Source organism: Mus musculus, chromosome 3 (assembly GCF_000001635.26).
Source record: "Mus musculus strain C57BL/6J chromosome 3, GRCm38.p6 C57BL/6J".
In the NCBI taxonomy this organism is placed as follows: Eukaryota; Metazoa; Chordata; class Mammalia; order Rodentia; family Muridae; genus Mus; species Mus musculus.
Genome location: NC_000069.6, coordinates 78,185,408 through 78,257,496, shown reverse-complemented (window position 1 = coordinate 78,257,496; position 72,089 = coordinate 78,185,408).

Below are 72,089 nucleotides of genomic sequence, written 5' to 3'. Positions count from 1 at the left end.
TTTTCTGGGTCAATGAAGAAATAAGAAAGAAATTCTTGAATTCAATGAAAATGAATGCACAGCATATAGAAATGTATGGGACAGAATGAAAGTAATGCTAAGAGGAAAGTTCATAGATACTAGTAACTAAAAAACAAACCTGAAAACTCTAAAAGAAAAAGTAGCAAGCATACTCAGGAGGACTAGAGAGCAGGAAATAGTCAAAGTCAGGGCTGAAACAAACAAACAAACAAACAAACAAACAATGAACAATACAAAGAATCAAAAAACCTAGACCTGGTTCTTTAAGAAAATCAAAAAGATAGACAAACCTTTAGCCAAGTAACTAAAAAGCAGAAATAGTATTCAGTTTAACAAAATTAAAACTGAAAAGGGGACACAAAAATAGACACTGCAAATTTCAAAGAATCATTGGGTCTTACTTCAAAAGTCTGTATTCAACAAAATTGGAAAATGAAAATGAAATGGTCAATTTTCATGATATTACCAAAATTAAATCAAAATCAGGAAAACAATTTTACTAGTAGTATAATCCCAAAGGAAGTAGGAACAGTCATTAAAAGTCACCCAACCAATAAAAGCCCAGGACCTGATGGTTTTGACACAGAATTCTGCCAGATTTTCAAAGAAGAGCTAATACTAATAGTTCTCTAACAATTTCACAAAACAAAAATAGAAGAAAGATTGCCAACCTCATTCTATTAGTTCACAGTCACCCTGATATCTAAACTACACAAAGAATCAACAAAGAAAGAGAATTTCAGACCAATCTTCCTTATGAACATTGATGTAAAAATACTTGATAAAATACTCGCAGAACAAATCTAAGCACACATCAAAAATATCATATACTATGGTCAAGTAACTTCATCCCAAGAATGCAGGAATGGTTTAACATACAAAAATCTGTCAATGTAACCTACCATATAAGAAACTAAAAGAAAAACTCCACATGATCATCTCATTAGATGCTAAAAATGTCTTTGGCAAAATTCAACATCCCTTCATTTTAAAAACCTTAGAGAAATCAGGTATACAAGGCATATATTTAAACATAATAAAAGTAATGTTAGTCACCAATAGCCAACTTCTCATTAAATGGAGAGAAACTTATAGCATTTCCACTAAAATCAGGAATAAGACAAAGCTACTCACTCTCTCTGTGTCTATTCAATGTAGTATTTGAAGATCTAGCATCATTATTACTTGATATTTGTTTGTTTGTTTTTGACTTTTCATTTGGAATGATCTGAAATCTAGAAGATGAGGGCACATCTATTATCTAGTTCTTGAGGCTAGATGACACAGGCTTTTAACTCAGAGTTTGAGGACTACTGGCCATAAAGAGCTTTAATCCTTTAATCCCAGGAGAGAGAGAGAGAGAGAGAGAGAGAGAGAGAGAGAGAGAGAGAGAGAGAGAGAGAGAGAGAAGCACATCTCTGAATTAAAAGCCAGCCTGGTACAGAGTAGGGTCAAATTGAGAATGGTTTAGATCAAGATGTGGTAAAATATGCAGAACTCAGGAGAAAGAGAAATGAATATATCTGATTTTAGAGTCAGTCTGTAGAGCAAATTCCAGGACAGACAATCAGATTAGGCTATGAATGGAATTACTGAAAACGGAAAGAGGGGCCATGTTCCAGCCCCAGCATATAACAAAACTTGGCAGATTTGGACACATGGCTCTGGATTTACATTCAAGAATAGAAGAGATTACTGGGACAATTGGTTCTGTCTATCTAGAGCAAAGAAATTATTGGTGACCTGTATCACTGAGGTTTAATTCCAGGAAGTGTTTTCTGAGGGCACAAAGAAACTGTATTCCCGAGATAGACATTGTGCTGGCAGCTGTATTTGGTAATATGTAAGAATCACCCAGACAGTACTGGTTTTGAAGGCATAATGGGGTCATGGAGAACAGATGAGTTTTGGTGCTTTGAGAATCCAAGAAAAGCTATTAGTGAAGGTGCAGGCTCAGTTGCAGTTGACAGCCCAGGACTGAAGGGGTTACATGGTTTGGTACCATGAAGAAAGCCTGTGAGAGGCTATTGGTGAAGTCTGTTGAGATGAAAGACCCCAGCATATTGGAAATTTCACTACCATGGGTTAACCACCAAGAACATCAGTAGCAATGAAGTAGAGTCAGCCAGATCCTAGAGTACTGCAGAGGGCAGAGCTGAAGAAGTGATCTAAGTCTTTTGGAGGTAACCAGGAGATCATGTATAAATCCCAAACACTAGAACAAAAAGCTGTGAAGCTGAAGTTGCCTTTGATACCCTAAGACATTAGCGATGCCAGAGCAATGTGATAACTGCTGAGGAAAGCTGCTAACAGAAAGAACCAGCCCAAGAGGAAGAAATATATTGGAGTCAACAAATATGAAAGGAGTCGGTCATCAGACATAAAGATTCAGCTTGTTGTTTCTCCAGGTGGCTTTTGGTCTTGCTTTGATCTAATATTTATTTACAATGATGTTTAGGAATGGTTTTATATATCCTATGATGTTGGAATTATGGTATCTCCTTTTGGATTTTGATTTTTAGGGGATTACAATTAAGCAATTGGATGAATCTCAGAAGAGCCTTTGAACTCTGGACATTTAAACATTGTTGAGTCTGTGATAGACCATGAGCATTAAATTTGTGTCAAATGTATTTTGTATTATGCTTTGGCTAGGTATGGCCCCCCATAGACTTGTATGTTTGAATAAGCCTATGTGGCCCAGACAGTCGAATATGGTGGTTTGAATATGCTTGGCCCATGGAAAGTGTCACTATTAGAATGTGTGACCTTGTTGGAATAAGTGTGGGATTGTTGGAGTAAGTCTATCATTCTGTAAGCAAGGTTTGAGATTTCAAAGTGTTCAAGCTCTACCCACTGTAGAATACAGCCTCTTCCTGGCTGCTTTTGGAAGACATTTCCTTCTGGCTGTTTCTGGATCAAGATGTAGAACTCTAGGCTCCTTCAACCTCATGTCTGCCTGCAAATTGCCATGCTTCCAATTGTGATAATAATGGGCTGAACCTCTAATCTTGTAAGCCAGGACCAGGTAAATGTTTGCATTTATTAACGTTGTTTTGTGAAATGAAATCCAAATTAAGACAACAACTAAAGGAGATCAAGGTGGATAACATTGGAAAGGAAGAAGTCCATGTTTTATTATTCTCAGATGAAAAACGTGATCAAAAACTCTACCAAAGAAGCCTTACAGCTGATAAACATCTTCACCAAGGTGGCTGGGTACAAAATTAACTAAAAAACATCAGTAGCCCTCCTATATACAAGTGATAAACAAACTGAGAAAGAAATTTGGGAAACAATACTCTTTACAAGAGCCACAAATAATATAAAATATCTTGGTATAACTCTGACCTAGCAAGTGATGACAAGAACATCAAGTCTTTGAAGAAAGAATTTGAAAAGCCTATCTGAAGTCTCCTATCCCATGGATTGGTAAGAACTGGCCATATTACCAAAATCAATCTACATATTCAATGTAATTCCTATCCAAATTTAAACACAGTTCTTTATAGACTTCAAAAGTTCAATTCTTAACTTCATATAGAAAAATTAAAACCAAGGATAGCTAAAATAATCCTGTCCAATAAAGTAACTTCTGGATGTATCACCATCCCTGATTTCAAGCTGTACTACAAAGCAATAGTAATAAAACCACATAGTGTTGGCTTAAAAGCAGACAAGTTGATCAATGAAATCAAATCAAAGACCCAGATATAAATACCCCACAACTAATGGCACTTGATTTTTTCATAAATAAGCCAAAATCATAAAATTTTGAAAAGGAAGTGAAAATTGAATATTGAAATTAAAAAGAAAAATGGTGCTGAACTAATTGGATGTTTGCATGTAGAGAATACAAATAGATCAATATTGTGTAAAACTAAAAGTCAAGTGGATCAAAGACTTTAACATAAAACCTGATACACTAAATCGAACAAAAGGGAAAGTGGGGGAATAGCCTTGAATACATTGTTACACGAAGCAAATTCCAAAACAGAAGATCAACAGCACAGGCACTAGGATCAACAATTAATAAATGGCAACTTATGATATTGAAAAGCTTCTGTAAGGCATGGACACCTTCAATAGGAACAAGTCTCAGTCTACAGAATAGGAAAAGATACTTCCTATTTTTTGTATTTGTGTAATGACTAAAGCATAAAATCATAAGTATCCTTCCCTTGCTATTTCCTAATTCTGTGTCAATTATTATCACAATTGATTTAAAAATTATCATCAAGAACTCATATAGGCTATAAGATTTTAAAACATAAATAATTATTAGAATAATTAATTAAACAGGTCATGAAGAATATACATGAATGTATACATGATGGCAACATAGAAATCTTTGTAAAAGGATGACAGAAACCGCAGGAATGTATTTCCTCAAGAGCTTTCTGAAATATTTATTCTCTATGCTTCAGATAAATTAAAGTAAATAAATTAGAATCAATTATTAAACAAATAAATGGTTTTAGCCTCTGAGTAGGCTGTTACATTCCAAAAGTTATCATGCAATGATATTTCAAACATTAAAAAAGGAAAAATATTAGGTTAGAACTGAAGCATATGCTAAGGTAAGGAGGAAAATGCTATAGTTCAGAAAGAAAAGTGTGGGCTCTGAATATGGCATAATGTCCTACTCAAATACACATAACTCATATATTTACATTTGTTTTTAAACAAAAAAAGAAAAACAAAGCATCTTGTGAGCATTTTGTGAGTAAATGGTTTAATGGCTAAATCATTCTAAATATTTTCTAGACTGTTATAAGGGAAGCTAATGAAACATCAACAATCTCTGCGAGTAAGTATATTAGAAAGTTAAACATCAAGTGATAAATAAAAATAATGAAAGACAGGGCCTTTACCTTAACATGTTAATCAGAGAAGTAAGGATATGAAGTACTGATTATTTTCATTAGATGTTTACTATCCACCTCTGTCAGTGTGGAGAGTTTTTACCCACACTTCCAGGAGGTAGTAGAGTATAAACCAGTCATTTATAATCCTGTAGATTCTTGCTTGCCTTGTGGAACCTATAGAAACCTCACCTACCTTATTATATAAATCCTGTTTTAGTGCCTCATTCGGTTTAAAAGAATGCCAGGTCTGTTGGTACTTTTCACTATTTTCAAAAGAAAGTATTCTAATAATATTTATTAAACATTTAAAAATACAAGAGTTAGACAAATACCATAGTGTTTAAGAATGCTTACTGCTCTTTCACAGAACCAGGATTCACTTCCCAGCATACATACATATTGTGAGGCACTGCCTGTTACTTTAGTCCCCTTCTAGTCCCTGCACATACTTGGTGAATTTATAAATAAGAATAACAACCCCCACCCCCACACAGAATTAAACAAGTTAGAGATTTTAAAAACCACAAGACTACAATTTTTTTGTTTTTTGTTTTTTTTTTTGATTTGTTTTTTGGTTTTTTCAAGGCAGGGTTTCTCTGTGTAGCCCTGCCTGGCTGTCCTGGAACTCATTTTGTAGACCAGGTTGGCCTTGAACTCAGAATTCTGCTCACCTATGCCTCCCAAGTGCTGGGAATAAAGGCGTGCACCACCACTGTCCAGCTAAGAATATAATTCTTATACTAATATACGTAAAATTATGGATAGCAGAGTGCTTTAACATTATATACTCTTTATGATTAAGATTTGGATAAAATATAAAGGTGGAAACTATGATAAATAAGAAGGACTTGGTTTAAATTCTATTAGTTATGACTTAAAGTAGTCACCTTTCTTGTATGAGACTGGCCACAGTAAGGCTAAGTGACCTTGCATTTTATTGTCATGTGATAGCACAAAGCAGCAGGAAGCTGTAGTAAGTTCCATTTTGGAACCTGAAGTTCCTGAAGTTCTAGTCAGGATACAATGAAAGCTTTTGTTAGCAATGAGTGAGCATAAATACTTAAAACTATATTAACAAGTTTTATAGTCAATACCAAAGATACCCTATTTTAAACTATGCCTTCTTGTAGAAAATAACTCTTGAGGCAAAAATTAAAAAGGATAAATAACAGAGCTTTATTTTTAATGCATGATCCTTCAGATAATTGCCTACTCAACTCCCCAGAAACCTTCCTTTGTGATTTATTGAAATTTATTGTATATGGAAGAAAACCTCAGTAGGTATATTTATGGGCCATATCCTTAGGTACAAATAGCAGCTTGTTAAAACTTTTCAGTATTAGTTGCAGATAAAACTCTGAACTTGTGAGTTTTTGTTCCCAAATCAGAATTCCCATAGAGTATCTTATAAAACAGATTGAATTTTAAATTCCATGTAAATGCAAGTATTTTAGTAATTTTATTTGATAGTAGCTTCAATTAAGAGATATTAAAAGAAAGGGTGATAATTTACAGTTAGAAATGGAACAGAAGATATTTCAAGACAATTTGTGTTAAAAGTATGTTCCTGCGAAGACCAATGGATAAAGCAGCAATTGCTCTTATGTCTCTTACAAGTCCTTGGCAACATTTATATGAATTGAAGAGTCTTTATAGAAGATTTTGGAAGAGGGATCAAATATCTTGATAGGGAACTATATCTGAATGACTGAGCAAGCCTTGGTCCCTACTCTAGTTCCCACACATGTAATTGTAAGATGGAACTGGGACTCCTAGAGCTCAGCTTCATCAACTGCATCATACTGAATTTGTTTTTTGTCACAGTTGTATCTCATCTTCATGAAGTTTTACAAGAGAATAAGCTTCCTTTTAAAAGGTCATCGCAGGAAAGTTAGTACTGTTCTCATGGTACAGTTAGACTTTATTAGGTGGTAACTGCCCTTAGGGTCTGCAACCCAATAGGAGGAACAATATGATCTAACCAGTACCCCCAGAGCTCGTGTCTCTAGCTGCGTATGTAGGAGAAGATGGCCTAGTGGGCCATCAATGGGAAGAGAGGCCCTTGGTCTTATGAAGATTATATGCCCCAGTAAAAGGGGATTCCAGGGCCAGGAAGCAGGAGTAGGTGGGTAGGGGAGCAGGGTGGGGGGAGGGTAAAGGGGACTTTCAGAAAGGAAACTAGGAAAGGGGATAGCATTTGGAATGTAAATGAAGAAAATATCTAATAAAAATTTAACATTTAAAAAATAAATAAAAATTAATTTAATAATAAAAAAGAATTAAGTCAAAATGGCTGTCACAGTATTGAGAACTTACTAGTATAAAGATAACACATGGCACAGCCCCTTCTGCTCCACTCGAGCCCCAAGGTACCTTGCCAGCGGAGTCTTGCCCAACACCTGCAAGGGCCCACACAGGATTCCCCACGGGATCCTAAGACCTCTGGTGAGTGGAACACAGCCCCTGCCCCAATCCAATTGTGCGGAACCTGCTGTAAATAGAGAAGCGGACTACCAGGGCCTGACCTGGGGCACAAGCCCCTTCCACTCCACTCTAGCCCCAATGTACCTTGCCAGCGGAGTCTCGCCCAACACCCGCAAGGGCCCACACAGGATTCCCCACGGGATCCTAAGACCTCTAGTGAGTGGAACACAACTCCTGCCAGGAGTCCGGTTTGAACACCAAATATCTGGGTACCTTCCCTGTAAGAAGAGTGCTTTCCTGCAGAGAATACTCTACCCACTGAAACCAAGGAGAGTGCTACCCTCCCAGGTCTGCTTATAGAGGCTAACAGAGTCACCTGAAGTACAAGCTCTTAACAGAGACAACTATAACAGCTAGCTTCAGAGATTACCAGATGGCGAAAGGCAAACGTAAGAATCCTACTAACAGAAATCAAGACCACTCACCATCATCAGAACGCAGCACTCCCACCCCACCTAGTCCTGGGCACCCCAACACAACTGAAAATCTAGACCCAGATTTAAAAGCATTTTTCATGATGATGATAGAGGACATCAAGAAGGACTTTCATAAGTCACTTAAAGAATTACAGGAGAGCACTGCTAAAGAGTTACAGGCCCTTAAAGAAAAGCAGGAAAACACAGCCAAACAGGTAGAAGTCCTTAAAGAAAAACAGGAAAACACATCCAAACAGGTAATGGAAATGAACAAAACCATACTAGAACTAAAAGGGGAAGTAGACACAGTAAAGAAAACCCAAAGCGAGGCAACACTGGAGATAGAAACCCTAGGAAAGAGATCTGGAACCATAGATGCCAGCATCAGCAACAGAATACAAGAAATGGAAGAGAGAATCTCAGGTGCAGAAGATTCCATAGAGAACATCGACACAACAGTCAAAGAAAATACAAAATGCAAAAGGATCCTAACTCAAAACATCCAGGTAATGCAGGACACAATGAGAAGACCAAACCTACGGATAATAGGAATTGATGAGAATGAAGATTTTCAACTTAAAGGGCCAGCTAATATCTTCAACAAAATAATTGAAGAAAACTTCCCAAACATAAAGAATGAGATGCCCATGATCATACAAGAAGCCTACAGAACTCCAAATAGACTGGACCAGGAAAGAAATTCCTCCCGACACATAATAATCAGAACAACAAATGCACTAAATAAAGATAGAATATTAAAAGCAGTAAGGGAGAAAAGTCAAGTAACATATAAAGGAAGGCCTATCAGAATTACACCAGACTTTTCACCAGAGACTATGAAAGCCAGAAGAGCCTGGACAGATGTTATACAGACACTAAGAGAACACAAATGCCAGCCCAGGCTAATATACCCGGCCAAACTCTCAATTACCATAGATGGAGAAACCAAAGTATTCCACAACAAAACCAAATTCACACAATATCTTTCCACAAATCCAGCCCTTCAAAGGATAATAACAGAAAAGAAGCAATACAATGACAGAAATCACGCCCTAGAACAAACAAGAAAGTAATCCCTCAACAAACCAAAAAGAAGACAGCCACAAGAACAGAATGCCAACTCTAACAACAAAAATATTAGGAAGCAACAATTATTTTCCTTAATATCTTTTAATATCAATGGACTCAATTCCCCAATAAAAAGACATAGACTAACAGACTGGCTACACAAACAGGACCCAACATTCTGCTGCTTACAGGAAACCCATCTCGGGGAAAAAGACAGACACTACCTCAGAGTGAAAGACTGGAAAACAATTTTCCAAGCAAATGGTCTGAAGAAACAGGCTGGAGTAGCCATTCTAATATCGGGTAAAATCGACTTCCAACCCAAAGTTATCAAAAAAGACAAGGAGGGACACTTCATACTCATCAAAGGTAAAATCCTCCAAGAGGAACTCTCAATTCTGAATATCTACGCTCCAAATGCAAGGGCAGCCACATTCATTAAAGACACTTTAGTAAAGCTCAAAGCACACATTGCACCTCACACAATAATAGTGGGAGACTTCAACACACCACTTTCATCAAGGGATAGATCTTGGAAACAGAAACTAAACAGGGACACAGTGAAACTAACAGAAGTTATGAAACAAATGGACCTGACAGATATCTACAGAACATTTTATCCTAAAACAAAAGGATATACCTTCTTCTCAGCACCTCATGGGACCTTCTCCAAAATTGACCATATAATTGGTCACAAAACAGGCCTCAACAGATACAAAAATATTGAAATTGTCCCATGTATCCTATCAGACCACCATGGCCTAAGACTGATCTTCAATAACAACATAAATAACGGAAAGCCAAAATTCACGTGGAAACTGAACAACACTCTTCTCAATGATACCTTGGTCAAGGAAGGAATAAAGAAAGAAATTCAAGGCCCATACCTAAACATGATAAAAGCAATCTACAGCAAACCAGTAGCCAACATCAAAGTAAATGGAGAGAAGCTGGAAGCAATCCCACTAAAATCAGGGACTAGACAAGGCTGCCCACTTTCTCCCTACCTTTTCAACATAGTACTTGAAGTATTAGCCAGAGCAATTCGACAACAAAAGGAGATCAAGGGGATACAAATTGGAAAAGAGGAAGTCAAAATATCACTTTTTGCAGATGATATGATAGTATATATAAGTGACCCTAAAAATTCTACCAGAGAACTCCTAAACCTGATAAACAGCTTCGGTGAAGTAGCTGGATATAAAATAAACTCAAACAAGTCAATGGCCTTTCTCTATACAAAGAATAAACAGGCTGAGAAAGAAATTAGGGAAACAACACCCTTCTCAATAGTCACAAATAATTTAAAATAGTTTGGCGTGACTCTAACTAAGGAAGTGAAAGATCTATATGATAAAAACTACAAATCTCTGAAGAAAGAAATTAAAGAAGATCTCAGAAGATGGAAAGATCTCCCATGCTCATGGATTGGCAGGATCAACATTGTAAAAATGGCTATCTTGCCAAAAGCAATCTACAGATTCAATGCAATCCCCATCAAAATTCTAACTCAATTCTTCAACGAATTAGAAAGGGCAATCAGCAGATTCATCTGGAATAACAAAAAACCTAGGATAGCAAAAACTCTTCTCAATGATAAAAGAACCTCTGGTGGACTCACCATGCCTGACCTAAAGCTTTACTACAGAGCAATTGTGATAAAAACTGCATGGTACTGGTATAGAGACAGACAAGTAGACCAATGGAATAAAATTGAAGACCCAGAAATGAACCCACACACCTATGGTCACTTGATCTTCGACAAGGGAGCTAAAACCATCCAGTGGAAGAAAGACAGCATTTTCAACAATTGGTGCTGTCACAACTGGTTGTTATCATGTAGAAGAATGCGAATCGATCCATACTTATCTCCTTGTACTAAGGTCAAATCTAAGTGGATCAAGGAACTTCACATAAAACCAGAGACACTGAAACTTATAGAGGAGAAAGTGGGGAAAAGCCTTGAAGATATGGGCACAGGGGAAAAATTCCTGAACAGAACAGCAATGGCATGTGCTGTAAGATCGAGAATTGACAAATGGGACCTAATGAAACTCCAACGTTTCTGCAAGCCAAAACACACCATCAATAAGACAAAAAGACCACCAACAGATTGGGAAAGGATCTTTACCTATCCTAAATCAGATAGGGGACTAATATCCAACATATATAAAGAACTCAAGAAGGTGGACTTTAGAAAATCAAATAACCCCATTAAAAAATGGTGCTCAGAGCTATGAGTTTCCCTCTTAGAAATGCTTTTATTGTGTCCCAAAGGTTTGGGTACGTTGTGGCTTCATTTTCATTAAACTCTAAAAAGTCTTTAATTTCTTTCTTTATTCTTTCCTTGACCAAGGTATCATTGAGAAGAGTGTTGTTCAGTTTCCACGTGAATTTTGGCTTTCTGTTATTTATTTTGTTATTGAAGATCAGCCTTAGTGCATGGTGATCTGATAGGATACATGGGACAATTTCAATATTTTTGAATCTGTTGAGGCCTGTTTTGTGACCTATTATGTGGTCAATTTTGGAGAAGGTACCATGAGGTGCTGAGAAGAAGGTATATCCTTTTGTTTTAGGATAAAATGTTCTGTAGATATCTGTCAGATCCATTTGTTTCATCACTTCTGTTAGTTTCAGTGTGTCCCTGTTTAGTTTCTGTACAGGGGAACGCCAGGGCCAAAAAGGGGGAGTGGGTGGGTAGGGGAGTGGGGGTGGGTGGGTATGGGGGAGTTTTGGTATAGCATTGGAAATGTAAATGAGCTAAATACCTAATAAAAAATGGAAAAGGAAAAAAAATCCATTACCTAAAAAAAAAATTCTGTTGTATAGTATGAATCTATAATAAAATTTCCAAGGACTGTAAAAAAAAAATGGGGCTCAGAACTGAACAAAGAATTCTCACCTGAGGAATACCGAATGGCAGAGAAGCACCTGAAAAATGTTCAACATCCTTAATCATCAGGGAAATGCAAATCAAAACAACCCTGAGATTCCACCTCACACCAGTCAGAATGGCTAAGATCAAAAATTCAGGTGACAGCAGATGCTCGCGTGGATGTGGAGAAAGAGGAACACTCCTCCATTGTTGGTGGGATTGCAAGTCAGTACAACCACTCTGGAAATCAGTCTGGCAGTTCCTCAGAAAATTGGACATAGTACTACCGGAGGATCCAGCAATACCTCTCCTGGGCATATATCCAGAAGATGCCTCACCTGGTAAGAAGGACACATGCTCCACTATGTTCATAGCAGCCTTATTTATAATAGCCAGAAGTTGGAAAGAACCCAGATGCCCCTCAACAGAGGAATGGATACAGAAAATGTGGTACATCTACACAATGGAGTACTACTCAGCTATTAAAAAGAATGAATTTATGAAATTCCTAGCCAAATGGATGGACCTGGAGGGCATCATCCTGAGTGAGGTAACACATTCACAAAGGAACTCACACAATATGTACTCACTGATAAGTGGATATTAGCCCAAAACCTAGGATACCCAAGATATAAGATACAATTTCCTAAACACATGAAACTCAAGAAAAATGAAGACCGAAGTGTGGACACTATGCCCCTCCTTAGAAGTGGGAACAAAACACCCTTGGAAGGAGTTACAGAGACAAAGTTTGGAGCTGAGATGAAAGGATGGACCATGTAGAGACTGCCATATCCAGGGATCCACCCCATAATCAGCATCCCAACGCTGACACCATTGCATACACTAGCAAGATTTTATCGAAAGGACCCAGATGTAGCTGTCTCCTGTGAGACTATGCTGTGGCCTAGCAAACACAGAAGTGGATGCTCACAGTCAGCTAATGGATGGATCACAGGGCTCCCAATGGAGGAACTAGAGAAAGTACCCAAGGAGCTAAAGGGATCTGCAACCCTATAGGTGGAACAACATTATGAACTAACCAGTACCCCGGAACTCTTGACTCTAGCTGCATATGTATCAAAAGATGGCCTAGTCGGCCATCACTGGAAAGAGAGGCCCATTGGACTTGCAAACTTTATATGCCCCAGTACAGGGGAATGCCAGGGCCCAAAAGGGGGAGTGGGTGGGTAGGGTAGTGGGGGTGGGTGGCTACTGGGGACTTTTGGTATAGCAGTGGAATTGTAAATGAGCTAAGTACCTAATAAAAAATGGAAAAAAAAAGATAACACATTTGTTTTAAGATAAAATATTCTGTAGATATCTGTTAAATCCATTTCTTTTATAACTTCTGTTAGTTTCCATGTGTCTCTGTTTAGTTTCTGTTACCATTATCTGTCCATTAATGAAAGTGGTGTGTTGAAGTCTCGCATTATTATTATGTGAGGTGCAATGTGTGCTTTGAGCTTTACTAAAGTTTCTTTAATGAATGTAGCTGCCCTTGCATTTAGAGCATAGATTTTCAAAATTCAGAGTTCATCTCAGAAGAGTTTACCTTTGATGAGTATGATGTGTCCCTCCTTGTCTTTTTTGATAACTTTGGGTTGGAAGTCGATTTTATTTGATATTGGAATGGCTACTCCAGCTCGGATCTTTGGGCCATTTGCTTGGAAAATTGTTTTCTAGCCTATTACCCTGAGGTAGTGTCTGTCTTTTTCCCTGAGGTGGGTGGTTTCCTGTAAGCAGGAAAAAGTTGGGTCCTGTTTATGTAGCCAGTCTGTTAGTCTTTGTCTTTTTATTTGGGAATTGAGTCCATTGATATTAAGAGATATTAAGGAAAAATAATTGTTGCAACCACTCTGGAAATCAGTCTGGCGGTTTCTCAGAAAATTGGACATAGAACTACCAGAAGATCCAGCAATTCCTCTCCTGGGCATATACCCAGAAGATGTTCCAACTGGTAATAAGGACACATGCTCCACTATGTTCATAGCAGCCTTATTTATAATAGCCAGAAGCTGGAAAGAACCCAGATGTCCCTCAACAGAGGAATGGATACAGAAAATGTGGTATATTTACACAATGGAGTACTACTCACCAATTAAAAACAATGAATTCATGAAATTCTTAAGCAAATGGATGCATCTGGAGGATATCATCCTGAGTGAGGTAACCCAATCACAGAAGAACACACATGATATGTACTTACTGATAAGCGGATATTAGCCCAGAAACTTAGAATATCCAAGAAACAATCTGCAAAACACATGAAACTGGAAAAGAAGGAAGACCAAAGTGTGAATAGTTTGCTCCTTCTTAGAATGGGGAAAAAAATACTGGTGGAAGGAGTTACAGAGACAAAGTCCAGAGATGAAACAGAAGGAAAGACCATCCAGAGACTGCCCCACCTGGGCCTTCATTCCATATACAATCCCCAAACCCAGACACCATTGCATATGCCAGAAAGATTTTGCTGACAGGACCCTGACATAGCTATCTTGTGAGGCTATGCCAATGCCTGGCAAATACAGAAGTGGATGTTTACAGTCATCTATAGGATGGAACACAAGGCCCCTAATGAAGGAGCTAGAGAAAGTACCCAAGGAACTAAAGGGGTCTGCAACCTTATAGGAGGAACAATGATATGAACTAACCAGTACCCACCAGAGCTGTGTCTCTAGTTGCATATGTAGCAGAGGAGGGCCTGGTCAACCATCAATGGGAGGAGAGGCCCTTGGAATTCTGAAGATCACATGCCCCAGTACAGGGGAATGCCAGGGCCAGGAAGCAGAAGTGGTTGGGTTGGGGAGCAGGGCAGGAGGAGGGGATAGGGGGCTTTGGGGATAGCTTTTGAAATGTAAATGAAGGAAATATCTAATAAAAATAGATAATCCATACACCTAGGTTTACATTATTTAGGTTGATTTACAGAGTGAGAAAGTCTGTTATTTTAAAATTAACATTTGTTTGATTATAATATCTATCTCCTGAGAGCCTATGACCGTGCCTGACAAATACAGAGGTGGCTGCTCACAGCCATCCATTAGACTGAGCACAGAGACCCAAATGGAGGAGTTACAGGAAGGACCCAAGGAGGTGAAGGAGCTTGTAACCCCAAAGAGGAACAACAATATGAACCAACCAGTACCTCCAGAACTCCCAGGGGCTAAACCACCAACCAAAGATTACACATGGAGGGACTCAAGCCTCTAGCCACATGTTTAGCAGAGGATGGCCTTGTCGAACATCAAGGAGAGGAGAGGTCCTTGGTTTTTTGAAGGCTTAATGCCCCAGTGTATGGGAATCCCAGGACAGGGTTAGTGAGTGGGGGTGGGGGTGGGGATAGGAGGGATTTCAGAGGGGAAGTGAGGAAAGGGGATAAAATTTGAACTTTAAATAAAGAAAATACCTAATAATAAAAATGAAAGAAAAAAGAAAACAGTTATATGGTATTGTGAAGCTAAGTATTTCATGTTTAATATAATTAATACATTCAAGTTATTTATTAAAAAATGTTAAACCTGTAGGATGTTGGGTAAAATAGTACTATATTTTATAATCTATATTTTAAAAACCCCCTGAGTGAGATAATGATAAAAGAAATAGAATACAGGTACACCTCTAATATCTATTTGAACCAAACACACACACACACACACACACACACACATACACACACACACACACACACATACACGCATGCACATGGGAATTTTGATAAAAGAACATAGTAGAAGGTAGGACTATAGAGCTATAGTAATCAAAACATCAATCTGTGGGACATGGAAATAGTTACTCAGGTGATCAAAACAAAAAAAGAGAGTATAGAACATAACCTATAGCCAACTGGAATTTAGCAAGGCACTAATACCATAAACTAGAGAACAGGCAGATTTTCTAATACATAATGCTATGCAAGATGCATACTAATACACAGAAGAATGAATCCAGACCCCCATATCATCATGCTGAATATAAACTGAAAATAGATTAAAGACATTGTGGTGGCTATTTCTGGTTATCAACTTGACTATGTCTGGAATGAACTATAATCTAGAATTGGAAGGCTCAACTATGATCCTGATCATGAGGCACAGTGGCTATGAAAAGCTTAGGCCCAGGCAAGGTAGTACACACCTTTAATCCCAAGAGACTAAGGCAAAAATCTCTGAGTTCAAGGTCACCTAGGACAAAGCACGTCCCAGATCCAGGCATGTTGGTACACGCCTTTAATCCGGGCCACACCTTCTGCTGAAGACACACATAAGGACATTGGAAGAAGGAAGTCTCTCTTCTTCACCTCCTTGCCTTGGGACTGAGCATCTGCTAGATCCTTGGACTTCTATTCATAGCTGCTGCTGACCATTGTTGGGTAGTTGAACTACATACTGTTAAGTTATCAACAAATTCCCTTACTATACAGAGACTACCCATAAGTTCTGTGACTCTAGAGAACCCTGACTAATACAGACATAAACATAAGACCAGAAATTATAAATCTATTAGAGAAAAAACTCAATATTGTTATGGAACACACTTCTAAAATAAAATCCCAAAGCAACAGGAGAAGACTAGACAAGTAAAATCCTATTAAACCAAAAAGCTCCAACACAGTGTCAGAAGAAGGATGACCAACAGAATGGGAGAAGGTATGTGCCAACCATACATCTGAAAGGGATTGATGCCAAGAATCTGTATGAGTTTAGTGATTTTACATAAAAAATAAATGATAAAATTGGTTTTTGAAAAATAATCAGAAATGCCTTTAGAGATGCATACAAATAACCAACAGGTGTATGAGCAAGAGTTCATGGTCACTAATGAGGAACCTCAGCTTGACTGCTCATCCATCGGAGCCAGAAGAAACATTATAATAAGAAAAACAGATGATAGTAATTTGGCAAAGAGATGGAGAAAAAGCAACCCTTACACACTGCAATAATGTAAGCTAGTGTAGAAATAATATAGAGAATTATCTATATTTTTAAACGTAGAGAATTAAATAGAGTTTATATTAAAGTAAAGAAATTAAAGTAAGGTTGTGAAATGGTCCAGACAATCCTGAATTAGGGAGAGAAATCTGTCAGTGAAGTACTTGCCTTTTATTTTTTTTTCCATTTTTTATTAGGTATTTAGCTCATTTACATTTCCAATGCTATACCAAAATCCCCCATACCCACCCACCCCCACTCCCCTACCCACCCACTCCCCCTTTTTGGCCCTGGTGTTCCCCTGTACTGGGGCATACAAAGTTTACGTGTCCAATGGGCCTCTCTTTCCAGTAATGGCCGATTAGGCCATCTTTTGTTACATATGCAGCTAGAGTCAAGAGCTCCGGGGTACTGGTTAGTTCATAATGTTGTTCCACCTATAGGGTTGCAGATCCCTTTAGCTCCTTGGGTTCTTTCTCTAGCTCCTCCATTGGGAGCCCTGTGATCCATCCATTAGCTGACTGTGAGCATCCACTTCTGTGTTTGCTAGGCCCCGGCATAGTCTCACAAGAGATAGCTACATCTGTGTCCTTTCAATAAAATCTTGCTAGGGTATGCAATGGTGTCAGCGTTTGGATGCTGATTATGGGGTGGATCCCTGGATATGGCAGTCTCTACATGGTCCATCCTTTCATCTCAGCTCCAAACTTTGTCTCTGTAACTCCTTCCATGGGTGTTTTGTTCCCAATTCTAAGGAGGGGCATAGTGTCCACACTTCAGTCTTCATTCTTCTTGAGTTTCATGTGTTTAGCAAATTGTACCTTATATCTTGGGAATCCTAGGTTTTGGGCTAATATCCACTTATCAGTGAGTACATATTGTGTGAGTTCCTTTGTGAATGTGTTACCTCACTCAGGATGCATGAGGACAAAGCTTAGTTAGGGTTTCCATTGCTGTGAAGAGACACCATCCCCAAGGCAACTCTTATAAGGACTACACTTAATTGGGGCTGGATTAAAGTTTCATAGGTTCATTCCATTATCATGATGGCAGGCAGCATGTGGTTTAGAAGTTCTCTGGTGGAATTTTTGGGGTCACTTAAGTATACTACAATATCATCTGCAAATAGTGATATTTTGACTTTTTCCTTTCCAATTTGTATCCCTTTGATCTCCTTGAGTATAGGCTTTGTAGTGTTATCTAGTAACTGATTTTTTAAAATTTCCTTGGTTTCTATTTTTACATCTCCCTTTTCATTTCTGATTTTGTTAATTTTGATACTGTCTTTGTGCTTTTTGGTTATTTTGGCTAAGAGTTTATCTATCTTGTTGAGTTTTTTCAACGAACCAGCTCTTGTATCTGTTAATTCTTTATCAGCACTGTATTGTGTATCTGTATTGTTTTCTTTGTTTCTAATAGGTTGATTTCAGCCCTGAGTCTGACTTTCTCCTGAGGTCTACTCCTGTTGGGTGTGTTTGCTTCATTGTGTTCTAGAACTTTCAGGTGTGCTGTTAAGTTGCTAGTATAGGATCTCTCCAATTTCTTTAAAAAGTCACTTAATGATATCAGAAAACTTCTAAAGCTGATACAAAACTTCAGCAAAGTGTCTGGATATAAAATTAAAACAAGCAAATCATTAGCCTTCCTCTATACAAATGATAAACAGTCTGAGAATGAAATTAGGGAAATAATCCCCTTCACATAGCCACAAATAATATAAAATATCTTGGTGTAACTCTAACCAACCAAATGAAAGACTTTTATGGCAAGAACTTCAAGTCTCTGAAGAAAGAAATTGAAGAAGGTCTCAGAAGATGGAAGGGTCTCCCATGTTCATGGATCAGAAGGACTAGCTTAGTGAACATGACCTTCTTACCCAATGTACAGGAAGACCAAGAATGTCAAATAATCTACATATCTGGAAGTTCCCAGAGACTGCTAACAACCAAAGAGTGTACATGAGCTAGTCTGAGGAACAGACACAAATGTAGCAGAGGACTGCCTTGTCTCACATCAGTGGGAGAGGATGCACCTAATCTTCTAGAGACTTGATGCCATAGGGAAGGAGGAAGCCATAAGGAAATGCACCCTCTCAGAGGTGAAGGGGTAATAGGGTAAAGAATTCTTGGAGGGAAACCAGGAATGGGGGGGGGACAACATTTGAGATATAAATGATAAATGGACACACACACACACACACACACACACACACACACACACCACATAATGCAGGGAAGGAGGTCAGTATCAAAAAAGAAAGTGCAAATATAAAAGAAAGGTGCCCCAGGGTAGTAGATCTTCCCTGAAAGGTGAGTGCAGGTAAAGAAAATAGAAGTTGTGATGGTAGCCAGAAAGTTATGGCTCCTGGAAAAAAAAATAGGAAGGCACCAATTTGTGTAATAGGAATTGTGATGGAGATATCAATTAACAATTAACAAAGCACATTTTTTATTGATTTCCAGAAATAAATTCATCCAGTGTGATGGTTTGTATATACTTGGCCCAGAAAGTAGCACTATTAGGAGGCGTGCCCTTGTTGGAGTAGATGTGTCACTGTGGGTGTGGGCTTTAAGTCCTTCATCCTAGCTGTCTGGAAGCTAGTCTTTTCTGAGCAGCCTTCAGATGAAGATGTAGAACTCTACATCCTACCATGACTGCCAGAATGCTGCCATGCTCCCACCTTGATGATAATGAACTGAACCTCTGAATCTGTAAGCCAGCCCCAATTAAATGTTGTCCTTCTAAGAAAAAAATAGTTTCCCAGTCTGGGTTGAAAGCTCAGTGTATGAAAGTGTTAAATGTGAAAGTATACGGATCTAGCGTGGATTCCTAGCATCCAATGTAAAAAGCTGGACATGGCTGTGTGCCCCTACAAACCAAGTGTTGTGAATGACAGAGAAAGGAGAATTTCTGGCCTTGCTCTGCTGAAGTAACCCATCTTAAAGGAATAAGACTGAGAATGATATAACAGGATACATGCCCCAGTCTTCTGGCACATACACCCAAACTTGGACAGATGTATGCATCTCCCATCCACTACACGTTTATACCTCCACCACACCCACATACCCCTCACATTAACAACCATACATGTCACATTAACACTAGTCACCCAAACATACCACACAACTCACATCCCAACCCCCACATACCCTCCTATGCACAAATTTGTAATGTTAGCAGTTTTATCCTTAAGCACTATGTATTCCAAAAGTAGCAGCAGCCACAGCTGAAAGACTAAGAACTCACGCATTTTCCAGCCAGAGGCGGCTCCAACGCAATGGTTACCAATGTTATAATTTGCCATATAAAACAAAGGTGAGTTTTAAATAAATTATTACATAGATATTTCATAAATAGATGAGCTTGCTTTTTAGAGAGTAGATACTTTTGTTGATTGTTATAACTTGTGTTCTATATTCATCTTTGCACCTGTGTTGAATCAGTGACCCTTAACTATTCCAGACAAAACTGGTCCCCACTTAATATTTGAGGTAGGATGTACATGTAAGGAAAGTTCGCGTTTAATTTTGAAGAGTTTGTTGCTATTTAAATTCATTGACTTTAGTACTTCTGTCAGCTTTTGTAGCTCAGCACATCTCCAGGAAGTCTCATCTATTTCTCAATGTTTCTAGGAGTTCTGTGTTTGGCAAGGCGCCAGCCAGGTGCCATGCAGTCTGATCAATTCATAGCCTCTGTTCTCGTCCATATGGCAAATCAGCTGGCCCTGGTTTCTGCATGTGCATTGTCAGGCCTGCAAAGAATGCACTAGGGAGATTTTCAGACTGTCAGCTTGGTGATGCGTTCTATATCAGTGTAGGGGAGTACACAGTAACTTCAGGTTTGGCTATAGATCACCGCATAGAAACCACAGACAACTTCCTGGACTCGATTCCCTCAAGATTCCAGCAGCATGCTGGGAACAAAGTGCTATGCCTATTGCTGTATTTTTCTGAGTTTTTGATTACTTTCCTTGCATGCCCAATTGTTTCTCAGAAACTTCTTACAGAGTTCTCATTCCCCCAAGTTAATCAACATGTATCATACTTAAAAATGCCCAAAGGCAGCTGGCCTCACATTTAGATTCAGTAAGTCTCTACAAACCAATTTCCTGATATGCATATAACACTCTTCTACTGAGCAAATAAAGTGAAGTTTTCTTTCAGGAAAATGGCTTCCAAAAGCCTTCTGATAATAACTATTTGTAAGGAAAGCCTGAGTTTCCCACAGGCCCGTTTGTCTTGCTGTGCCCCAGAGAGTTCTTTTGCGTGAACAGTTGATATATCCATTGAGTCCAGTTTTTCTACTATTCAGTTGAAAAAGGAAAAGAGAAGAAAACAAAAGAAAAGAAAAGAAAAGAAAAGAAAAGAAAAGCACAAGGTAACGTGATAGTTACTACTAATTTAACATTTTCTTATCTTCATGTTTCTTAATATTTTAGTTCCAGATCTACTTTTAATTTTACTAAATATACCCTTATTTTATACTCTTCAAGAACACTGAACTTTAGATCTGCTCTGCTGTCTGGACACATTAGAATTCTAGATTATTAATGTGTATTGGGAAATCTTTTAATATCTCTTTTTAGCTTTTCATAGAATGGTTTAGTTTATAGAATGCAGTAATCACTGGCCATCTGATTTTGGAAGGCAACATGCACAATTCAGACTTGACCTAGTGTGCAGCAGACGTGGACTAATTATTATTCCCCAGTTGCTTAGTATCTGAGAAAGTGTAAAGTATTGTTACTCTATTTAGCCTTGTGCACCTGACAAATTCTTCAAGTTCTAGAATTCAAGTTTCTTTTTTTTTTTTCTGTGTCATATCTTTAGGCTTTCTTTTCTTTTTTCTTTTTCTTTTTAAATAAAATAGGGCAGGCTTTCACAAGGACCTATAGAGCATGTTTATGATTATAAAGTCAGTTTAAGAGAGAAAATACATTGCTGTTGAAATAGTGTCGAAGTAGCCTGGAGAATCAGAGCAACTGGGTCTCTGAAGAGAACACTTCACTATCCTGCTAGAGTCCAGCCTCTCTCATTCAGACGTGTCTGGATGACTTTCATATTGTGTTTTCAATGTGTAACTTTTAAAAAATGAAAAATTTAAAAAATCTTGTAAGGTTAAGTGCTTTCCTAAGGGTACAGAGCCAGTTGAGTGTTAAAATAAACACCGTGTTCTCTGCTCACTCCATGCAATGTAGTTGAGAAATGTATTAGAATTTGTGAGTTGAATGTTTAGTATGATAATTAGTTACTATTAATTCTAGCAGACATTCCTATCTCTATTTAAAAATCTATGTTTCAGAAGTCACTGATCTTTAATTTACCTTATTTCTCCCACATTGTTAAAAAAAGTAATTTATATAAATTTTGCTTTATTTGTTTGAATTGGAATCTAACATCAGCTAAAACAGAGCTGGCCTCAGATTCACCAAGATCCCTTCTATTTCCCAGGGAAAGAATAAATATTTCTCCCCACAATTGACACATTTAGGTGAATTTGATATAAAATCATACCTTATAATCATTTCCTTGAAATCATTTTACTCGGAACATCTATAACAGTGTATAAAGTTTTGGCAAGTGATTAGCTAATGTATTTCATGATGATTTGCAAGTTTTCCTTTTGTAAAGTAGAAATGATTATTTATGCATTTAGTTTCTTTTCTATACATCAGCTCATTCTGTTACTTGCTGGTTAAAATTTACTCTTAATTGTGTTAGTGGCCTAACAAAGAACAAATGTGGTTAATGAAATCATTTATAACAGGTTTACTAATGGAATATTGACCACTGTTTTTTTCAGCCGTTTTCTGACAGCAAGCTGTTGATTATTTTTCAGTGAGTAATTCTCAGATTGTTCCATAGTAACCTGAAGTTACTATTACAGCACTGTCATACAGCATTTGTTATTAATTAACTGACAGAATTCAAGAGATGTTAAACTATGATTTTTTTTTAAAGAACACATAAAATGGCAAGATAAAAAGAAATGTTTAACTTGCATAAGGTATACTATAGTTCCAAGGCTGCTGGAATGTGTTTCTTAGAAATGATAGGATATAGGATAATGGATAGAAAATACGAACATCAAATATATTACTTCTCAGAATATCATCTAACCCAAGTGTTATTCAAAAAGGCCAACTTTTCTTCTAAAATTTACATATTTGACATTTATGCGCTGAGGTTATTTCTCTATATTCATGGATACAAAGATTCCCACTGACTCCCATGATAGCTCTAAATATACTCTGTGTATCACAGTCTTCTGCAGCAAACATATCTGCCCTTCCACTAAGGCAGAGTTACTGAAATGAGCAAATTTTTAACTTTATTAAATTGTATTGTCCCTTTTCAGGAAAAGACAAAGCTAGTATTCATTAATAGAGTTATACTTCTTTATTGGAGATTGTCTTGTGGTACTTGATATATGTGTAAACAAGGCACACTCAATATTCTAAAGAATATATTTTTGTCATATATCATATATATATTCACTTTAGTAAAATGTTGAATCTAAATAGCAATTAAATTAGTAATTTTCTTCAACCTAAGCAGTCTACTTTGAAAAATGTTATGACTTTTGAATATTATTTTCAGTGTAGATTACTTGTGATAGATTAATATTTTCCTGTGTTTTAAGATTGTATTGTGTATCCAAGATACCTGCTAAAATTATAAGGCTGTAATTGGATTATTTGAATTTTAGAGGAGGAATTTTGAAAGGTAAATTATAATAATAGTTTTATTTTTTTAATTTCAGTAAAGCCTACAGGTCAAATTTCTGTTCACATAATTTATAACTGAGTTGCTAGAATGTAGATCTTCAAGAACTCTGGAAAGGCAAAGTAGCAAAAGCAAGGTATTTTACCTCACCAATCCCAGGCTCAGCCAAGATGGCCACTGAACTGATTGAGCACAGAGAATAGTATTTGTAATGCTACTATAACATGCCTCTCCCGCCCTTACTCCTCCAGCGAGTAACCAGGAAGATACAAACTTACATGTCACCTACATTTCTTATTTTTTCCTCTGCCTTTTATATTTGTCTTCTCTTCAACAAAATACCCCTCATGGGCTCATCTATGCATGTTTATGTCCCATTTATTTTTAAAGCTTACTAGAAACATGTTTTTATCATTAAGTAACCATGGCTGTTAATATTTTTCTACTCTAAACATCTACAGTTTTTGTGGGGGCAGTAGGTTAGCAGATACTGGATAATGAAGGGCTAGCAAGACTCTACCACTGGTATCTTCTGTTTTTCCTGTATTTGGACCTAAGCTGACTGAAGTATCATCCATTTTTTTTTTCACAGAGGGAAAAGTGACCATTGCTTTTGGGTTTTTGGTTGTACTGAAATTTCCTTCTTCAGACTCTTAAGAATTCACGTCAACATTTGAAATGGATGGTTCTGGATATTAATATCATATAAATAAACATTTTTCTTTTTCAAATATATTTTAATGACTGATAAAATGATTAATTTGAAAAAGTTACAAAGTGATTTTATATAATAGACAATTTCTGTAGAAACATCAAATAATGTTATGTCATTCTACTCTTTAATGCTCTGAAACAGAGTTGAAATAAGTAAAAGTATCATGTTTCCAACTATACTCTTGATGGATTATAGAATCTCATGGTTTAAAACTTTACAATAAATAATATCTTATTTATAATAACCTCTGTATGCTGTAACTTTCTTTTTATACAGGCTGTCTCAAAAACGAGAAAACTCAAAATGATGAAAGGAAAGTGGTTATTTTTGTTATACTTTTCAGTATATCTTTTTATTCCTGTTTGTTTAAAAATAGTATTGATACACTAAACTCCACAGTCACATTGGGATTTTTAAGATGTAAGCCAAAGTGATGCTATGACCTTGTTATTGTTATGTGAGACAGTGAAAAAAATATATAAATAGAGTACCCAATTTTGGTTAAATTTTCTGAGAGATGAATATATCCAGACAATATGAACTATGGAAACAAACTTTGAAAGTGTGGGGTTTTTTGACCTTGGACTAGGGTTTGGATATACTTTGAGTGTGTCCCACCCAAAATCTATGTGCTAGAAGCTTGATATACCTGGTATGGCAATTTTAAGACTGTGAAACATTTAAAAGACTAGGTAGGGAGAAGGTGATGGGGTCACTGGGAACATCACCCATGGAAAGGATAATACAGTTCTCAAGGGACCACAGCTTTTATACCACAGTGAACTGATATAAAACAAGAGAGGATTTTTCTCTCACTTCCTGTGTTGTTATGGATTATTTTCTTTATCTATACTCCCCCCCTTTTTTTTTCTTTTTCATACTGCTTTCTATCCTTGGCACCCACCATTGTGGCATCTGCCATGCTCTGATGCTAGAACTAGATCTATAGAACTAGATCTTCAGTTCAGACTGAGCCAATATCACTAACTTACCTTGGAATTTGAGCCTCTGAAAATATGACATAAACAAAATTATTTTTACACATATTTAGCCTTAGTAATTTTATTAAAGTAATAAACAACAAAGATACATAGGTAGACTATGCTTAATACTTGATAGTTATACATGAAAAAATGCCCCAGCTTCTGAAAAACAGAAGTCCATGACTGTCTTGGTGTTGCTGCCCAACTGCTACTAGACAATGACATTTTTATCTCGGAAAATACTGTTTATTGGGGCATAGATTATCTCAAGATAGACCATTGTATTTAGGTAAATAATACTCCAGTAAGAGGGGAATATAAATTTCCCAAGGCTGTCTTAATATGCATGTATCCCTAGAAGTTGTATCAACTTCCTCTAACCCAAAGCCATTGCCCACTCTTATAAGAACCCTGACCAGCTGTAGCAGAGGATGGCCTACTTGGTTATCAGTGGGAGAAGAGACCCTAGGCCCTGTGAAGTTTCTATGCCCCAGTATAGGGGAATACCAGGGCCAGGAATGAGACTGGGTGGGTTGGGGAACAGGGGAAGAGGGGAGGGAATAGGGAATTTTCAGAGGGGAAACTAAGAAAGGGGATAACATTTGAAATGTAAATAAAGAAAATATCAAATAAAAAACAAAGAAAAGAAAGGTTGCTGTCTTTCACTGCTGTGGCAATAAACAGCACTCTCTTCGGTTGACAGGAGACTTTGGTCTATCTCCTACATTTTATTCCTTTACTCTAAAATTTCACAATAAATAAACTTTTCACATTCCTGTGCTATTTTGTTTATGAATCCCCTTTTGCATTTGTATCCTTAAAACACCTTTAGAGAGTCTATATTCTGCAATATTTGCTGTAACCCATTGCCATTGTACTTGGTACATGGAGCCCATGACTGGAAGTCTGTTGATGCTTGTATTTGGAGAATAAATAAACTGATGCTCCAATGATATGATTTCCAATTGGTTCATCTTTTCTATGTTATAAGGCTGGAAGTGATGCATTTCATGTTCAAGTTGTCAGAGTTGAAATGAGGAAGATCGTTATAGTTTTATTTGTCTTCTCACCACTATGAATGGGTTGGGCACATCACATGTTATGTTCAAGAGCAGCCCCTATATGCAGTATTCCGTATATGTGTAATTTCTCTTTGGGTTTGTAGATTTTCTATAGAAATAACCCCTGAGGTTAGTTCTTTATGAATTGATCCATGATATCTACCATTTACCCCTGAATGAACAGTGCTCCTGTTATGTCTCATGTGCTTGTGCGTGGGTGGGGCTGGCTTAGCTCAGCATTTTGCTTTGTGATGTGCATAAGTAGTCACTGGAAAAATGGACTGGGGGTAGTGGCCTAGTGGCACATTTTCAGGTCAGGCACCTCTATCTTGCATTATGCCCTGTATTTCAGTTGACCATAGACTTAGTGGGTTACAACAGCACCAAGTTATTTTATAGCCCTATGGGTCAAAACTCTGAATTGGGTTTTCAGCATGCTAAAAGTCTCATTGCTGATAGGAATTTATTTATTTTTATTTTATTTTTCTGGAGTCTCTAGGGAACAATAAAGCTGTCCCTTGAAGGAAAGGGACAGCTTTATTGTTGAAAGGTTTTATTGTTGTTGAAAAACACTAAGTTTTACAGATTAGAAATTTTATCTTAGTCGTAGACTGGATTTCCGAGTTCCTAGGGGCTGTTGCCTATAGTGAATAATATTCCCAGCTCAGTGTGGAGTCTGTACACACACATTGGCTGCAGACCTTCTAGTTCAAAGTCAGGCTGAGTCAGTCCCTCTCCCTCTGTTCTTTTTATTCCCATTTATTGCCATTGTATCTGTGCTGGCTTTTTATTTATTTATTTTGGTCAGCTAAATACAAGTGTGAGTTATTTGGTAATTTCAATAAAACAGAAAAATCAAAGATAAATCATGTTTATTCTACTTTTTCTTGATTTTCATCCTATTTATCCTTTAGTACCTTGAAATGTACTGTGAAGATGAGGCAATATCTCCTATTTCTACCTCCCTAATATTGAGATTATCAATGTGAGCTCCCATGCCAAACTTAAAGAGTATTTCTGCATTAGTGATTAAACACAGTCGGGTTCATTGAACCAATATTTATACACATACAGTTTATCTTTTTGAGATTCTGTCTGTAAGTTCCTAGCTTTACCCACAGACTTGCATGCATGAATTGATGCCTGCTCCAGTATTGATAATTAACAATCTACTTGAAACTTCATTGGAGATTTCTTATATATTACAAGAAAAGTACATTTATCTCCTTGAATGGAACTATATTTTGATGTTGGCCTGTGACTGTGAAGATGTTATCAGCATGGCAAAGGTGAATGTTCCTATTCACGTTTCTATTACAGCAAGGAAAATGTACTTATAGTTACTAATCTGAAGTTTTCATAAAACGAAGAAACCATTTGAAAAAATTGCAAACTTAAGATAGAAAACTTTAGTTAAAAGAGAGAAGCCGCACAGCAGTAACATGCAGCTTATGAGAGCATCATAGAAATAACGCTACTGAACTTTTACTGGTCCTATGTCATTGTTTAAAATGAAAACATTGCCACAGTGAAAAAGAAATAGAAAGCAATGCTGATTAGAAGTGCAGAATGTTACAACTAAGTTGCAAACATGAGCACTAGTGAGTAACAAGATTTGATTAGTGGAGAGTCTTATAGTGAGGAGCTTAGGACTGTTTTATTACAAAGGACTAGATTGGAAAAACCTGAATACATTACCTGTCCAGGTAGGCAATAAACAAGATGAACTTCTTATAGAAAAAGACCTTTTCTCTCAAGAAAGGTGGGTTTTTACTAGACTTATTCAAATTAATTTTCTTTACAGACTATGCCATCTGTTATTCTGACATGCTATATGGAGAAAGGGCATTCTGAAAACTGCTGCATGCCCCAGTGAGCACTCCTCCCATTATTCACAAAGTCAAAATTTAGAATACATCACCTGGATTACTACATGCCTTTCTTGAAAGTCAATCATTTGAAAAGTAGCATCAAAAGACTACTTTTGATATGAAAATAATTGAATACAATTCTACTCTACTTATTTGAACATTTTATTTGATGACACCACTCACACTTGGCTCAGGAGTTCAGGATATCCTCCGTTACTTTGTTTGATCATTTATTTCTTCCTTCTTCTCTGCTGCTTTCCTTCCATCCTGCTTGCCTTCTTCCCATCTTTCATTCCGTTCTCCCTTTCAGCCTCCTTTCCATTCTTTCTGCCTGCATTTCTACCTTCCCTCCTTCCTGCTTTCCTTTTTCATTCATTCTTTCCAGACTATTGATGTCTTTTCTTCCCAAGTGCCCTGCATAGCATTGTCCAGTACTATGAAAGCTAGATAGCTACAGGAATTGCCTTGGTCAATTTAACTTTCAAAAGTAAATATGTCTATCTTATGTCCAAAGTGTGCATTGTGTCTTCCAAAAAAAGTGTAATATTACCTATGGTGGGCAACCATGAGTAATATCAATAGCCTATTCATAGAAAAGCTCCATGCATGGCACTGATGTTTTATTTATTTATTTATTTATTTATTTATTTATTTATTTAGGTGAAAGATAAGTAGGACTGTTATAAGATATTAGATTTACATGTGGCTTTTTCATGCTGTCTTTGTTTGGCTACACACACACACACACACACACACACACACACACACACACACACACAATTTTTTTTTTAACATTTTCTCATCTCCCTTCCTGCTTAAACATTTTCTCCATAGTATGCTCCTCTTTGTTCCCCCTTCACCTAGGATTTGCTATTCATCCTCCTTTAAGGCACTTGACATGGTGGTTTCTTTTTGATTTCTTGGCTCCTACAGAAATTCCAACATTTTTTTTCTATTATCTTATTTATTTTGAATCCAGCCATTGCTCCCCATCCTGATCTCCTTTCCCAGAGTTCCTCATTCCATTCCTTCTCTACCCCATCCCCCCATATCTAAGAGGATGCTCCTCCTTCCTCCCTAGGGCATCAAGTATTTCAAGGATTATGCACATCTTCTGCTACTGAAGCCAGACCAGGCAGGCTTCTGCTGTATATGTGTCAGGGGTCTTGGTTCAGCTCTTGAATGCTGCTTGGTTGATGATTCAGTGTCTGGGAGCTCACAGGGTTCTAGGTTATTTGAGACTACTTGTCTTTCTATGGGGTCACCCTTCTTTTCTGTTTCTATCATCCTTCTCCTAATTCAACCATAGGGGATCCTGACTTCAGACCAATGGTTTGGTGTAAGTATCTTTGTCTGTCCCAGTCAGCAGCTGCTTGAGTCTTTCAGAGAACAGCCATGCTAGGCTTCTGTTTGTAAGCACACAACATCAATAATAGTGTCAAGCCTTGATGCCTTCCCATGAGATGGATCCCAAGTTGGGCCAGTCACTGGACTGTCTTCCCCTCAGTATTTTCTCTATTTTGTCCCAGCAGTGCTTTTAGACAGGAACTATTCTGGATCAGAAACTTTGACTGTAGTTTGGGAAGCCCATCCCTCCACTTGAGGATCTGTCTATCCATTGAAGGTTTACTCTTCCAGTTCCCTTTCCCTACTGTTGAGCACTTCATCTAAGGTCACTCCATTGAATGGGAGTCTCTTACCTCCCAGACTTCTGGTACTTTCGAGAGGGTCCCCCCACCTTCCACCCTCAAGGCTGCATATTTTCTTTTATTCTTCTACCCCTCTGGGCTTCTTTCCTGTCCCCCCTCCCCATACCTGAACCAGTTCCCTATTTCTTTTCCTTCACCCCTCTCTCACCCAGGTCCCTCCATTCCTCTGCTTCCCATGATTATTTTGTTCTCCCGCCCAAGAGGAATTGAAGCATTCTCATTTGGGCATTTCTGCTTGTTAAACTTCTTGAATTCTGTGGGTTTTATCTTAGCTATTCTGTACTTTTTGTCTAACACCCACTTATTAGTGAGTACATACCATGAATGTCCTTTTGGGCTTGAGTTACCTCACTCAGGATGATATTTTCTAGTACCAACTACTTGCCTGAAAAACTCATGATGTCCTCATTCTTAATATCTGCATAGTATTCCATTGTGTAAATGAACTAGATTTCTGTATTCATTCTTGGTTTGAGGGCCATCTAGGTTGTTCCCATCTTCTGGCTATTACAATTAAGGGTACTATGTACATAGTGAAGTACCTGTGTCCTTGTGGTATGGTGTAGCATCTTTTGGGTGTATACCTAAGTGTAGTATAGCTGGGGCTTCACCTAGATCTATTTTCAGTTTTCTGAGGGACTGCTAGATACTTTTTCTACTTAACTAAAGATAAATGAATATGTTGCTCATAAACTGGAAAGTCATATTTGCATATATACAGTTCATTTATTGAGAGAACTTTTCAGCAAATGGCATAATTTGCTAAACACCATACTTATAAAGGGCAGAGGCCATAGCCAATAATAAACAATTTAAAATGCATGTTTTCATATGTAAATCCAGAATAAAAGAGAAGAGATTTATGGTGTTTTCAATGTTCAGAGGAATTCTGATATATCCCTTGACATTCTCCTGTTCCTTATAGTATTCAGGTTTTAATACATAATTTAAAGAAGGTTTAAAGTTTACATGAGGATTCTAGTAAGTTATGTGCAAATATTGTTATTTATGCATAAAGGGTTTAAGTATCTACAGATGTGGATATCTGGAGGAGTTCTGAAATAAATTCCCCCATATGTATTAAGAGTCAGTTATACTTTTATTCTGTGAAAACAAGTACTTTGTGTGTAAAAAAAAACTATGATATTCCCTAAAATAATATTTATGAAACATATTACCACTATGTAACTCTTAAGCCAGAGAAACATTTTGAAAAGTCAGTTTAAAAAACATCTACAATGGGTAGAGATTTTGCTCACATTTATATAAGCCTTTCAAATTTCCTTTCAAGTTATTGTTTGTAGTAAAACAATTTCATGAAAATATCTCTTGCATTCAAAGTGACTGAACTTCCAAAGGACCTCACAACCAGGTTAATAATATGCTCTTTGATCGTTTAAGCCCTTACTTGCTCTCCTGCTATACACTCAGACTGCTTAAGTTAACCTGCCTTTAAGTGAACACTGAAACAAACCTTAATATACCTTGGGTTTCCTATACAATCATATTTTACAGCCTGAGCTCATGCATAGCTTTCATCATAAATTTTATATACTTCCATTCAACTGACCCAGAGTATTGTTTGTATGTTTTGTTTTGATGTGTGTGTGTGTGTGTGTGTGTGTGTGTGTGTCTGTGTGTGTGTGTGTGAGAGAGAGAGAGAGAGAGAGAGAGAGAGAGACAGAGACAGAGACAGAGACAGAGACAGAGACAGAGACACATGCTGGAAGCAACTTGTGAATATAGCACGACAAGGTATATGTGCTATTCTGTGTCAATGGGGATTTAAAAAAATGACTTCTTTTTCGTGAAACTGTATTAAATATTTCTGTACTGAGTCTCTCATTCTTTTTTCATGTATTCCTTACTGCTCAGTAAACACAAAGAAAAGCCCATTGTTACAGATAAATTAAAAATAACTGAGCAAGAGGTGGAGTATTTAAACTCTGAGTTTGTTTTCGGGTCAAATTAATGAAAGAGAAAAGTCTGTTTTTATTTGCTAATGCATTAATCAATGAGACTGTCACATTTTAAAGTTTGCTTGATGAAGTTAAAACAAGTCTTACCTGCAATTTTTAACTTAGTGTAAGTTGTCCAGGCTGGCTTAGCTATGAGTGCACTGGACATATGTGGACAGTTTGCCATTCCTTTTTTATTTTCTCTGTGTGTTCTTCACCAGGACCTTTCCTTTATTCAGTGTCTACTAAACTTCTAGTCATTTTATCAGCATTTAGAGGAAGTTGAGCTTGTTGACATAAGTGCAGATAGTAGAGTTCCTACTAGGAGAGAAGCTTGAATTTCTCAATTCTTTAGTGCCCATCCCTCCTAGTCAAAAGTAAAGCAGCTATGGATGTAAATGGATGCAAAATCCTAACCTTCATGTATGCCCTGGAGGGTCTGAAACCATCTTTCTTTCTCCTTCTTTGCAGATTCTACTACACTTTTCTTTTTCTTTCTTTTTTTTTTTTTTCATTTTTATTAGGTATTTAGCTCATTTACATTTCCAATGCTATACCAAAAGTCCCCCATACCCACCCACCCCCACTACCCTACCCACCCACTCCCCCTTTTTGGCCCTGGCGTTCCCCTGTACTGGGGCATATAAAGTTTGCAAATCCAATGGGCCTCTCTTTGCAGTGATGGCCGACTAGGCCATCTTTTGATACATATGCAGCTAGAGACAAGAGCTCCGGGGTACTGCTTAGTTCATATTGTTGTTCCACCTATAGGGTTGCAGTTCCCTTTAGTTCCTTGGGTGCTTTCTCTAGTTCCTCCATTGGGGGCCCTGTGGTCCATTCAATAGCTGACTGTGAGCATCCACTTCTGTGTTTGCTAGGCCCTGGCATAGTCTCACAAGAAGCAGCTATATCTGGGTCCTTTCAGCAAAATCTTGCTAGTGTATGCAATGGTGTCAGCGTTTGGAAGCTGATCATGGGATGGATCTCTGGATATGGCAATCACTAGATGGTCCATCTTTTCGTCACACTTCCAAATTTTGTCTCTGTAACTCCTTCCATGGGTGTTTTGTTTCCTATTCTAAGAAGGGGCAAAGTGTCCACACTTTGGTCATCGTTCTCTTGATTTTAATGTTTTTAGCAAATTATATCTTATATCTTGGGTATCCTAAGTTTCTGGGCTAATATCCACTTATCAGTGAGTACATATTGTGAGAGTTCCTTTGTGATTGGATTACCTCACTCAGGATGATGCCCTCCAGGTCCATCCATTTGGCTAGGAATTTCATAAATTCATTCTTTTTAATAGCTGAGTAGTACTCCATTGTGTAAATGTACCACATTTTCTGTATCCATTCTTCTGTTGAGGGGCATCTGGGTTCTTTCCAGCTTCTGGCTATTATAAATAAGGCTGCTACTACACTTTTCATTATGCATCATCTCTGAGAACTGAAGACCACACATACTTTCTGCGTTTTCTTTGTGAGAAATTCTCATTTAGTCATCATAGTTAATTAACAGATTGGTGGACATTGGCTCTGAGCCCCATCTCTTGCTAATATCAGAGGGCTCCTATACTCAGCATTGGAAGTGTTTTAATAGATGTTGGGTTGTTGGTAAATGTCTGGTAAGTGAAAGAACCATGGTAGTGTGCCTAAATATTCTTCTTTAATCTGTAGGAAACGTGATTTGTTTGGCCAAGAAAAAGCATTCGTGATAATTCTAAAAATATCACTTCTATCTAAAAAGTGATTTTAAAGCAATCCTACAGAAATACATCACATGACTTTAAAAAATTGTCTTTAAAATGGCTAAAACAAATGGCCATAGAAATTCAGGTGCATAAATGTTTTTTTTTTCCCCAATGAAAAAGAATTAATCAGTAAAAGGTTGTTGGCATTCCATTTGTTTGAAATTTCACAAATTTTAAGAAAGACTTGAGTTCAATGATCATCTACTGCATTAGTTCTTCTAAAATCTTCATGCAGGTGACATCTGAAGGGAAACAAAGAAAAAGGGTATTTTTCACTTTGTGTTATCCATGGGGACATAGACAAGGCCACTCTATCTTCTACAAAGCTGAAGCATATTTGAGGGTTTTATCTCACCAATTAACTTTAAATTTAAATGTACTGACTGAATGGCAATTCACCATGGATTTCACTTGCTCCCTAGTGTCCAAAAATTTTGAAACCAGGAAAATCCTAACAAGATAAAATAAATCACTATTATAATGAAACAGTGCTGTGCAGGAGGGTGGATCCCTTCACTTGCTATTTTTTTTCCATTTTTTATTAGGTATTTCGCTCATTTACATTTGCAATGCTATACCAAAAGTCCCCCATAGCCACCCACCCCCTCTTCCCTACCCACCCACTCCCCTTTTATGGCCCTGGCGTTCCCCTGTACTGGGGCATATAAAGTTTGCGTGTCCAATGGGCCTCTCTTTCCAGTGATGGCCGACTAGGCCATCTTTTGATGCATATGCAGCTAGAGTCAAGAACTCCGGGGTACTGGTTAGTTCATAATGTTGTTCCACCTATAGGGTTGCAGATCCCTTTAGCTTCTTTGCTATTTTTGGCAACATTTCTAGTGGTCCTCACACCTTTTATGAATGTTTCAGTGTCTGGGTCTTACAATCCAGCTTCACTCACAATGATCTTTTGTGATTCTTTGCTGGCTTTTCTGGGAGGTATTCCTAACATAAATGCACACAAGTCTATACCAAAATCCAAATCAAATATTAAATCCTACATTTACTTTACATAGAGAAATGCATTTATACAACAGACAGAAGACAAGATGCTCTGGTCAGACATTTTTTCTTAGCATTTTTATATTTTATTTTTAGTTTTAGAGATATAGCCAGTCCAGCATAGAAATGCACAGAACTGAGGTAGTGAGAACAAAGGTTATATGTTGCAAGATTAGTGATGCATTTTTATTTCTTTACTGAAAATATTTTCTTCATATACTGTCTTCCAATCACTGTTTCTCCTCCTCTGTCTTCTCCCACATCCTCCTCACTTCTCCACCCATCCAATGTCATGCACTCTCTCTCTCTCTTTTTAGAAAACAAACAGGCTTATAAACAAATGAGCCAGAATACTGCAAATAAACAGGGAGTGAAAAGATAAATACAGCCAAATATACACAGACACAGGCATGCACACAAAACTCACAAAAGACAAAATAAACACCATAATACAAAATTATTAAAAGCAAATGGAGGTGGGAAAAGCTTAAAAATGTCTGTTCCTAAGTGTGGATTTGTGTACCCAGTGAAACTCCTTCAGAAAACGCTGAATTTTATTTTGCAAGAGACTGTCAAATGGATGTAGCTCCTGGGTTAGGGATAGGGACTCATGTCCACTTCCTCTCGGAGTGCCAGGAAAGGTGTGTGCTGCTATGGTCTGTGTGCATTCATATGTTTATCAGTTTTGTGTTTTGGAAGGCACTGTCCAGTAGTCATTTCTCCTTCCAGAATTCAAATTTGCAGCTTTTTTTAATGAAGAAAAAAACTGAAATGTGCAATTTTTCAAGGAATATTCTATAGAATTCCTGCTTTGCATGCCACTCCAATTTATATAGCACAAAGATTAATAAATGCATTAATATGTGCATATAACACTTTAAAAAGGTATATAGTACTGTTGCATCAACATGAATAAAACATGGATGAACTTAAGAGACATGATGTATGTTTAGTCTAATGAGCCAGAAGAATACTTCATGATCACTCTTACATGTGTCTCAACAGAAACAAAAAATTCTTGCTCATAAATCTGTATGGAAGTTACTAGGGCAGGTTGGGGGGAAGATGGTAAGAGAATATGGCTCATAGTGTAGAAAGCAGTGTTGAGACAAGATGAATAAATATAAAGTTTTATACTGTAGCAGGAGACTATGGTCCATAATACTGTTTTGTTTCTTACTATATACTGAAAATTGTCAGTCAGTAGATTTTAGGTGCTTCCTAAAGAACAGTAACTGTGATGTTGTCAATATTGAATTGCCTATCTCTACTAATCATTTCACTATGAATTTACTTGTTATAACATCTTGCTACATACCTATAATTTACATGACTATAATGTTTTACATCTTTTAATGATTTCTATTGGGCATTGTAGTGCCTGTTATCATGTTATTCTCCATGGGAAATACATTAGTGTTTTTATAATTTGTTAAAAATTTGTTTGCTAAGTTGTGGATTAGGGTACAAGTGTACTTGGAGGTATTTTGTGTCCTGTGACTTTTTACTCAAATAATCAATACTTCCCTTGTTAACTGGAATGTCACAGCCACATGGACCCTTTCTTTGAATAATGGGCAATAATCTCTCTAATCAAAAGCTAGAGGCTCAGTGGCCTTGCTCCTTCTTGGTCTATAGTGTCAGCTTTTGTCCTGTGCATGATAGGAAAAACAATATAAGAGAATCTGACTTACACATATTCCTATAATCTCTCCCCTTAAGTATAAAAATAGGCCAAAGAAGAATTATTTTCATGTTTGCTGCACTCATCTCTTAAAATTTTTATTGAACATTCCCTTACCCTTTTTTCTTTCCTACATTCTTTCTTTTTATATTTATAAATGGTGACACTTCATTTCCTAGTTATGTTCAACCTATCACATACCAGTTCATGCACATGTACATTTGAATGTTTTAACATAATCTTGAGAACCCATGCATAATATTGTTATACTTTTCTCACTCTGTGATGGGATTACATTCTGGTGGATCTCTAGAATCTAGAAGGTTGTCGTCACTTATTCTTGGGGCTCTGACTTCTCGGATGGGAAAGGCTGTAACTGTGATTCCATTCAAAGAATATTTCACCCATGATCATGTAGTTGTGAAAAAATGTGTAAAGGAATAACTAAGGTGATTCTCACCACATAGTGGTAGTGAGAACTGTAGGCATATTAACCTGATAGAGCCCAAGTCATATAAATACTTTATGATTTTCTCCTCTCTACCTGCTCTTTATCACATATCCTGCATTGGGATTCTCCAACCATTTGCTTTGCTACTCAATCATTCATGTTTATTATAAATTGAGGTTAAAGAACTATTACTTTTTCTAGAAGTTTAACTAATAGATAAATTTTTAAATGAATAGTTGAGAAAGCATGTCTAGTCTTATAATGAAGTACAACTTGCTTACAATAAGCATCTTTCCTTAATCTCCATAAGATCCATTTATTTCATGTTTGTTTCCCTTGTGGTTTATGTCACTTACTGCAATGTATTTTATTCAAGTGTTACTTTTTTTTTTTTTCATTAACTCTAAAGTTGTGGCTAAAACCTTAATTGAAGTAAATAGGTGTCAAAGAGATAGATAGGTGAAAATATAAAATAAATACCAAGGTAATGAGAGTCTTTTAACAACTGTAAACAATATGGCTATGTTTTCCTTCATCATGGAAAATGAAGACATTTTCCGTGCATATGATAGACACCAGCAGATGGACAAGACAGAGACCTGTATTTAGTGAACTGTGTGCAAATGGCTTCATTAACATAAGCTGAGGCCTAAAAGGCCTTACTGGACGTCATCTAAGTTAAAACAAAGAGAGTAAGAAAGAAAAACAAGCCTGTAATGTTTTAGCTTTTACTAAGTTTGAAAACTTTTGTCACAATGCTGGCTCATAATAGGCTCTGAGGCTTGTACTAATTCTATCTTGCCTTGATAAAAACATAAAAGCTGTAAAATATGGCACTCTGGCTGTACACCATCATTCACTCCAATGTCTGGGGTAAGCTGTAGGCACCCATGGTCACATATGCACTACTTAGGAAGTTGTTAGTTTCATTATTGGATAAATGATTCCATTAACAGCTCTCTGTGTTCTAATAGAGATAATTTGAAGTTTCTGACATTCAAATGGCACAGTGGGTCAGAAAGAACTTTCTGACATTCTGATAGTGCTCTGGGTTAAAGGGAACTGTGTCCTATAAATGGAGTTGCTGCCACCCCTCCCCTGTTTTTGGTTTGGTTTGCTTTCATTATAAGTTTTGTTCCAGGTTTTATTGACATTTCCTTTTTGACTTTAATATTAAGAAAGAAAATATTAAGGAACTAGCCAAGAAGGAGATATAAAAGTAAAAAAGTAATGCACTTATGGTCCTGGTGAGTTATGAATCCAATAGGAAGTAGGGTGTAGGATTGAGAGTCAAAATAATTAGAGCAAAAGTGAAGGCTTGTTCTCTTATTTTTGACACTGGGGAAGGCAGGATGAATAGAATACAATTTGAACTTTCCAGGAAATGAGAGGAAATGACTTTCATGACCTACATGTACCTGAGAGCCCACTTTTCACACTCTGCAGGAAGGCAAGTCAGACAAAGAAGCCACCAATTACCATCCCTCCAGCTTGTGTCATATTTGTGATGTTTTTCGAACTGCTGAGACCGTGGGACTGTAGCAGTTATACAGCGTGGGCACAAAATGTGCAGAGAATTTGCTTCAAAGGGTCTAATTCAGAACCACAAAGATACACTTTATAATAAGCCACACAAGAAACTGGTATGCACAGAACCCATTACCATCTTTAGGCTATTTGACAGCCTCTGTACTCATTGAATAAGTTAATTTAAGGACCAGAAACTGAACACACTTTCAGGTTTATATTCTGAGGATAGTATACCATAAGAAAGGGCATTTACATCTTATTGCACTGTTTCTTTGCCTTCATCTGAGGGATATATAGTAATGAAATCCAGGTATAAATGTAAAAGAGATGACGGATGATGCTTTTAGTTCTCAAGAATGAAAATTTAATCATGTCAGAGTGGTGATTCCATTTAAAATATGCCACAAGTCTTTGATGACAATGTAATTTTTTTTTTTTTTTTTTTTTGCTCAGGGATAGTATGGCTACATAACATCACAGTAAATATGACCAGGAACATTATAACTGGCCATAATATAATTGCCTATAATATTCTATGAAATGCGATATACTCTATAAATGCATTCTAGAACCACCAGTTTTAATAGGAATATCTTAACACATAGAAATGGAAACAAGAAGGTGTTTAACACCCAATATAAGCAAAATCAATAGAACTTGTGCTTAATGTTCTGTTTGAATTGTCCTTGTGAATAGCTTATATTTGGAAAAAAAATCCCTCTTCTCTTGGTATAGCTATTAGTTTTTTTCTGTATTGCTGTAGAGAAGTAGTAATATCCAAATCTCTATGTCATTATTCTTTAGGAAAGTACTATGACTACAAAGTGCTGTTTTAATCTATTCTCCTTACACAGTATCATTTAGTAATTTCAAATGGAGATTCAGAATGTAGAAACTACATTATGTTGGTTTAATCATAGACTTTCATTGAGCTTTCAGGTAAAATATTTAACCTTACTGTGCCTCAGCTTATGGAAGCATAAATTTATGCAAAAGAGCCATCCTGACCTTCCAAACCTAAAGAGAAAGTGATTTAAAAATATAATCAGCTTATCCAGTGGATTTCTTTTAAAATGAAAACTTTATTATGGACATTTTCATCACCCAGTTTGGTTTATAGAATTTGAGGTGGCACCAGAGAATCAGTTCCAGTGCTGTGAACACAAGGTAGATGACTGGTTCCTTCTCACTTCATTGGCAGCTGTGTGATGGCAGAACTTTCTTCCACCTCTTATATCCAAGTCAGCATCCTGACATTTGACCATGTTGACATACTCATGATTTTATGTGTAGTTATTGAAAGAGTTCTAAAATCCTGAAATTGGTATTTGTGACGCAATAAATAGCAGAAACCCTATCAATCACTTTCCTCAGTGAAGTGGTGTGATGCCCATTGGTGGTCAGAGAAAATAAACTTCTTGGTAAGCCAGAATTAAAGAGCTATAAAATAACACAGGCAAGGACATAGAGTTCAGGTAGCATGTGGTGTTGCCCTATGGGGAGCTGTCAGGGATGGTTTTCAGTAAGTGAATAGTTGCATAAAGACTCTCAGCTCCAAACTTTGTCTCTGTAACTCCTTCCATGGATCACAGGGCTCCTAATGGAGGAGCTAGAGAAAGTACCCAAGGAGCTAAAGGGATCTGCAACCCTATAGGTGGAACAACAATATGAACTACCAGTACCCCGGAGCTCTTGACTCTAGCTGCATATGTATCAAAAGATGGCCTAGTTGGCCATCACTGGAAAGAGAGGCCCATTGGATTTGCAAACTTTATATGCCCCAGTACAGGGGAACGCCAGGGCCAAAAAGGGGGAGTGGGTGGGTAGGGAAGTGGGGGGGAGGGTATGGGGGACTTTTGGTATAGCATTGGAAATGTAAATGAGCTAAATACCTAATAAAAAATGGAAAAACAATGAAGAGAAACAACAACAACAACAAAAAAAGACTCTCAGAAAGGTGAGGAAGGAAGCATCAGATTCTTAAGGAAGAGAATTCTAAGCAGAAAGTACAGTGATGGCAGTTGTGAGTATGGAGACTATTTGACATATAGAAGAGTAAAAAGGCTGAAGAGGTTTTGCAGAGTAAGAAGGCAGGAAGGAAGGTACCCACACATGTGGACTTTGGGCCTGCTCTGAATTAAGGTGGAAATACTGAGAAGTTTTAGTCTCAGAATAAGAATATGGTTGTGATTACATTTTGGGCTGGCCACTCTGCCTCAGGCATAGGAATAGACAATAAAGAAGATAAAATCACACATTTAGAGGCTTTTACAGTAACCCAATAATCCACGAAAAAGCAAATGATAATTCTACCACCCTAAATGTGTTGATTTAATTTAATTTAATAATTGTTCAATTAAATTACAATCTTCAGTATGAAGAGTTGATATACATTGACAAATGAGTCTAAGAAATTACTCTCTGCCTTACTTGATGTAGTTTCCATATTTATTTATTTATTTTGGTGATACAAACATTTAAAATTCCTTCTCAGTAAGTTTTAAGAATATTATACAGACTTAGTAACTACGTTTGCCTTATAAAATCAGTACTGGGTGTCAAAACAAAATTTCAGTCTAACAAAATGTTAATAAATATAGTTTTATATATTTCTTTCAAAGTAGGGAATGTAATATCTCTAGCTTTTGGTTGTTGTTGTCATCAAGATTCCTTAAGATTAAAAATAATAAAAAATTAAAAATAAACAAAAGAATCCTTAAGATTATTTTGCTCATTTGCATATGGCCTTAGCTATTAAATTTATTTTAAATGTCAGTGAATTAAATACGGCATCATATCCTGATTACTACCCAGTGGTGAGCTCACCCAGATCTATTAGAAAAGGGGGACTTTTGGTATAGCATTGGAAATGTAAATGAGCTAAATACCTAATAAAAAATGGAAAAAAAAAAAGCTGATCAACTATTCCACCACTGAAAAAAAAAAAGAAAGAAAGAAAATTCTATATTCATAGTCATACAGACTCCCCTGCTTAAATCCAATGGGACACAAAGCAAAACAAAATAAATGAAGAGGAGAAAGAGACCTATAGAAAGGTGTATGTATGTGTGAGAGAGGGCTGAGGTGAGGTGAAGAGAGCTAAGAGAAGATTAAAAGCATATAGATACATAATAACATTTCCACATAATTTTTTATATAAATTATATATAATATATAATATACAATATATAATATACAGTATTTTATTTTAATATATAAAATATACATATAGTATTTACCATATATAAAGTATATATTATAAAAACAATAATTTAACTTTATGCTAATTTCAATAAATAGTTTTCACTCTAAAGAGTGTATCTGATGTAAATAAAGGGATAGAAAAAGATATTCCATGAAATTGGCACACAGAACTATCTTGGGAGCAACATAGAACTATGATTCCAAGTTATTAATAGAATATTTTCCAAGATAGATGCATACTAGGCAATGAAAAGTTTAAGCAAACGGAACGCATGCTAAATTTATTTACATTGGCATGAAAAGGATTTGTTTTTTTTTTGTTTTTGTTTGTTTGTTTTGTTTTTTTCTTTTTGGATTGAAGCTTAGGTGTGGAAGAAAGGAGAAAGGAATCTCCAAATAACTAGACCTAAACAATTAGAGGTCAACATTAATCAGGACAAAACAAAGTGACCCTATGTAGCTAGATGAACTGGGAGCTTAATTTTATGAAGATTAGGTAAGAAATCATGCTTTTTTTCAAAATACAAATGATACAGACCGGCTTGGTGCCTCATGCTCCTAATCCCAACACTCGGAAGGCAGGAGCAGGAAAACTTCCATGAGGCCAGTGCCAGCATGTTAATCTGATGGGTTCAGTCTGGGAAGTAAGTAAGATTTTTGTCTCAAAAAAACAAAACAAAACAAAACAAAACAAAAAACAAAAACAAAACAAAACAACAACAACAACAACAACAAAAAACAAAGAAAAGCAAAACTATAAAGTGGTCCAAAGACAGTAGCCAAATCAAGTTTGATATTATGGAGTTATCAAAGCTTTTGGGCATTCCAGTTCTGAGAAGATAACACTTATTAAAAAGGAATAGAAAAATGGCTGAGTATCTATGCTGAAGTTTGGCCACTTGTAAAACTGACACTTTGTCAGATTGTCAAAGATGTGAGTGTAACCAAAAAAATCAAATATTTATGGCTTTGTTCCTGATGCATTTTCACAGATAGAAACCACATTGAGAAAAGAGGGGTTACAAAGAATTGTGGGAACTCTTAGACACATAGGCAGAGAGAAAATGAAGAGGGTATATTACGGGCCTGGAGAAGACTTCTGGGGACTGTTTTATTGAGTCAGTAAATGTTTATCGTCTAGATTCAATGATGGTTAAAGAGTCACTTTGACTTTCAGAAATGTGGGGCTTCTTTATCTGTAATACTATCAGGTTTTGAGTTATAGGAGGTAAAAACACACAAGTCAAGGGGAGAGAAATGCAGGATGGTGAGGGCAGGAATTTCCTCCAAAGTGCTTTTCTTATCTTAGATTTTGTTAGGTGCTGTGAATAGAAACCAGGCAGTTGGGTTTATTAGGAAAGTCATCTACTACTGAGATATATTCCTCTTCTGAGAAGATAATACTTATTAATGAGTAGTAGAAAAATGGCTGAGTATCTATGGTGATGTTTGGAGTCCAGAGAAATCTCTTTGCAAGTAAGAATGCCAGGATACTTCTAGTTGGTTGCAATGGTTAGATTTTTATTGCCAATCTAATTGTATTTAGGATCAACATGGAAATCACCCCTTAAGTATTTCTGAGGATTTTGGGTATGTCCCCAGAAAGTTTTAGCTAGGAATGAAAGACTAACCCTGAATCTGGGTGGCAACCATCCAAGAGACTGAAGGCTCAGTAGCTGAAAACAAGAAAGTTAGAGAATATCAACATTTTGTCACTCATTTTCTTGACTGTTCAGCAAGGTTGCCACCTGGCCTCCAGATTCTGCTACCACCCATTTCCCACCATGGTAGACATGTGACCCTTATTAAGCTCTGAGTCACAATCAGTCTCTGCTCCCTTAAGTTGCTTCATATCAGCAACATTTGGTAAAATATAAAAGGAAAAGAAGTTTGAATAATTGCTATTTTTAAATCATAAAATAAGCAAAAGGAATGCCATTTTTGTGAGGGACGAGGAGTAGAGCTTTATGCCAGGGGAATGGATAGGTCACTGAGAACAATGATGAGTTACAGAAACCATTGTTCTAGAGTTATACGCCCTAAAGAAGTGTGTGAGGTTTGGGAGTTACTTCCACTTGCCCATGTATAATTTTGTCCAGTTTCTTTCCCAACTTTTCTGTTCCTGTTATTGTGGGTTCTCCATAGTTTACTTCTGGATGATTCCTATGGAGACTGACATATATGAAAGAGGTTCAAATGTAAAATAATGCCGTTTATTTAGGTATTGTGCTAAATGATTTCACACTCTGATAACCTTCTAAGTAAAAGACGAAGCCAATTTTCAGTTTCTGGGAATATTTTCTCCTGTAGTTTCCGCTGTGCTCTCTCGTTCCCTCTCTTTCTCCTTTTTCTTCTTTCCACTGTCTGTCTCTCTTTCTGTTTTTGTCTTTGTCGTTGTCTCTGTCTCTCTCTGTCTCTCTGTCTCTGTCTCTGTCTTTCTCTCCCCCCCCCTCTCTCTCTCTCACACACACACACACACACACACACACACACACACAAAAGTCATACCACCTTTGTCTTAGTCTAGACCCATGACATATCCACTGCAGGGAGTACATATAAAATCCTGTTTCTGTATGATTCTTCCTTGTAACCTTGCCTTTTGCTCCAACCTGTGTGCCCTCATTATCTTGTACCTGAACTTCTGCATTTTCTTATGAGCATAATTCACTGCTTCTAAAGTAGACACTGTAAAACTCAGTCCACACTATTTTGGATTTGGATTTGGCATAGCAACATATAATGAACAGAATTGGTATTATACATTTTTGACTTTTGTATGTATATTTGTATGAATGTTAACATGTATGTTAATGCTGATACAAATGTATCTGCAGGCATTTGAAAGTCCCAAGTTGACTTGAGATGCCTTCTTCAATCTCATTCTCCCTTACATATTGAGGCAAGATCTTTCTTATAACACTACTCATTACATGTCCTTTTTGGGCAGCCATGTTGATGAGACTTTATTGGGTATAGTATGACATTCTTGACACCACAATACCACAGCAAACACCCAGTGCCTCTGGCTCAAACAATATTTCTACTCCCTTTTCTGCAATGATTCCTGAACTATAAGTGTATGAATTATGTTATAAAAGTATCATTTGGACTAGACACTACAGATCTCTTGTTCTCCTCAGTTTGATTGGTTGTGGTTTTCTATAATCCTGGCTATTGCAAAAAGAAATTTCTTGGATGAGTAGTAAAAACTGTGATTATCTGTAGGTATATGTTAGTTTAGTAAAATGATTGACAAAGCAAGGCCTTTTAAAGAACCCAGATCTTACCTCTTTGACTAGTCAAGCAAGCCTGCTTGCCCTGGCTTTTCTTCTAGGAAGCATAGAGGTCTGTCTGCCACAGATAAGCTCTAGAGAAACTAAGTGTGTTAAACACACAGAGTTGTCTCTTCAAAGGAAGAAATGTATAACCTGTTTTCTGCCTAGAAGGCTGGGGTTCTATCTAGTCGTTACTAGCCTGGTGAGATTTGTGCTATCTGTGTCACTTAGAACACACCAGATCTTCCCACAGAATCCTATCTTGAGGTTGTCTTCTCAGTTGATATATAGAATCTATCTTTATGGAAGCTGTCACTTGCACTTGAAAAGAGTTTTGATGTAGCCATGTCTTTAAGCTTTGTTGTACACCTGGGCTTGGGTTAAATTTACCATCAGGAAACTTTCAACGAAATTGTGTGGGGCTTACACATGCCAAGGCTAAATTGCTAGGGATCAGACTTCTGAAGTTTGAATCATCACCAACTCCTGAACCTTAGAGCAAACTACATTCTTGCTTCCTTTGGATCATTACTTTGCTGGAGACTATTGTAGTAGGTTTGACCTAATGCTGATAGCATTCTTATGTTAATTTGGGTCCCCCAATTTTTTTGCAGTAGAGAATCCACACAGATCATGCTCCCCAGTTGCTTCTGATTTGTAAATAATGATGCTGGCCCATGACTGGGCAAGGCAGACAGAGGCAGTAATTCAGGATTCCCTGGATAATGAGGGAGACAGGGAAAAGAGAGATTGGCTTTGCCAGGAGAAGAAGGAGAGGAGAGACGCCATGTCTGAACAGAGTGGTGGACAGGGAGGCATAGCCAGCATATGAAGGAACCCATAGAGTTGGCCCATTTGGGCAGCTATCTGGATTCAGGGCAGCCAAGGTAGAATGCAGAATTTAGTAAGTAATAACTCGGGATTATGAGCAAGTGGTAAATAAACCACATGGAGGTTAGGAAGTGGCCCAGCTGTTGTGCTGTTTAAGGCATATCCAAATTTAAGGCTGTGTGCATGTCTTTCATTCTGGAACCTAAACCATTGGGATAGGGAACAGGGATCCGTCACAGAATCAGAAGCTTATCCATGTCTGTATCCTGAGAACTGAGATTACAGGAAGGCATCTACACCCTCCTGGCCTTTATGGGGGAGCTGGGAATATAAACTGTGCTTGCCGTTCTTGAACAGAAAACCTTTATCTACTGAGAAACGTTCTTAGCCTCTATTATAGTGATTTTAACTATCATGATTTTTTTAAGGCTATAATGAGATCTTGTCTTAAAACAGCATTTGTTTTTAAAGTTTTCTGTTTTTGAGAAAAAAAAAAACCTAGCAGAATAGACAGGATTCTGGTGTTGTGGAGCTTAATGATATTCTGTGCTATGTTAGTTAAATTTTATCACTGTGATCAAAAAACACTGATAGAAACATTGAAAGGAAGAGTTACTCCAATTTGCAGTTTCAGAGTTTAACCCATGGTTGTTTGTCCCTGGAAACACAACCAGAATCCATGACATCAGGAATATGTGGTTAAGGAGGAACTTCAGTCACCTAAATCTTTCGACCAGATCTCACTTTTCAAAGTCTCCAGAACTTCCCGAGTCAGGTCTATAGGTAAGAAGTTACTCCTCAAGGTATAGACCTGTAGGGACATGTTTTCTTCATGCTACTGCAGATATACACTTTTGTAATTGTATACCTGAGTCATTTTCTATGCCCTCCACAGGTTCCATATATATTGACTTCTATTTGCTTAGAAGATTAGAATTTGTGACCAAATTTAGCAGTTTGTAGACGAAAATAGGCAACATATGTTCATTGAGTAATGAGATGCCTGTAAAGCCTATATTGTTTATCAATGAAGCCATTGCTATTATTTTCTGTTTGTCGTGGCTTCTTAATAGTGTTTGCAATTATTAGAAGCTAGACAGTGGTTGCAGAATAGTAAACCAACCCATGTTGGTAGCAGATGAGCTGTCATATTTTTAATATGGCAGTTTTTTTAGCTGATTATGTTCTGTTGTTCAATCTTCAACTTATGATATTTATAACATGGCCCTGCTTTTCTTAATGTCTCAGCTGTGAAATTAGGAATATTCTTTAAACATATTTACTATACAAATGCAATTGTATAACATTCCAATGCAATCAGTCCAATTTTGGACCTAAATCTTGTAAGCACTCTTCTTAGGGGGCATATCATCCATCCCTCTCCACTTTATGAACTGCTGAAGTCTATTGGTTTTCTCATACTCCATTTCCTTTTTTATGTGCTGTAGTGGTTACACTGCAAACTCAACTTTGGATAAAGGAAACAGAATGAAAACTGCTTAGTTCACTTATCTCTGCCTCTTGCTCCAGCCTTCTCACCATCAGAAGTCCCCTGCGGCTTTTCTCCCCTCCTGCAGATCAATACTTCTTGTCTTAGTTTAATGAACACTCCTCCATTGATCTCTCTCAGGTGTGGTGTTTCTTTATGGCAGGTTTCTTGGTTACAACTCCCTCTTAGCTAAGTCCTCAGAGCACTTGCCTTTCTTGGTACAAAGAACACTGTAACAATAAGAACTTTAGTCCTCTCAAGTTAATGTATGATTTTCTTGTCCTGTCCTTTTGGAAGGAACAAATGGTTTTCTTTCTTTTTAATTCTTTAAACTTCAACTTGTAGTTATAGTCTTGGAAGAATCTTAAAAGCAGTTTAAGAATCATATGAAAAACCAACAAAAAAAGAAGCTATGAATCTTTAAAGGCTTCTAAAACCACTTTCCAAGATGTGGGAGTTATAATAGCCTTATTGGTTATTTTTATTTGTGTTATCTCTTGTTACCATAGTAGCAAGCCATTGAGCAATCTCTATCCCCAGGACACAAACTCAAGTCATTCGTAAAGAAAAGTAACTCCCGTGTCCAAACAGCGCTCACTCTTTATAGTCTGGTGAGGAGAGAAGTGAGAGGCATGAATGTGGACCCAGTAACTATGGAAAGCTACTCCATCACCACATTGTGACTTCTAATTCATTCCCATGCTCTTGTACTTTCATCCTGATGTATCACATGTGGCTGATTAACAAAGCAACTGCCTGTTCTAAAACATCCCATGTCAATTTCATTTTCTGCCTCATTTATCTGCTCTACTTCTCACCTTGTGCATAGGATCTCAGATAAAACTTCCTTCTCTACTGCTTCCTTAAACAAATTGCTAACTCTATTGACCTTGATTTTTTTTTTTTTTGTGGTTAACTGGTTTGCTCTAGGAAGATCAATTTTCTTGTTCTTGCTTTGATTTTCCAGCATTAAGCCACCACGCTTTGATATTGCCAAGGTGTTGAAAAACTCAGAAAGATAATGTATGCCATTTCTGGATTTATAACAAGCACAAGGATCAAGTCCAAAATGAGAAGAAAGCAGTCATTACCAATGAACCTCAGAACTCCTTAAGGAAGGCATTTCAACATTGCTATGGCCCAGGGTTTCAGCATATCCTTCATGTCTATTTCTAAAATATCTAGAATTCTTTAATGGGCTAGAATGTTCATACCCAGCTAGGATAATCTTTTTTTTCTACATTTTCATTTAGCTGACATAATACCTCACCTGAAGACACACTCAATCCAGTGATTCTAGAATAAATCACTTTCTGATAGATGTCCATGGATTTTCCTCAGTGCCACCTATCTAGTAGCTCTTTACTGAAAGACCAATGTATTCCAAGGCTTCCCTGATGAATATCTTGTAAATAACTCTCACCCTCAGCCCCATTTATGCCCTGTCCTACTTTTGTTTCCTTGGACTGTTTTCTGTCCCTTCCAGTAAGATTTTATATTTCTCTTAGGTGAAACATTTGATTAATACGTAATAAGCACATTTAAATGTGCGAAGACTTAATGTATTCTGTAAACTCAAGAAAATAATATGACTAACAACTTTTAAAATCAGAATTTCACTAGGTTCCTGGTGACAAATCCTAACTCTGACCCACTGCAGAGAAAGCATAGTTAGCAGTCACTGTGTAGTTCTGTAAGAGCTCTGGAGAGCACTGCAAACCCTGTGTTATCAATGAGAGGAAGCCAACATCATGAACTAAAGTTAGTGGAATCCTCTGCTTACAGTATCTTTGGAAGCACAACTTACCCGATCAACTAGCCAGTCCTCTCTTTTCTGTCTTTAACACCAGTTTGTAGCCTGTCTTTCCTGTATGTGTGATTCTTTTGTAATGCACCTCTCTCCTCATTGGGCTTGATGACCTGGAATGAATGATATTTAATAGATTTTTTTTAACTAATTGTTGAAATCAAGTCAAAATGCAAATTATTCATGGGGTTTCACCTTGTTTCCACTTTCAAGGAGAGGCATGAATAATCTTATCACATTTTCGTCCCCATTTCCTGTCTCACCCAATTTGATGATGTCACCCAGCACTGACCTTTTAGGAAATCAAGGAAATGCCTGATCTATAAACACTTTTCTATACCTCCTGTGAGTGTGCAATGGACTTCGCCGAAAGTTAATGAAAGCAGAAAAGGAGAAGAGGGAAAGAGAAGGAGAGAATGAAATTCAAGTCCTTACACACTAAAGACATGTTCTCCAGTCCTCTCATTCACATGAGATGTTGCCTCAGATGAGAAGCTAATATCTTTCTGTGTCAGTTTTCTCATCTGATGACCCCCACAATACTTGCAAGGCAGATATGGGGAATCGCAACTGAGAAGTATAAAGGCATTGTGTGTGAACACACTTTGCACATAGCCTTACTTAAAGGATCTCAAGAATTAATTTCCTCTGCTCTTTCCATGAAGCACATTTGAGTTTTGGGTGTTTACCATACTCTGAGCCAGGCCCATTTGATGTAAAAGTGACCTAGACTTAGCCATGTGTCCTTGTTCCTGCCTGCTCTGCTCCAAGATACTTGAGATTCAGTTCTCATGCTGTCTGCATCAGAAATTCTCCCCTGTGCTGACCATTTGTTATTACTGAATTCAAACCCTTTCTTTCTTTTGCATATTCTAATAAGGTCATCAGACTGCATTCATGCATTCACTTTTAATACAGAAGCTCTTTGAGAAATAGCCAATTTCTGTAAAATAACTGATGATTAAAAGTAAAACCTCCCCCAAATCTTATTTTTCTATACTCAAAAATGCCCTTGTTGCTTCCTTAGTTGGATTGAAATACATCTTCTAGTAATTTTGTTTCCACCTTCATTGCTCATAAGTGATTTTACACGTAGTGGAGATCTTTTTTTTTCTTTCTCCCTGACAATTCATTATATTGAATGGCACATGAAATACCTCATCTGTCTTTTTACAGGCACATCAATACTTGCCTACTTTGATTGAACTGTCCCCATCAGCAATTCATTAACCTGTAACACGATAGCCTGTTGTTTCATTACTTCCCCAATGCTGCTGTTACTTGGAGAAAACTTGAGGAGGATTCTACATTGCTATTTAGGTGTTTGGCTTTATATATATATAAAGCTGTTGTGCTCTTACAGGTAGAGATGTCATCGGAGGGCATTTACACTTCTCAGGTGTGGCACTCGTGTACGGGTTGACACATCTATGTGCTGTGCATCCAGGGCAGCTTTCTTCTTGTGAATCATGCCTCTCCTCATATTGGCGATATCAAAATTACTTAGTAAGTACAATCCTGTCATTGCTTCTTGATCATTGATGCACCCTATGATAAGATTTTTATTGAGATTTAATACATGCTTACAATGTTTCTTTACAATCAAATCCACTCTTACGGTCTTTCTTCCAACTCCTCTCCTATTGCCTCTACTATATTTCCCTACCACGTTCGTTCTTGTTCTCTGTTGTTAAACCCACTAAGTCAACTTAGTGCTGCCTGTGCATTCATGGGTATAGGACAATCTGCTGCACCATGGGGAATATCTCAGGGGACACACCCCTGGAGGAATTGGATGTCACTCTCATAGCCACCATTAATAGCCAGTAGCTCCTAGCTAGGGGTGGGACTCCATGAGCCCTTACTAATTCTGTGCTGAGATTCTGACCAAGATCCTTTTTAAAAACAAGATTTCCTCATTCAGTTTTTTTTTAATTTTATTTATTTATTTTAGGAGAGCTATGTGCAGTATACAAATGGTATAGAATATAGGTTTTACTCACTTTCTTTCAATAGGAACTTGTCACAAACTGATGTACAATGTCATGAATCCTATCCTAGAAGAATTAGGAGTTTTTATCAGAAGGACCCTAACATTGTTCTCTCTGCTAACCCCCTTCCTATATATTGATGGTCATTAACCTCCATTTCTATAATTTCTAATTTCAAACGTATTATGAAAACAAACTGTGCATATTACATTTTAGGTCTGGATTTTGTTGGGGACAAGATTCTTTGTGGAGCAATCTCAGTTATTCTAGCCCTTTTTGGGGAGCATGTGATAGTCTTTCGCAGTATGGACACTGTGGACCTTTTAGACCCTCATTGGTTGAAGGAATTGCGGAAATTTTTTTTCCAGCTTTTGCCTTACACAAAGAAAGCTAGCTCTACTAGCCATGCATATAATTGTTATGGAAATATGAACTTGTGTTGCTCTAGGGATGTCATTGATAGTTGCATGTTAATTGTACTTTTACCCTTAAAGACATCTATAAATTGTTTTTTCCCATTGGCTGTATTTTTCAGTTTTATCCATAATATAGTAATGATCAAAAGTCTACATACTTACCGGTATTAGTATCTGTTTATATATTCCCACTCAGAGTGCATGAGTATTATGTAAATGTGTATATTATATATTTTATAACCATGTGTTCTTTGTTTTCTGTTTATATTATTTCATTTATCAATGTGATTTTCACTTACTGTATAAGCTTCCTCAACTGTTGTATTGCTACTTAAATATCTATAAATTTTTTTTTCAGGAAATCTATAAAGATATTAGACAGCTGCCTCAGTCGGATGATATCTTGGAGTTATTTTAACCATTATAGTACCATTTATGTTTGGGAAGAATATAAGCATAAATAGAAATATGACATTTTGTTAATATGGGGGGACTCAAACTTCTATAATACTATTTTTCAAAATGAATATACAAAATAAACATGCTGTAAAAAGTCCTTTTTCCGACACTGGCTCTGTGATTGAATGCTTTAAGACTATATTAGATTCACTGTGTAAGGATGCAATTCAATACTGACTCTTCACTGTCTTGTTTATTTTACCCAGTATAATATTATATATTACAACACGTGTGTCAAAATTTCTTTATTTTGAGGAGTGAGCAGCAATTTACTGTATGTATAAATCATTTCTGTTTTTTTTTTAATTAGGTATTTTCTTATTTTACATTACAAATGCTATCCCAAAAGTCCTCCATACACTCCCTCCCCACACTCCCCTACTCCAACTTCTTGGCCCTAGTGTTCACCTGTACTGAGGCATATAAAGTTTGCAAGACCAATGGGCCTCTCTTTCCACTGATGGCCGACTAGGCCATCTTCTGCTACATATGCAGTTAGAGACACAAGCTCTGGGGGTATTTGTTAGTTCATAATGTTGTTCCACCTATAGAGTTGCAGACCCATTTAGCTCCTTGAGTACTTTCTCAAGCTCCTACATTGGGGGCCCTGTGTTCCATCCAATAGCTGACTGTGAGCATCCACTTCTGTGTTTGCCAGGAACCGGCATAGCCTCACAAGAGACAACTATATCAAGGTCCTTTCAGCAAAATCTTGCTGGCCTACGCAATGGTGTCTGCATTTGTAGGCTGATTATGGGATGGATCCCCGGGTGCAGCAGTCTCCATCTTTTGTCTCAGCTCCAAACTTTGCCTCTGTAACTCCTTCCATGGGTGTTTTGTTCCTAATTCTAAGAAGGGGAAAAGTGCCCACACTTTGGTCTTCATTCTTCTTGAGTTTCATGTGTTTAGCAAATTGTATCTTATATCTTGGGAATCCTAGGTTTGGGGCTAATATCCACTTATCAGTTAGTACATATTGTGTGAGTTCCTTTGTGAATGTGTTACCTCACTCAGGATGATGCCCTCCAGGTCCATCCATTTGGCTAGGAATTTCATAAATTCATTCTTTTTAATAGCTGAGTAGTACTCCATTGTGTAGATGTACCACATTTTCTGTATCCATTCCTCTGTTGAGGGGCATCTGGGTTCTTTCCAGCTTCTGGCTATTATAAATAAGGCTGCTATGAACATAGTGGAGCATGTATCCTTATTACCGGTTGGGGCATCTTCTGGATATATGCCCAGGAGAGGTATTGCTGTATCCTCCAGTAGTAGTATGTCCACTTTTCTGAAGAACCAACAGACTGATTTCCAGAGTGGTTGTACTGGCTTGCAATCCTACCAACAATGGAGTAGTGTTCCTCTTTCTCCACATCCTTGCCAGCATCTGCTGTCACCTGAATTTTTGATCTTAGCCATTCTGACTGGTGTGAGGTGGAATCTCAGGGTTGTTTTGATTTGCATTTCCCTGATGATTAAGGATGCTGAACATTTTTCAGGTGCTTCTCAGCCATTTGGTATTCCTCCAGTGAGATTTCTTTGTTTAGCTTTGTACCCCATTTTTAATGGGGTTATTTGATTTTCTTGAGTCAACCTTCTTGAATTCTTTATATATATATATTGGATATTAGTCCCCTATCTGATTTAGGATTGGTAAAGTTTCTTTCCCAATATGTTGGTGGCCTTTTTGTCTTATTAACAGTGTCTTTTGCCTTACAAAAGCTTTGCAATTTTATAGGGTCCCATTTTTTGATTTTCAATCTTACAGCACAAGCCATTGCTGTTCTATTCAGGAATTTTTCCTCTCTGCCCATATCTTCAAGGCTTTTCCCCACTTTCTCCTCTATAAGTTTAAGTGTCTCTGGTTTTATGTGGAGTTCCTTAATCCACTTAGATTTGACCTTAGTACAAGGAGATCAGAATGGATCAATTCAAATTCTTCTATATGATAACCACCAGTTGTGCCAACACCATTTGTTGAAAATGCTGTCTTTTTTTCCACTGGATGGTTTTGCCTCCCTTGTCAAAGATCAAGTGACCATAGGTGTGTGGGTTCATTTCTGGGTCTTCAATTCTATTCCATTGGTCTACTTGTCTGTCACTATACCAGTACCATGCAGTTTTTATCACAATTGCTCTGTAGTACAGCTTCAGGTCAGGCATGGTAATTCCACCAGAGGTTCTTTTATCATTGAGAAGAGTTTTTCCTAGGTTTTTTGTTATTCCAGATGAATTTGCAAATTACCTTTGCTAATTTGTTGAAGAATTGAGTTGGAATTTTGATGGGGATTGAGTTGACACTTCTGCTTTTTTTTTTGTTTTCTTTGAGACAGAGTCTTACTACCTGGCCCAGGCTAACTTTGAACTCACTATTCTGCCTCTTGAATATTATGATTATAGACTTGTACTCCCAATCCACATACTCATTATTTTTAAGCATTTTTAATGTCTTCTATGTCTTAGGTATGTGTTACATGGAATATGGATAGGCAGGGTTTTCTCGGAATGATTTTATTTTCCATTGGACATATTTAAACTGGAGACACACAGCCTTAAACTATAAAACAGGAATAAATTTGAGGAGAACAGTATCAAGACATTGGTCTTTGAAGTAATTTCCAATATGTTGCATCAAAAGCATAAGTAGTAAGAGCAAATGTAGACATTTAAGATTGAGTCAAATAAAAAAAATCTGCACCAAAGCAACAAATAAGATAAAAGTTTGTCTAATGTAGGAGAATATTTATCAACCATTTATCTAATAAAAGATTAATCTCCAATATACATAAAACTGTCCTAGGGCTCAGCAGCAAACAAGCAAAATGGCTTCAAAATAGATTACTTTCAGGTAGAAATTAGCAAAGGACTAAGAAATAATGTTTATTACACAATGACAAAATGAATGATAAAAAGATGATTGGCAAGATGGTTAATATTGTTAAACATCAGGAAAATTAAAATCAAACTTCAGTCAGAGGCTACTCTACATCTGTTAGGCTAACAAAAATAGATGATAGATTGTGTGATTAATCAATAGATGGATAGATAGATAGATAGATACAAGTGTTAAAAAAACCAGTGAGAAAAAAATTTAATAGGATGTAGATACAAGACACTATTTAGTTGTACTCTTCAAGAATATGATTATTGCAACCATTATCAAAATGGTCCAGTTCATAAAAATAAGAATGTGTATCAAAAAGACAAGAATGAACATATTGTCATCTGGTAGACACTTCAACTGGCAGGAGAAAAAAAATAACAGACTAGCATTTTGTGAATTGACACATATGTCATGTTTCTGGACATGATAGCAATATTATTAACTCAGCGTATCATGTATTTTGACTGTCAGAAAAGTGCCCCAGACAGGAGGGAGACACCTGAGGGGGCTGGGAGAGGCAGAGAACAAGTAATCAGACTATAAGGTAATTAGCAGGCAGGTTTGTCCAAGCCTATGGGGTGGGTTTGTTACAAGTAAATACATCTCTAAGATAAAGAAAAGCTCCAAAACTTGGAACAAAGTAACTTATTCGTGAGTATACATAAAGGAAAATGCAGTCTAACAGTTGGAGGAGCTAATTGGTGCCTTAAAGGCAAGACAGAGGGACTGTCAGAAAGAGACTGGCCAGCAAGGCTATTTTCTGAACATAGAGAGTATAGAGGCACAAATCGAAGAAGCTTTGCTTGACTGATTAAGACAATTATTTGGCTTCAGAGGAGAAGCTATATTAATAAACCAATTTTATATCAGCCTCATAAAATTTGTCTCCCTATCCTCATTCAGAAAGAAAGTAAGAAGGGATCTGCCACAAATTATGATTATCATACAATTCTCATTTATATTCTGATGCACTAACTAGTATTGACCCATAGTAGAATAGATACTTACTGGGGGAGAATAAGGCAGCGTGTTGCAAATGAAAATTACTCAGAGCAGAATTTCAATCAGTTAAGCCTGTTAACACTAGAAAGGGTGAATCTTTTTCACCAAATCTATTTGGATGAGGAGAGAGGGCTAGAAAAAAAATGGTCTGGTTAATAAATTGCTTATAGCCCAAGCATGAGAACCTGTGTTTGATTCCTAGCACCCACTTAAAAGTAGAACATGTATGTGCCTGTGATTCCTGCCCTGTGTGGTGGGGGACAGAATGCTCTCTGATACCTGGGAGCAAGCCACTCTAATGTATTCAGGGATATGCCAGTTTAGTAAGAGATTTTATTTCAAAGAATGAAGTAGAGAAAGATTTCACAAGACACACAATGTTAACCTCTGGCCTTCATGTGGGTTGTTGGTAAGAAATGGAAATCAGAGTGTGTCAACATGCCTTTGTGGTCTGCAAAGGCTGGACAGGTTGCACTTTCATTTGACAGCTACATGAGTATCCCGAGTCTAGACCATATGGGTTCACATTTTCAGGGCCAGGAATCTCTGAGCTCTATGAGGATCCTTCCTGACTTGGGCTGTGTTATTGAAACAGGGAGCTTCTGTCTCACACCTGCAGCTGAAGGTGGACAGCCCTGGTGCTTGGAAATCTTTGTTTTGATCTGCTTTATGCTATTTCTTTCTTCTTGTCTCCAATTCCAAAAGAAGTGTGGAAGCAAGTTTTGCTATGGAGATAATAATCAAAGGACAGTGCTCCAGTCAATCAAGTCAGAAGACAGACCCTGAAGCAGACAGATGGTGAAACCAAGAACTTGAGCTGATACACTAGATTCATAAACAAGACATCCGAATGTAGTTCACTACAGAGGTTCTGTCACTTATGTGGGCAGACACTGCTGTTTGGAAAAATTGCCATTCCTAGCAGTTTTCCTGAATCTGTGAGAATGCTGCCTCATATGCCAAATACCTTCCTGTGTGAGATTTTCTCAAGTCATGCTGATACACGGAGTCAAACTTGTTGTTTTAATCCATTAAATCATTCAACGTTTCTCCCCTCACCACCTCCTGATATCTGTTAGTCGTTTAGTGGCAATGGCATATTTTTATAAGCTATTATGCTGGTGGTATGGTTCAATGTCCTTAGTATAAATATATTTTATGCCTGCTACATCACACTCAAAGATGCCCCCTTGCTTGAAGGTTATTATGAAATGTAGTAAACATAACAACAAAGACATGGGATATATAGTCAGAACTTACTTTAAAGTCTGCTTTTGTTTCTTAATCTGGCTTTAAGATGCTAGGTAAATTCTGTGTATGTCTTTCAGGTTGCAGTGGGCTTGAAAGTGTCTTTGGTGAAATAGGTATTAAAATACGAACCTCCCATAGTGATTGTCAAGTTGTAGGACTCTGATGGAGCCATTTTCTGTTTTTTTGTTTGGTTTTTTTGGTTTTTTGTTTTGTTTTGTTTTGTTTTGTTTTGTTTTGTCTCTCTGTGTGTGTGTGTGTGTGTGTGTGTGTATGTGTGTCTTTGCGAACTCAGTATCACTTGCTCCTCCCACCTCTATTTCCATCTCCTGTTGTCCTGATCTTTCCTTCTCCCCTTTCTGCTGCTATTTCCTCTGGCTTTTCCTTCATCCTTGTTCCTTTCTCTCTCTACTCCCCCACCATTCTTCCTACCTTCCTTCTCTCTTTGCATTGTTACCATCAAAGCCATGCACAGTGACATTTCTTTCTCTGCTTTTTATAAGCATGGTCCCTCTGTAAATGCACAGGAGACAGAGAGGAACTGAGCCAGGCCTCCTGTGGTACCTTTCTCTTTTCTTGATCTACAAACACACTTATTGTATGATGTTTGTAGAACCAACCAGGATCTATTCCGACTTCCTATTTGGAAAATTTGTTCCAAAGACTGTCTTTGTAAACACACACACAATATATCCAAAGTTCTTGCTTATTTTGAACTCTTCTTACTATATCCTTTATAAATGAGAGTAAAGTTTTCATGATCAAATCTACATCCCAAGGGCTTTAAAACTGTATATTGTTTTCCTGGAAAATTAGGTTTTGACACATATATGGTTAAAAGAAAGAAATACCTAGATCATACAAGATTGTGTGTGTGTGTGTGTGTGTGTGTGTGTGTGTGTGTGTGTGTGTGTGTGTGTGTGTGCAAAATAGGATCAATGTTGCATGTTTCAAAAATATAGATTATTTTGATAAAAATGTATGATAGTTTATAATTACTGTTTCTCAAAAGAAAAAGTTCTTATAGATCAGAGAAGAGGGGACTACTATCATAATTTCTGAAGCTCTATCCAGGCTGACACAACAGTTTTGAATAAGACTAACTGCTGTGGCACAGAAGACCACCTAGATATGGTTTAAGAGGCCAGCAGTATGGTCATTGGGAATTATTTTATGGAAATCCTCTCACCAAAATCAATGCTACATTATTGACCAAGTACTGACCCTTAAGTGGATTTGTTCCTATATCTCTGAAGTAAACTGCCACTTATTCTAATGATGTTCAACATGACCTGGATATTTCCCTTTATCTCTTAGGAACTGATATTTGGAGTGGATCACAGTATTCATTTACAAGTATATTTGATTGATATTCACTAAAATACAAATGTTTCACTTTGTAGAAGAAAGATTTGCGTGCTGTAATGAGTTTCTCAGCCAAAGATGGTAAAGAAACAGCAAGCACCCTATTCTTATGAATAGTCTCTATCTGTTAGCCAGACATGCCACCCATTCAAATCTTGTCAGGATAGATAACTCATTGAAACAAAGCAGTCTTACTTCAGGTGAAAGATATATTTAGTGGTGAATACAAATGAAATCAGAACAAAACACTTATCTATAAATGCATAGCTTCAGTTCGGCTAGACTATAAACAGCTATTATTTTATCTAAAAAATAAATTTCTTTGACTGTTCCTAGGTTGTTGCATAGCAACTAATTGTTACTGGAGCTCAGCATAGCAGTGCTTGACCTACGTAGCTTTACATGTATTTTTAAATTTAAATTCTACCTTTTAAATGATCTGGGTAGGCAATCCCGGTGACCTGAACGTTTTAATCATAAAGGTTCATCCTTTTAAATTAATATTGATGAAATTTCACAACTATACTATCCTTTTTTTTTTTAGAAGTTCACATTGGCTTAAAAATGATTTAATACAAAGTAAGAATGAAGCAGATTTTTTTTCAGCTAAAATATTTAGGTCATCTGGAAAGATAAAAGGTAGTTTGATACCTCATTGACTGACCAACAATTTATTAAGGAAAGCACCCTTACAATTCAGTAACAACTGACATTTCTCATGGTTTAATGAATTGAGAAACATCTTTTCTACTACATATTTGAAATTAATATTCTGGAATGACTTTTGAGTTAACTAAAAAAAAAATCTCCTAATTCTATTGTTGAAAAAAATATTAAACATGCTAAGGCAGTGGGTTGCATCATACCGTCAACATTTATCAGTCAGAAATGTAACTGTCAGACAAACTGATGATTGACTCAGTTTAGCAGGTGTATACGTGAGAATACCACTTGCTAGCAGGGTGAAAGTTATGGAAACAAAACAAAATGTTTCCTACTGGGTCTGGTGCATGGCTCATGATTGTTTTGCACTCAGTTGCATTACAGTTACTTTAAGTTCTTTTACTAGCAGTACATTTTACTGTACTGCATAGTTATAGTTAGGATGAATCAGACAGTGATCCTGTATATTTGCCCTTATACTGTTGTCATCTACTGCCCATCTCTATGACTCACTTAACATCCAGGTCACTTTTTGGCAAACCCTTTTAGATTTGTCAAAAGACAGTTTGCTTTCATTGGCCCAAAAAGTATGAATGGAATCTAAAGGCATCTGAATTATATATCTCTAAGCTGATTTTTTTCTTTTGTTGTTAAACTATTTTAAAAGTCATGAAAATGTTTTCCAAATTAGATAATGTTATTTGGGCAACTTGAATCTGTGTTCCCAGGCCATGGACACTTATATTTGCCTCAATAACTAAATATACTATATATGCTGTAACATGGGTGTTGTTTTATGTGAACATTGGTTTCTCCTGGTTGCTGGTGCCGCACTGAAGTTAGTGTCACTTGTGTATTTATATGTCTTATTCTTGTGCTTCCTTCCTCTCTGTACCCCTGTGTTTACATAGACTCTACTCTGATAATCCTGAGTGATATCCTCCACCCTAGTCAGTCCTGCTTAATCACACATGTAGTCAGTGCCCTGACAAGTTAACTAAGATACTGGTAACATCTAGAAGGGTTTACCTACAAGGCAGAGTAGAAATGACAGTGGGCAAGAGTGAGGAGACATAACATGATCTCCTATTTCCATGCCTGTATATTTTTTAAAAGATTTATTTATTTATATGAGTACACTGTCACTATCTTCAGACACACCAGAAAAGGGCATCAGATCCCATGGTGGTTGTGAGCCACCATGTAGTTGCTGGGAATTGAGCTCAGAACCTCTGAACTGAGCAGCCAGTGCTCTTAACAGCTGAGTGGTCTCTCCTGCCCTTTGTCCATGGTGTATTTTTTGAGAAAAGATTTATCTATGTAACCTGCCTAGCTTTATATTGAACTTAGAGCTTTCTTTCTTCTAACTCCAGTGTGCTCTGTCATGTGCCACCATGGCCTGGTATGCTGCAGATGAACCTCACTTAGGTCCTTGATTCAAGGGTGAAACTCAGATTCCGGCTACAGGTCGGCAAGGAGTTGGCAAGAAGGTGGTGACAAACAGGCACAACACAAGGGAGTGTGGATCTGAATGTATTTTTGTCAAACAAACATCAGACTTTTAATACAGAAGAAAAACAAGAAAAGTTAGGCGAACACATCCACTAAGTTACAGTGACACAAAACAAAAAGAATGCATACATAAAAAGATGGCAGGAGCCAGGCTGGTTTACCCCTGAGAATGGAGCCAGGTGAATACTCTGATGCAATGCTAGTCTATTAAATACCTGATTATGCTATTCCTCTGGGCCTAGTGAAGAAACCTGCACCAAACCCACCTATTCCCTAGGCCACTGTGTATTCCCGTGTTTGGGTGTGACTTGGCTATTGTCCTAAGAAATTACTATGCAGACTAGCGGTGAGCTTTTCTAGCTCTGTGAGTAAATAGTAATGCCTAATTAGTTTCACTGTCTCTACTAGAAGTGAATTTGAATGTTACTGAATAGGTAACATTCTTACTGAATTCCAAGCTCAGGGTTGGCTTCAAGGATTTTCTAGGAATCATTGGAACACTGGTGGAGGCTTAGCTATATGTCAAAAATCAATCCTTAAAGGCACTCATAATAAAACAATACTGAAAGAGAGCACATGGATCCAAACACCAGACTAACAGGGGGACAGGTTTTGAGTATATGGGCTATGGGAATGCCAAGGTTCCAGGAGGCTGTTTCTGTCAAACTCTTTGCCTCATGACTGCTACCAAGCATACTGCACTGGAGTGGTCGTAGCATTCTCCTCCTTTCTTTTATTATTTTTCAGCTGAAGTTCCAGAATGTCCCACTTTGTCATAGCTACAAATCTCAGAACTCTAAAGATGAGTGGAAACACAATGATTACTGATAAAATAATGCCAATAATAATAGGAAGTAGGTTTATATATTGAACCCAATCCAAGGGGTTCAATGCACTTAGGTTATTTTTTAAATCTCTGGCCAATTCATCAATGTTCCAAGTGTCCAAATGACTTCTGATAATATCTGAAATTTCTGCCTTTCTAGCGTTAATATTTGCTATATCCTGCCCTATTGCTAAAACTACTTCTTCTAAAACACTAACCTTTGCTTCTAATTTTTTATCTATAATGTGCAGCTCTGACAAAGCTACAGAAATATTTCTATGCATATCATTAACAAAATGAGCAGTATGTAGCTGCTGAACTAAAGTTGTGGTAGATAATGTAAAAGAAGTTAAAATTGCAATTAAAGCAGTAATTCCTAAAATCAGAGCTGTAACAAATCTCTTTGGTCTTTTAAGCTCAGTTAAACTTTTCAAAATTTGCATTCCCGAATTCTCAAACCAAGGATCATCTCCTAACTCTACAGGTAGTAAAATATAAGCAGGTCTCTTTAACAAAATCATAACAGCAGATTCCTTACCTAAATTAGGGTCTACACAATTAGTTAATTGACAAGAATTACAATGAATATGAAAAGACTTGCCAAAACTGGTGATCTTAACTCTATCAAAATTTCCAAATATGGGTAAAGTACACAAGCTTTCACAGCTATAGGGGAGTTGGCCTCAGTTTTGGGTTTCTTTAAAAAGATCATGTTAGCAGCAGCAAGAAGTCTAAACAATTCTGGTTGAAGAGCAGTAGTATTCTTGCTCGTTCTCTGTATCAGTCCCTCCACCTTGTAGCACTGGTAGAAAAGTTTTATTGGAAGAAGTTGTCCAACTCCACTGTATGGCACAGAGTTTGCATTCTAAAAGAGAGTCTAGGATAATAAGTGAACTTAAAAGCATTTTGGTGATACCTCCAGCAATTATTTTATTATTTAGGATTGTTTTAGATTTCCTGTCTTTTACTTCTGTCTTTGTTTTGCTTTGTTGACTCTCTCTCTCTCTCTCTGTTTCTCTTCTGTCTCTGTCTCTCTTTCTGTCTCTCTGTCTCTCTGTGTCTCTGTGCCTCTGTCTCTCTGTGTCTCTGTCTCTGTCTCTCAGTGTTTTCCATCATCTGTGAAGAATTGTGTTGGAATTTCAATGAGGATTGATTGAAACTGTTGATTGTTTTTGGTAGGATAGGCATTGTCAAAAAATTAATTAACCTTATTAATCCATGAGCATAGGAGATTTTCCTGTCACTTGTCTCATCTTAATTTCTATTTTAAGTGTCCTAAAGTTTTAATTTACATATCTTTCACTTGCTTTCTTAGAATTATCCCATGATATATTTTGAGACTATTGTGAAAGAAACTATTTCTCCAATTTTTTTTAAGGCCAACTTCATGAGATAAAACCCACACTGAATGATGATAAAGTGGTCAAAAACATGAGACTAGAATGGTCTTAGGATATGGATGAAAACCTATTGCTATTATTCTGTTAAAGGAATATAGCAGTAAAATGACTCCTCAGGACATAATGCTATACTCATATTTATGAACATCACTCAACCCTCATGAGAGAAACTTCTTGCAGCAGACAGTAGTTAACATAAACAAAGAAACTCAGAACTGAACATTGTGCAGAGACTGAGGGATTCTGGAGCACTCACCTATGAATGGAATGTCTTTATCAAACCTCTTCCTTCAAAGCTCAAGGATCCATGCAGAAGACTGTTGAAAAACACAGGGATCCATGCAGAAAACACAGAAAGCAAGGATCCATGCAGAAAACACAGAAAGACTGTTGAAAAGATGTAAGATGAGAATGGACTTTCTTCCAGCAGTTATAAGGCTTTCACAGGAGAGATTAACAATTTTTAACTTCAGACAGCAAGAAACTCAATTAGTAAGCAGAAGCTGAAGCATGTGAGATCTTTAGGTAAACATGGGAAAAAATAACTTTTTCCTACCTTAGAATCCTTAGACATTTCTAAGCTAGACTTTACCAAAACTTTAATAGGCATGTGGCTAAGGAGATGAAAGAAACAGATGAGAGGCTCAATTAAATTTCATTACTTTCATAGTGACTTTGATTTTACTAGTCTTTAATTTTGTTATTCACTGGCTCATTCCTAGGATGGACTCACTCTAAGGCTCATCATTGTTAGAGCATTTACTCCATCTGTCAAGAAAGATCTTGCCTCAGTCAATTCTGATCTTCTGAAAGAGATCTCCTGTAAGAATTGTGAGTGTGACATTTCTATTGCAATGATACAATTCAGGATAAAAAGCCATACTTTGAAAAGATGGAGCACAGCAAAGAGAATAGCAGAGAAGAGAGCCAGCAGTTTCATTCCTAAACATTGTTAGCTTTCTGCTATTGTGGTGGATATCTGAGATGAATTCAAAAGAAAAAAAAAGGAGATTATTTTTTCTCACATTTAGAAGGTAGTCTGTTCTACAGCTTTTAGGCCTGAAGTGAGGCAGCACATTTTGAGGTACAGCAGGGGGATAATTTTTACCTTGATAGTTAAGAAACAGAGAAATAGGAAAACAAGGTCCCACTACTACCATGAAGCAGAATAAATCTTGCCATCAGGGCCAGTCTCAAAGTTACTGTGCCTCTTAATCAAACCAAGGTCTGGAGACACATATTTTAACACATGGGACTTTGTCAGACATTAAAAATTTAGATTATATCATAAGTACATGAGAGCCATACAATGAAAAGCAACATAATAAATCCCATGCATAAGATGTTACCCATTAACTGAGAATGACCCAGAGATAACATCACATATTTAAAAATTATTTATGGATTTATTAGATATAAATAAACAAATAAATCATACCAATGACAGCACTTGAAATTGACTAATTGTCAAATCTCTCATAAACTGAAGGAAGTAACGAGATTACATGTCTTAATTCTTGGAAGCAATATTTTTAAATGAACTGTAGTCATCAAACCCTTAATATAATAGAATAATAAAAAAAAAAAAGAGAAAGAAAAAGAAGAGAAATATTTTTCAAGATTGTGTATACAACACATCTTTTAAGCCTCATGTCATGCCCAAAGCAATGCATCAAATATCTGGGGACTGAAACCTCCATAATGCTGAGAAAGAAGTACATTATTTCATTTCTAAGTTCTGAGTTGATAACTTCAAAATCATTAAGCAAATGAGAAAACAAAGCAAAATAGATAGATCAGTGGAGCAGCTGGGACAGGATCCTTCCAGTCTGCCATCTGCACCCTCAAGCTGAGGTTGTTTCACAGCCTGCTCTGCACAGGTCCTACCAGGGGATATCTGTTCTCCCAGGAGTGTTTTCACTCCTGGGTTCAGAGGTGAGACAGCCAATTTCTCTCCAATAACAGTCTGTAGCTGGGTAGTGAGGAGCACATGGGGCACAAGAACAGTGGAGCAAATGGGACAGGATCCTTCCTGTCAACATCTGCACCCAGAGTTTGGGCTGTTCCAGAGTTCTCTGTACACAAGTTCCACCAGGAGAGAGGTGGTCTCCCAGGAGTGCCGACACAGGCTTACACACTCACAGGAAGAATAAGCTCCAGCCAGAGACAGCAAAAACATCTAATACCACAGGAACAAGATGGTGAAAGGCAAACACAAGAATATTACCAACAGAAGCCTAGACTACTTGGCACCATCAGAATCCAATTCTCCCACCACTGCAAATCCTGGATTCTCCAACAAACCAGAAAAGCAAGATGTACATTTAAAATCATATTTCATGATGCTGATAGAGGATTTTAAGAAAGACATAAATAACTCCATTCAAGTAATACAGGAGAACACAAGTAGGTAGAATCCCTTAAAGAAGAAATACAAAAATCCCTTATAGAATTACAGGAGAACACAGGTAAACAGGTAGAAGTCCTTAAAGAGGAAACACAAAAACCCCTTAAAGAATTACAGGAAAACACCATCAAACAGGTGAAGAATTGAACAAAACAATCCAGGATCTAAAAGTAGAAGTAGGAACAATAAACAAATCACAAAGGAAGGCAATTCTGGAGATAGAAAACCTAAGAACAAGATCAGGAGTCATAGATGCAAGCGTCACAAACAGAATATAAGAAATAGAAGAGAATCTCAGGTGTTTACAGTACTACAGAAAATATTGACACAGTAATCAAAGAAACTGCAAAATGCAAAAAGATTCTAACTCAAAACACCCAGGAAATCCAGGACACAATGAGAAGACAAAACCTAAGGATAATAGGTATAGAAGAGAGCAAAATTTCCCAATTTGTTGGGCCAGTAAATATCTTTACCAAAATTATAGAAGAAAACTTCCCTAACCCAAAGAAAAAGATGCCCATGAACATGCAAGAAGCTTACAGAACATCAAATAGATTGGATCAGAAAAGAAATTCCTCCCATCACATAATAATCAAAACATCAAATGCACAAAACAAAGAAAGAATATTAAAAGCAGTAAGGTGAAATGGCCAAGTAACATATGAAGGCAGACCTATTAGAATTGTACCAGGCTTCTCGCCAGAAACTATGAGAGCCAGAAGATCATGGGGAGAGGTCATACAGACCCTAAGAGAACACAAATGCCAGCCCAAGCTTCTCTACCCAGCAAAACTCTCGACTACCCCACCTGGGGATCCATCCCATAATCACCCACCAATCCCAGACACTATTGCATATGCCGGAAAGATTTTGCTAAAGGGACCCTGTTATGGTTGTCTCATATGAGGCTATGCTAGTGCCTGGCAAATACAGAAGTGGATGCTCACAGTCATCTATAAGATAGAACACAGGGTCCCCAATGGAGAAGCTAGAGAAAGCACCCAAGGAGCTGAAGGGGTCTGCAACTCTATAGGTGGAACAACAATATGAACTAACCAGTACCCCCAGAGCTCGTATCTCTAGCTGCATATGTAGCAGAAGATGGCCTAGTCGGCCATCACTGGGAAGAGAGGCCCCTTGGTATTGCAAACTTTATATGCCCCCAGTACAGGGGAATGCCAGGGCCAAGAAGCAGGAGTGGGTGGGTAGGGGAGCAGGTCAGAGGGAGGGTATAGGGAACTTTCAGGATAGCATTTGAAATGTATATAAAGAAAATATCTAACAAAAAATAACCCCCCCAAAACAAAAGAAATAAAAAAAAACTCCCAATAACGATAGATGGAGAAACTAAGATATTCCATGACAAAAAAAAAAAAATTACAGAATATCTCTCCACCAATTCAGCCGTTCAAAAATAATAAAAATGAAAACTCCAATACAAGGAGGAACACTACACCCAAAAAAGAGCAAGAAAATAATCTTCTTTTAACAAGCAAAAAGAAGATTACCACAAAAAAAAAAACCACAAACAAAACATAATTCCACCTCTAACAACAAAAATAACAGGAAGAAACAATCTTTTTTCATTTATATCTCCAAATGTTAATGGACTCAATTCCCCAGTAAAAAGATATAGACTAGATACATAATCAGGACCCAACATTTTGCTGCATACAGAAAACCCACCTCAGTAACAAACACAGACACAACCTCAGAGTAAAAGGGTAGAAAACAATTCTCTAAGCAAATGGTCCCAAGAAACAAGGTGATTAGCCACTCTAATAATGAATAAAATCAACTTTCAACCTAAAGTTATCAAAAAAGATAAGGAAGGGCACTTCATACTCATCAAAGGAAAAAATATACCAAGAAGAACTCTCTATTCTGAATATCTATGCTCCTAATGTGAGGGCACCCACATTCATAAAAGAGACTTTACTAAAGCTCAAAGCACATATTGCACCTCACACAATAATAGTGGGAGACTTCAACACCCCCATTTCAACAACGGACAGATCATGGAAACAGAATATAAACAGAGCTACAGTGAAACTAACAGAAGTTATGAAATGCATGGATTTAACAAATATCTATAGAGCATTTTATTCTAAAACAAAGGAATATACCTTCTTCACAGTGCCTCATGGTACCTTCTCAAAAACTGACCATATAATCAGTCACAAAACAGGCTTCAACAGATACAAGATGATTTAAATAATCCCATGCATCATATCAGATCACCAAGGACTAACAATGGTCTTCAATAAGAATATAAAGAGTAGAAATCGCACATACATGTGGAAGCTGAACAATACTCTCAGTGATAACTTGGTCAAGGAAGGAATAAGGAAAGAAATCAAAGACTTTTTAGAGTTTAATGAAAATGAAACCACAACATACCCAAATTTATGGGACATACTGAAAGCAGTCCTAAGAGGAAAACTCATAGTTCAGAGTGCCTTCAAAAAGAAACTGGAGAGAGCACACACTAGCAGCTTGACAGCACACCTGAAACTTCTAAAACAAAAAGAAGCAACCTCACTCAAGAAGAGTAGATGGTGGGAAATAAACAAACTCGGGGCTGAAATCAACCAAGTGGAAACCAAAAGAACTATACAAGGAATCAATGAAACCAGGAGCTGGTTTTTTGAGAAAATCAACACAATAGTTAAACCCTTAGGAAGACTAACTAGAGGGCCCAGAGACAATATCCTAATTAACAAAATCAGAAATGAAAAGGGAGACAGAACAACAGAAACTGAGGAAATCCAAAAAAATCATCAAATCCTACTACAAAAGCCTATACCCAACAAAACTGGAAAATCTGGATGAAATGGACAATTTTATAGACAGATACCAGGTACTAAAATTAAATCATGATCAGGTAAACAATCTAAACAGTCCCATATCTCCTAAGGAAATAGAAATAGTCATTAATATTCTCCCAACCAAAAAAAAGCTCAGGGCCAGATGTGTTCAGTATAGAGTTCTATCAGACCTTCAGTGAAGACCAAATACTGATATTCCTCAAACTATTCCACAAAATAGAACCAGAAGATACGCTACCCAGCTCATTGTATGAAGCCACAATCACTCTGAAACCTAAACCACACAAAGACCCAACTAAGAAGGAGAACTTCAGACCAATTTTCCTTATGAATCGATGCAAAAATACTCAATAAAATTCTCACAAGCAGAATTCAAGAACACATGAAAATAATCACCAATCATGAAAACTAGGTTTCATACAAGGGATGCAGGGATGGTTCAATATACGGAAATCCATAAATGTAATCCACTACATAAACAAACTCAAAGAAAGAACCATATGATCATCTCATTAGATGCGGAGAAAGCATTTGACAAAATCCAACACTTCTTTATGATAAAAGTCTTGGAAAGAACAGGAATTCAAGGCCCATACCTAAATATAGTAAAAGCAATATCCTCCAAACCAGTAGCTAACATCAAACTAAATGGAGAGAAACTTGAAGCAATTCCACTAAAATCAGGGACTAGACAAGGCTTCTCATTCTCTCCCTACCTAAGATAGAACACAAGGCCCCCAATGGAAAAGCTAGAGAAAGCACCCAAGGAGCTGAAGGGGTCTGCAACTCTATAGGTGGAACAACAATATGAACTAACCAGTACCCCCAGAGCTCGTATCTCTAGCTGCATATGTAGCAGAAGATGGCCTAGTAGGCCATCACTGGGAAGAGAGGCCCCTTGGTATTGCAAACTTTATATGCCCCAAGTACAGGGGAATGCCAGGGCCAAGAAGCAGGAGTGGGTAGGTAGGGGAGCAGGGCAGAGGGAGGGTATAGGGAACTTTAGATAAACCTGTAGCCAGACTCACTAGAGGGCACAGGGACAACATCCTAATTAACAAATTCAGAAATGAAAAGGGAGACATAAAAACAGATCTTGAAGAAATCCAACACACCATAAGATCCTTCTACAATATGGCCATTTTTCCAATCCATGAGCATGGGAGATATTTCCATCTACTGAGATCTTCTTTGATTTCTTTCTTCAGAGACTTGAAGATCTAATCATACAGATCTTTCACTTCCTTAGTTAGAGTCACACCAAGGTATTTTATATTATTTGTGACTATTATGAAAGGTGTTGTTTCTCTAATTTCTTTCTCAGCCTGTGTGTCCTTTGGGTAGAGGAAGGTCACTGATTTGTTTGAGTTAATTTTATATCCAACTACTTTGCTGAAGTTGTTTATCAGGTTTAGGAGTTCTCTAGTGTAATTTTTGGAGTCACTTTAGTATACAATCATAGCATCTGCAAATAGTGATATTTTGACTTCTTCCTTTTCAATTTGGATCCCTTTGATCTCCTTTGTTGTCTAATTGCTCTAGTGAGGACTTTTAGTACTATATTGAAAGACAGACACTACCTCAGAATGAAAGGGTGGAAAAGCACCTGAAAAAATGTTCAGCATCATTAATCATCAGGGAAATGGAAATCAAAGCAACACTGAGATTCCACCTCTCACCAGTCAGAATGGCTAAGATCAAAAAATCAGGTGACAGTAGATGCTGGCGTGGATGTGGAGAAAGAGAAACACTCCTCCATTGTTGGTGGGATTGCAAGCCAGTACAACCACTCTGGAAATCAGTCTGGCGGTTCCTCAGAAAATTGGACATAGTACTACCGGAGGGTCCAGCAATACCTCTCCTGGGCATATATGCAGAAGATGCCCCAACTGGTAAGAAGGACACATGCTCCACTATGTTCATAGCAGCCTTATTTATGATAGCCAGAACCTAGAAAGAACCCAGATGTCCCAGAACAGAGGAATGGATACAGAAAATGTGGTACATTTACACAATGGAGTACTACTCAGCTATTAAAAAGAATGAATTTATGAAATTCCTAGGCAAATGGATGGACCTGGAGGGCATCATCCTGAATGAGGTAACCCAATCACAAAAGAACTCACATGATATGTACTCACTGCTAAGTGGATATTAGCCCAGAAACTTAGAATACCGAAGATACAAGATATAATCTGCAAAACACATGAAACTCAAGAAGAACGAAGACCAAAATGTGGACACTTTGCCCCTTCTTAGAATTGGGAACAAAACACCCATGAAAGGAGTTACAGAGACAAAGTTTGGAGCTGAGACAAAAGAATGCACCATCTAGAGACTGCCATACCCGGGGATCCATCCCATAATCAGTCTCCAAATGCTGACACCATTGCATACACTAGCAAGATTTTGCTGAAAGGACCCAGTTATACCTGCTCCTTGTGAGGCTAGGCTGGGGCCTAGCAAACACAGAAGTGGATGGTCATAGTCAGCTATTGGCTGAATCACAGGGCCCCCACTAGAGAAGCTAGAGAAAGTACCCAAGGAGCTAAAGGGGTCTGCAACCCTATAGGTGGAACAACAATATGAACTAACCAGTACCCCCCAGAGCTGATGTCTCTAGCTGCATATGTAGCAGAAGATGGCCTAGTCGGCCATCATTGGAAAGAGAGGCCCATCAGTCTTGCAAACTTTATATGCCTCAGTACAGGGGAATGCCAGTGCCAAGAAGTGGAAGTGGGTGGGTAGGGGAGTCGGGGGAAGGGTATAGGGGACCTTTGGGATAGCATTGGAAATGTAAATTAAATAAATACCCAATAAAAATAGATTAAGAAAAAAATGAAAGAGAGAGAGAGAGAGAGAGAGAGAGGGAGGGAGGGAGGGAGAGAGAGAGAGAGAGAGAGAGAGAGAGAGAGAGAGAGAGAGGAAGGAAGGAAGGAAGAAAGAAAGAAAGAAAGAAAGAAAGAAAGAAAGAAAGAAAGAAAGAAAGAAAGAAAGAAAGAAAGAAAGAAAGAAAAAAAAAAAGCCCAGGGCCAGATGGTTTTAGTGTAGAATTGTACCAGATTTTCAAAGATGAGCTAATCCCAATACTCATCAATCTATTCCACAAAACAAGAATAGAAAGCACATTGCTAAACTCATTCTATGAAGCTACAGTCACCCTGATACCTAAAGCACACAAAGACTCAACAAAGAAAGAGAACTTAAGACCAATTTCTTTTATGAACATTTATGCAAAAATAATCAATAAAATACTTGCAAACCAAAGTCATATTCTAAGCACATCAAAACCATCATCCATCATGATCAAGTAGGCTTCATCCTATGGCTATAGGAATGGTTCAACATACAAATATCCATCAACATAACCCACCATATATACAAACTGAAAAAATATTGCATGATCATTTTATTAGATGCTGAAAAAGCCTTTGACACAATCTAACATCCAATACCACATTCTTAGCTGTAACTCACAACATTTGAGATACAGAACCTGGAGAGGCCACCTCTTCTAGCCAGGCAGAAACTCCAATGGAGAGATAAGGACACCAATCCACCCACAAAACTTTTGCCCCAACACTTATCCTGTCTACAAGAAATGCAGGCGTTGTGATGGAGCAAAGACTGAGGGAATGACCAACCAATAACCAGCCCAGTTTGAGACCCCTCCCATGACACTATTAATGATACTGTTTTGATTTCAGATAGGAGTCTAGCATTGCTGTTCTCTGAGAGGCTCCACTCAGCATCTGACTCAGACAGATGCTGACACTCACAGCCAAGCAATCAATCAATGGAGCTTGGGTACTCTTATGTAAAATTAGGAGGAAGGATTGGGGCCCTTAAGGGGGTAGGAATTCCACAGAAAGGCCAACAGATTTTACTAACCTGGACCCGTGGGGGTCTCAGAGACTGAACCATCAACCAAAGAACCTACACAGGATGGACCCAGGCCTTCCCACACATATGTAGCAGCTCGGTCTTCATATGAGTCCTGAACAACTGTATTGGGACTATCTCAAAAGCTGTTGCCTATCTCTGGGATATGCTCTTCTAGCTGGGCTGCCTTGTCTAGCCTCAGTGGGAGAGGATGTCCCTAGCCTCAGAATGACTTGATGTGCTGGGGTTGGGGGGATACCCAGAGGGCTCCTACCTTCTCAAAGGAGTAGAGAAGGGGGGATGTGGAAAGATTTGTGGGAAGGAGTGACTGGGAGTTGGCAGTTAATGGGATGTAAAGTGAATATGTGAAGTATTAATAATAATAATAAATGAATAAAGAAAAAAAAACAGATACACTGAAACTAATAGAAGAGAAAGTGGGGAAGAGCCTTGAGCACATGGGCACAGGGGAAAATTTCCTGCACA